Source organism: Meriones unguiculatus, chromosome 4 (genome assembly GCF_030254825.1).
Source record: "Meriones unguiculatus strain TT.TT164.6M chromosome 4, Bangor_MerUng_6.1, whole genome shotgun sequence".
NCBI lineage: Eukaryota > Metazoa > Chordata > Mammalia > Rodentia > Muridae > Meriones > Meriones unguiculatus.
Genome location: NC_083352.1, coordinates 77,505,969 through 77,576,396, shown reverse-complemented (window position 1 = coordinate 77,576,396; position 70,428 = coordinate 77,505,969). Strand labels below are relative to the sequence as shown.

Below are 70,428 nucleotides of genomic sequence, written 5' to 3'. Positions count from 1 at the left end.
GGGTGGCTGTGCCACAGCACATGTGGAGGTCAGACCTTGCCTCCCGTCTTACGTGGGTTCTAGGGACTGAACTCAGGTTGCCGACCTCACAAACACCTTTGTTCACTGAGCCCTCTCACCAGCCCTATTTGATTCTATTGAGATAGGACCTCATTTAGTCCAGGCTGGCCTCAAACTTGTTACATAACTGAGGATAATGTTGAACTTCTGGCTGGGCATAGTGGTGCACACCTGTGATCTCAGCACTCTGGGAGGCAAAGGCAGGTGGAGTTCTGTGAGTTTGAGGCCAGCCTGGTCTAGAGTGAGTCCAGGAGAGCCAAGGCTACACAGAAAAACCTTGTCTCAAAAAAACAAAAAGGAAAAAAAAAAGTCTTGAACTTCTGATCCTCCTTCCTCTATCTCCTGAGTGCCAGGATTATGGGTCCGGGTCACCTGTGTCCAGCCACTGTAAATCTTTGCTCGTGCCTTTGTCTGGTTTGTGTATTAGGGCAAAACCAGATTCTTCAAATGGCTTTGGAGATGTTCCATCTTCTTTAATATTTTTTTTTTTTGGAAGAGCCTCAGGAATATGGGTGTTAAGTCTTTAAATGTTTGGCAGAATTTGCCACTGAAGCCATCTGCTCCTGGTCTTTTCTTTGTTAGAATTGTCAAGCCTGATCCAAATCCTTACTCATCTTTGATGTGTTCAGATTGTCTATAGTTCTTAGTAGGTTGTGTATTTGTAGAAATGTACTTATTTTATCTTGTTTTTCCCATTTGTTGGCCTACAGTTTTTTTTTTTCCTTCTTTACAACAATGCTCTTCTTTTCTCTTTGCTTGACGTGTTAGAGATGAAGCAAGGGGCTTTGAGATGCTAGGTGTATTGGCTATTTTTTAATCGACGTGACAGAACGCCTGCCAGGAACAACATATGTAGGGAAGTACTCTTTTTGACTCAGAGTTTGTGGGGATATGGTTCATCGTGATGGGGAACGCATGGTGGCTGCAGTGGCTTAATTCATGGTGGCTGAATTATAAGGAGGCTGGCCACATGGTAGCAATGGACCAAGCACAAACATGAAACTGGAAGGAGGCCCAGGGTACAGCCCCCAGGCCATCCTGTAGTGGTTCATGCCTACCAGCTTGGCCCATGTTCTCAGAGGTTCCATAATCACCCAGAACAGTGCTACCAGCTGGGACCAGGTAGTCAAGGATGTGAGCCTGTGGATAACATTTCACACCCAAACCATGTCAATAAACAAGTGCTACCACTGACCTACATCTTTAGCTCCTCACAGGCAGAGTCTAGCCTGGTGGTCTACTTCTGAGACATACTTCTAACTCCTCACCAGGGATTCTAAGCAAGCACTCCATCATGGGTGATAGCCTTAGCTTTTTGTATCTTGAGATAGGACCTTACTCTGTAGCTCACATTAGCTAGCCTTGAAGTTGTGATACATACATGGATGTATATATGTATGTATATATATATATTTAATTTTATGTGCATTGGTGTTTTGCCTGCATGGAAATCTGTGCGAGGGTGTAGGAACTGGAGTTACAGACAGCTGGGAACTGCCATGTGCGTGCCGGAAATTGAACCTGGGGCCTCTGGAAGAGCAATCAGGGCTCTTAACCACTGAGCCATCTCCCCGGTTCCCATGATCCTCCTGTTTTATCCTTCTGAGTTCTGAGATCACAGACATGCACTACCACACCTGGCTTCTATTTTGAAAGGATTCTTTTGGGCTGTGGGTGGAATGAAGGTTGAAGAAGAGCCTGGACAGAAGCAATGAGTTATTTCAGCAACGTAGGCAGGATAATGCTGGTGGATCAGGGCATAGGTTCCATAATCACCCATCAACATCCTGCAGGTGTTGAAAACTGTGTGGACCCTGGATATAGTCTCAGTCGTGTGCTGCATAACTTGCTGGTGGCCTAGCCGTGGCGAATGAGAGGGCTAAGTCAGAGATGGCCTCAGGATATCGGGCCACAACTGCTGGAAGAGAGGAGCTGTCCTTACCCAAATTGGAAAAGGTGGGGGAGGGGAGCAAGCTTGGTGGTGGTGGGGGAAGCCATGCTAACACATTACCTAGGTTACATTTCCTATGGAGATGTGAACAACTGTCTTTTCACCCAAGATGGGTCATTGGTGACAAACCGAAAAATTGAACTCTCCGTAATCTAGTGAAGTAGATTACGTAGTTAGTGAAGCAGTGGGTGCTGGGAACTGAACTGAGGACCTCTGGAAGAGCAGACAGTGCTCTTAACCTCTGAGCCATCTCCCCAGCTTCTATCTCTAGCACCCATCTTTATGGAAAGTGTCACATGTACTTTACAGGGTTTTGATGCAGTCACCTCCCGTTTTTATTTAGTTTACTTTGTGCTTTATTGTGCACATGGGATTCAGTTAATTACAACCAGGAAAGTTTCCCACCAAATTGTGCCTAAAATAAACTACTCAGGTCAGACTCCCGAAATTTGAACCGCCACCAGTTACTTAGTTATGTTGACTCAAACTGCTTCTTGCCTTGGTTGCAGAGACCTCCCCAAAAGCTCACCCTGAGAAGGGTGCCGCTCTGGTATGTTGAAGCTGTGTTCCTAGGACTCCCTGTACAGCCTTCACAAAGCTCCACCAGAGAGTCTGTTCTCCCCTAGAAGCTGTTTCCAGCTTGTATAACCTTAAGCAGGGACCTCACGAGTCTTGTATGTCCATAAGCGTTCTAAGGCTCCTAAGTTTTGGAATATTTCAATTCAGAAGAAATAGCTACACAACATACCATCTTTTCTCCAGCTCTTATGTTCTTTTCCTCTTTTGTAGTGCTCTGTGAGGCTTAGAGGGAGTGAGAGATGTCTTATAATTTTCTTCCTTTTACGGATGAGCATTAGGCTAAAACCACAATATAGCTCTAGTCAGTTATTCTTAGCAGGTTTGATGTTCGAGTCTCCACAGTAACTACTACTCACTGTAAAAGTTCACCTCTACGCCCAAGGCTGACAGCAGCAGGAATCTATGGATATGCAAATGTCTAGGTGATTTGATAGGGGTATCATATATCTACTTAACAGTTTTTTTTTTTAAAAACTTGGCTTATAGACAGTATCAAACATAAATTCCTTCCTGTGGAGTGGGCACTGAATTAAAATTAAGCAGTTGGTTGCACCAGTAGCCATATTTTGCTTGGCCTATTCATGTGATGGTATATAGCATACAAGATCTGTCACCAAGGGGGACTGTCAACAGTGGTTCTCCCCAGGAGCCTGTGTAAAACCTCCAGTACTATGAAAACCAACAAGCAGGGAGATTCCAGCTCAGTTCCAGGCTGATTTCTCTATAACCTGCAGCTGAAGTATGCAGTGTCCCCAGCAATTGGTTCTTACAGATCAGTTTTGACATGCAACAACGGTAGTAGCAATCAACAGTCCTGATGACTGGTGAGGCCTCTAGGGTCCCACTGGTCAACAACTGGCAGGAAAGTAACTCGCTTCTAATACCAAGTATTAGCTACATTTCTGGTTGTAACAATAAAATACATGGCATGAAGCAACTCAAGGAAGCAGGATTTCCAGGAGGAGAGGACACGGTTTGAGAGGCAGGAAGGGGTGGCAGAGGAATGTGTGTCTGGAACTTCTCATGTTTCGGTGGACCAGCAACAGAAAGTGGCCAGGAAATGGGGCCCCGGTGACCTAGTTCCTCCTGCAATATGACCCCTTTAAAAAGCTCTACAACCCTCCAAACAGCACCACCTGCTGAAGAGCAAGTATTCAGACATATGCGCCTATGGGAGACATTTCCCATGGAAAGCACAGCACTTTGGGAGTACTCTCCCCCTTTATTTTAACATTTTATTACATTTATTTAGTTATTGACTGTGTGTGGGCACATGCCATGGCATAGCATGTCTGCGAAGGACAGCTCGTGGAAGTCAGTTCTCTCCCTCTACAGTATGGGTCTCAGGATTGAACTCAGGTCACCAGGCTTGGTGGCAAGTGCCTTTTAACCTTTGATCCATCATGCCAGAGCAAGTTGTCTAGTAAGACTGGCATGATTGGAAATCCCTGGGCTTGATTGGGAGACTCTGCTTCAGTGAGTAAGGTTGAAGAGTGATCAAGAATAATTAATTAACAAAATTAAGTTACTCTTTAAAAGCCTCTCCCAATTCAAGTAGCTCAGATGCAGGTCGTTCTAGTCTCATTTCTGTTGCTTAAAGTCCCCAAGAGATAGATTACACAGTGCTTATAAACTTTACATTTTTAAAATGCCGATGAAAAAGGAAAAACAGCTGTAGGTAATAGAAAAAAAAAAAAAAAAAAAACAAACAAAAAACAAAACCCTGCTGATTTAAATCAACCTGTACATTTTAAAGATGTGTTGACTTCAGAATGGAAGACAGGATAGGTGTTATGCTGGGAAAGAGGTTTTGCCTTTTTTTCCACAGGAGAAGAAAAACTGTAGATATCATCAAAATTGATAAGAAGTAAATTTGAACAGGAGAGATCTACTGAATAAAGAGAGGTGATCATTCATCAGATAGTTTTTCATTCAGTTCAAACTAACATATAAGACTAAAGTTTACTTTTCATATAAAAATGATATTTTTGTTGTTTGGAATTAAAAACAGTTAAGAGATTTAAAATGTTTTAAGTAACTTTAAAGGATTAGTGCAGATCAAACTTGCTTTCTAAATCTCTAAGAGTTGGAGTAATTTGGAGCCAAGATAAAAAAAAAAATCTGAGTGGGGTGGTGATAGCCCATGTCTTTAATCCCAGCAGAGACAGGTGATCTCTCTAAGTTAGCTGTTTTCTAAATTCTATAGCCACAGTGAACAGGGAGGTAACAATTCATACCTTTAATCCCAGCACTTGGAGCATATGTCTTTAATCCCCCCAAACACTCAGGAGTTAGAAGCATGCAGATCTCTGAGTTCAAGGCCAGCCTGATACAGATCAAGTCCCAAATAGAGAAAAACTTAGATGCAGATACGGTGGTTCACACAGGACTTAGTAAAGTTAACCCTAGGTCAAGAGGTGGAACAAGAAATCAGCTGACAGGGATTAAAGAATAGGAGGGACTTTGAGTTGAGGGGTATTTAAGACAGTGTGGAGAAGAGGAAAGATGTTTTTGGCTTTAGCTTTTTGGCTTTAGCTTAAGCTTTAGCTCTCTAGCACTCTGGCTTTTAGGGCCTTTTGGGCTTTGAGCTAGAAAGCCTTTGGCCTTGGGTTTTTTGGCCTTTTCTTCCTGGGCTGTCAACTGAGCTAATAAGCCTTTTGTTTTTTTTCCATCTGGACCTGAACTGAGAAGGAAGGTTAGGTTAGGTGCTTTCTCTGCCTCTCTGAGCTAGCAGGTTTTCACCGTAGCATCTGGATCCTCTTTATTGGTAAAAATAAAATGGTTAGGATTTTCATTTTTTAAGACAACAGTTGCTGTGGTTAATATATGTGACAAAAAACAGCAACTTAGGGGATAAAAGGTTTATTTTAACTCACAGGTCATATAGTCCCTTATGGAGGGGAGGCCAAGGCAGCAGGTCACACCACATCCACAGTTAAGGACAGAGAGAAACGGGTGGATATCTTCTTGTTAGTGCTCAGCAATCACTCTGGGTTTAGTCCAGAATCCCCTGCCTAGGGAATGGTGCTGCCCACAGTTGACTGGATCTTTCCTTATCAATTCAATCTAGACAGTCTCCCACAGACATGCCTATAGACCAACCTAATCTAGATTAATTCTTCATTAAGACTCCTTTTCCTGGTGATTCTACCCTGCGTCAAGATGATAATTAAAACTATCACATAGAGTAGTTATCATAGTTTTCTGTACTGGCCATCATCAACATCTCCATTTGTCTGCCAAATCAAGGATTTTATTTTATTTTATTTTATTTTATTTTATTTTATTTTGCCTTCTTGTGTGTTAAAGGTCAGGCTTGATGGATATCTTCTATTGCTTCTAACTTGCTCTCTCTTACTCCTCACTGATCCTTTCCATGGGTTCCAAGTTTTTAAATCCTGATAAGAGCTCCTCAGCACAGGCTGAATTGCTTCTCTTTCCTTTGAATCCTGTCAGCTGTAGGAAATGGCAAGACAACACCTCCGTCTCACTCTCCCCATTTCCTCACATTTCCTGCCAGATCTGAGGCTAATGGAGAGATAGACACCCACCTGCATACCTCCTGTTGTAATTCTTCCCTTATAAGGGTGAGTTCTCTCTGGGAACACAGCAGAGACCGAGGCTCGTGTCTTCTCTCCCACAGCAATGGCCACGCTGCAGAAGCCTCCCATCTCATCCCATATGTGCTACTGCTTGAAGCTGCAATGCATCCTCTAGCTCATCAGGTCTTCTGAGGGCATGCCTCCTATATTAATCTGCGTTACTGTCTGGAGAGTGACCTCAGAGAGCCATGTTTTCAGTTTTGAATTAATTTATTAAGTATATAGAAAGCCAAAGTAAAAACAAACAAACAAACAAACAAGTAGTGGATAGATAGCTTAAACAGACAGCAAAACAACTGAACTGGGTACTCAAAATATCCAGTGGGAATCAACTAGGAAAGCCATGTCAAGGCAGCCAGCTGGAGTTCCCAACAACGAGAGTCCTGGGCAGAGCAGAGGGACGAGTCCAAGGAAAAGAACAAATAGCAGCAAAAGATAAAAATCATCAAATCATTCAGGAACCTCCAGGAACCATTGGGTGAAGTTGAAGCAGCGAATGGGAGGGGATCCCTGCTGACCTTTCACCCCACGGCTGATCTCCCAGCCTTTCTCTCCCACTGCGGGCGCCACGGGGCGACCTCTGTTGGATATGGGTCACCTTCCAGCTGTCCTCAAGCATAGGATGTTTTTGTTCTTGGGCTGTTTTCCTGTTCCCTTCCCTTTCTGTCACAGAGTTGAGGGCGCTGGGGAGCAACCCCGCTTTCAGGACCACTTTATTGTTGAACTCCAACAACACACGGGCGGTTTACTGATAGAGCATCCATTACCGCATGGGAGACGAAGGAGGCATCTCACCCCGCATCATGGAGAGGAAGATGCCCTGCCCCAGCCCTTCTAAAGACAGTCCACTTTCAGACAGCTCAGCCTTGGTTGCAGTCTGGTCGCCTACTTGAAGGTGCAGGCCACAGCCGCTGGAACAAGGACTGCACCCCCTCACAGGGAAAGCTGGCGGTACCGTGCGTGCCCCACGGATGCTCTTCTCTGCCGGCTCTGCCGCAGCTGCCTGTCTTATCGCTTACAGCAGGGACCAGCTAGCCAGCGTGACTTTGATCCTGTGGGCCCGTCCCTATTGGGGTGATACTTGGGTTGTGCTCTTTCTTCCTTTTACTCCCGAGACTGGTGGCTGGGCACTGGTGACAGACCAAAGAAACGATACAACCCGAGTCTGGCTCGAACTAACGAAATTACATTGGTCACTTATGGGAGCACAGATGCCTCAGGTAGCTGCCCACTGACTACCCAACCCCAGCCTGCGTGACAATGCATGAAAGCTCCGTGACTGGAATTCCTAGATAACTTGTAGGTGACTCCGTCACGGACTCCTCTCTTCCTAGCAGAACAGCCACTACCTTCATTACGTCAGTTATTTCTGCTTGCGGGCTTCCATCGCTCTGAAGCCTATGGACCTCACCTGACATTCCAGCGGCTCCTTCCAGCCATTTGTATTTAGCTCTGCTCTAATTGCCCAAGGCTTTTTTTATTTTTTTTGGGGGGGGTGTCCAGCCAGGGGAAATTAAACAAGAGGGGGTCCATCTCTATGGTGAACTGGAAGCTATTATTAATTTTGGGGGACAGAGTACCCAGTATGGCTGCTTGGGCTAAGCCCTGCTCCTGTCATGCTTACGCATACATGCTCTGTGAGTAAAGCCCCGTGAACTCATTGGTTCCCCAGGGTTCACTGTGGTGAAATTGCTACTTTGGTTTGTCATTGGGATTTTTGTGAGGAGGCAGCTGATATTTAAGTCTCCTGGGGAGGGAAGGAATTCTCCCAACACTCTCTTCTCCTCTTAGGAGGGAATGTTTCAAATTAGAGGAAATAGCTACAGGCTAGGTCATGTCTACTAGACTTCAGACAGAGATGGTAGAGCTGGCCTTGAGACCAGGAGTGGTCACACGCGATTATAATCCCTGGAGTGAGACAAGAGGATTTCGAGCTGGAGGCCAGCCTGGGTTATGGAGGGAGACCTTGTCTCAAATAAACTGAGCTTGGATATGTGAGTTCTGGGCTCATGCTAAACACATCAACTTGTATCATTAAGATACATGATATTAAATTTCTTACCACACTTATTTAGTTTTGTAGCATATGTTTGGTAACTCACTTGTGTGGAGGTCAGAGAACTTGTGAGAGTCAGGCAGGTCTCTCCTTCCACCATGAGGGTGACAGCAAGTTCCTTAAACTGATGGGCCATCTTGCCAGCCCCTACGTGGTATTCAAAGTCATCAGCTGGGCTGGGGATGTGGCTAGCTCAGTGGTGGCGCATTCCCTAGCATATATGATGTCCAAGGTTCAATCCCCAGTACTGTGAAACAAACTTCCGAGCAAGCTATGAGAAATCACATCAGGGAATCCTAGGTCTGGAGGCTGGGGCTTGCCAACTTGTGGGCAAAGAATGTCAAATCAGCAAATGACTTTTCTTGTGATTGAAGAAATGGAAGCACTCATGGATGGATGGGTAGCCTTTGCCACTTTCTTCAAAAAGCTGGGTCACCTTCACTGTAGCCCCTATAGATCTCCATGAACCTCAGTAGCCTTCTGAGAATTCTTAAGTTAGCTATCCCTCCACTTCCCTCTCTTTCTTCCCCTCCCCCCAGCAATGTTGAGGATGAGTCTCCACCTTTGAGTCCCAGTGCCAGACCCTCAGTAGAGAACTGCAGGCAGACACTTTAACAACCAAACCAAGACCAGAGCCCCTCACTGGGGGATTCTAGGCAGGTGCTCTTCCACTGAGCCACACCCCCAGTCTCTTACTGGGGGAATCTAGGCAGGTGCTCTATTACTGAGCCACACCCCAGCCCCTCACTGGGGGATTCTAGGCAAGAGCTCAACTGCTTAGCTATATCTAAGGGTAACAACAGCTAAATTGGGTCAACAGCCTCCTCAATCTCTCCTGAGCAGTAGATGTTCTTCACATCAGAACCAATTTACCATTGGGCCAGGAAAAAACAAAAACAAAAACAAAAACAAACCTACAAAGGTGTCTGAGAAGATGGTTCAGTTTATAGAATGGTTGCTGTGTGTGCAAGTATGATTATTTGAGTTCAATCCCCAGAACCCATGTACAAAGCAAAAAAAGCAGGGCTTGGTGCTGAGTGCTTATAATTGCTACTCTTGGGGGGAGAGGCAGACATAGGCAGAACCGTGAGGTCCCTGTCAAACCAGGCCAGCCTGCCTGGTGAGCTCCAGGCTACGGAGAGACTATGTCTTAAAAGAAAGGTGGACAGCATCTGAGGGGTAATGCTCAAGGTTGTCCTCTGATTTCTACACACCCATGTGCATACTTGAACACGCACCGATAGACACAACCACAAAGAAACCCAAGACAATTTCCTTTAAAAGGTTTTCATTTATTAGTCTTTTCTAAAGCAGTTAATTCTCTTTTCTTATTTTGTTTTCATTGTTCTTTTTAATGTGTGTTTCATCCAGAGTTATATCAAAGTGATTAAAATGAATTTTCTCCTGTAGATACAGCTCCCCAGATTAGAAAAGGTTTTTTTCTTCCCCAATTAACCACAAAAAATAAAACCCAAAGAGGACACCAACAATCAAACATCATCCCCAAATATCCAGGACAAAAAATAAAATATTTATTGATCTATCACAGCGAAACACAAAGAGGTGGGGAGGCGGGGCATGCTCTCGGTAGAGTGGCTCCAGGAAGGGACAGGATACAGTACTGCATGTGGGGATGGTCCTGCCCGGCCCGCACGACCCCTGCCCCCAGGCCAGCGTTAGGAGTGTGTGGCAGGGGCAGAAACAGGGTACAGGCTGCCATGACAGGTGAACCGGGTTGATAGGTGTGCCCAGCCAGGTCGTGACACGAGGCAGTCAGGACGGATGGATGCATGGACTGATGAATGGATGGGTAGGTAGGCAGGTGACCTCCACAAGAACAAGGGGGCTATTCCCAGTGTGGTCAGCCATCTGACTCCACGGTGTCCCAGGTGTGGGAAATAGCTATTGGTAGAGGGGACAGGGCCAAGGGGACCAAAGACAGAGGGATCATGTCATCAAATCCAGCGTCAAGGCTTCCGGTACTTGGGTACCAATAGGATGCAGCCAGGATGGCTCCTGGTGGGCAGGGGGAGGTGGGACTGCCCGGCAAAGGTGTCCCCCTTAATAGAGGGGCTTCAGGTAAGGGGGGTATCCTGGGATTCCCTTCCCTCCTCCCTCCCCCACGAAGAAGAAGCACCAACGTGTAGCACCAATTTCCCTTGGAGATGGAGACTGTGTGGGAAGCTCCTGGGTGGGAAGAGATGGGACACCCGCCCTGGTCTCTGATGTAGGGGAGAAGTTTCTGGTTAGGGGTACGTGGCCGCTGCCGTCTGAGTTCCTTGTCCTGTGGGTTTCCAAGGCCACTGGCCTGTTGTCCCCTCCCAGGTGGGGGTCGGGGGATAGAGTGGGGGTGGTCATAGAAGGTTTACATTCTCCACCAAGCAGTAGCACCAACGTTGATGAGGTCGCTAGTCAGGGGTCCCCAGAAGATCACTTTCTCTTCCGGCCACAGGATTTCCCGAAGCAGCCCCCACCTGCATTGGAAGGGTTTATAAACAGCTGTGATCAGCTTGGTTCCTCTAGGCTGCTCTTCAAGTTTCTGTAAGCTCTGTTTGTTTCCATCCCAGGCTTGGAGGTTCTAAGAGAAGCTAGTCAGTCAGTCCTTCCTTCCTTCCTTCCATCCTTCCTTCACCCCTCCTTTTCTGAGACAATATCTCATGTAGCTCAAGTTGTTGATGAACTCAGTTCATAGCTGTGGGTGGTCTTGAACTCCTGGTCCTTATGTGGATCTAACCTCCCAAGACCTGAGATTTCAGCATGCACCACCTTGAGTGGTTTTATGCTGTGCTGGGGATGCAACCCAAGGCTTGGTGTATGCCGGGCAAGCGTTCTGTCAACAGAGCTATATCCTCAGCTCTCTCTCTGTGTCTCTCCCTCCCAACCCCTGGCATGGTGGTGGGGTTGTTGACATTGTCTCCTTATGGAGTCCAGGCTGGCCTCTAGCTTTCTGGAAAGACCCGTTTAGCAAACCTGGGGGTAGATAGCCTGGGACAGGAAGGTAGCACAAGCTGGTGTAGCCCTCATCCAATTTCTGCTAGATATGGCCTGTTAGCACCACCTGGTGGTCTGTCCTGGAAGACCTTCCCACTCATTCTTCGTCACTGTTCAAGTCCCAGGCTTCTCGCCCCTGCCCCCTCCCCCCCCCAGGCTTCTCTTGATGTGACGGTGGGCAACAGCCAAGGGACATGGGTAAGAATGTCCAGCCTCACTGAGGGTGAGCATAGAGGGTCCTATGCTTGCTCCCAGCTCTGAATGTCTGCATCGTAGGTGCGTTCCCGGCCTGGTACACCTACACCCTGACCAGTTTCTTCCTTCCCTAAGGAAGGAGTCTCTGCTTACCTTGGTATCCCAGGGCTCCCAGGGCTCCTCCATAGGGCTTTGGGGGTTTTCCTGTCGGGGGGGGGGTGGCGGCAGAGGATGAGACGAGGAGGATCCTGGGCTGCTCTACCTCCACCATCATCTTACCTTGTGCCAGCTCTGCCCTGTTTTAGTAGGCTCCCCAAACCTCCCTGCCAGTCAGCCCACCTACCTTTGGTCTAGCCACACCCTTCTCCCCAGAGCCAAACTCTGTTGTACTGGGGATGGAACCTAGTGTATTCTAGACAAGAATTCTACTACTGAGCCACACTCCCATCTTCTCACTGGGGATTCTAGGCAGGGGCTCTACCACTGAGCCACACCCCAGCCCCTCACTGGGGGATTCTAGGCAGGTGCTCTACCACTGAGCCACACCCCAGCCCCTCACTGGGGGGATTCTAGGCAGTTGCTTTACCACTGAGCCATGCCCTTAAACCTATCACTGGAGGAGTATAAGGAAGAGATTTACTGCTGAGCCATGAACGCCCCCAGCCACTGACTGGGGGATTCTAGACAGGTGACCTACCACTGACTCATGCTACTTACTGGGGAATTCTAAGTAATTGCCCTACTACTGAGTTATACCATCAGCCCTTTAAAAATGTTCATTAAAAAACCCTGAGACAGAGTTTTGCTAAGTCGACCAAGTTGTCTAGAGCTCTCTCGGTAGCTTAGGGTAGTCTTAAACTTTGATCCTCCTGTTTCAGCCCCCACCCCCATCCTACTCCACCAGTGCTAAGATTCCTTCTACCAACAACACTAGTTTATGGGATGTTTCTTTACTGCAGACTCACCACCAACTCCCAGGCCCCCAGCACCACCACCTATGAAGTAAGAAGAAGAGGTGTCAGGGTGCCAGTTCTGGGATCCCACCACGCCCTCCCTGATTGAAGGACATGTGATATAAGGGTTAAGTCCTGGGCTTGGGTAGCAGGAGTCCTTGACTGTCTCTGCTCACTGTGTGACCTTGGAACAGTGCATGTTGGTCTCTGAATCTCAGTTTACCTCAGGAGAAGTATGGCAGGGAAGCTATTTGACCCACAGGGACCCTGAGAAATTCGAAAGATGCTTTAGACACGCAGGTGTGGTGTCCTTTGTCCTTATAAAGGTGCTTATGTTACACCGGGGTCTGGATTCCCCTTGGGGTCTGCTGCAGCATCAGCTCAGCTCTTCTGAGCAAATGGAGTGGAGGAGAGGGAAGGGTCCGGCAGAGTCCAGAACAGGGCCCCAGGGCAGGATACTTGGGCATACCTGGGTAAATAGGAGAGAGTCCAAAGCCAGGTCTTGCTGCCACTCCTGCAGGAGAGATGTAGGGTTGGTGATGCATGGTGACAGGCCATGTTCTGCTCTTGTCACCTGGCCTTGACATCTGGAACCAGCTGCTTTCCACTGTCCCATTGCCTTAACTGACTGAAGGTGTGGTGTGTGTGTGTGTGTGTGTGTGTGTGTGCATATGTGTAAGCTCTACCTTTCATTTTGAGGTAGAGTCTCTCAATAAACTTTTTGTTCATCATTTTGGCAAAAAACTACCTGGGCCAGCAAGCCCCAGGGATTCCCTAGTCACCTTCTCTCCAGCCTGCAAGTCTTACATGCATGCCGGGGGATTGAACTCAGGTCTTCATGCTTGCATGCTTTACTAACTGAGCCATTTGCCCAGCCTTGAAGCCACTTTCTAAATTAATCTTGTCTCCATCTCATATGTAGTGCCTTGTGGCTTTTTCTCTGAGCTTTAGCACTATCCTCAACCCACAGGGAGGGCACTCCCTCTCCCATAGTTGTCTCCAGCCTTGAGCCCTCCTGTGAATATATGGTCCAGAACCCTGTTGCCTGTCCCCCAGAGCCAGGAAGATCTGAGAATACCACCAGGGGCGGCCATACCTCCACCTGGGAATGGCCTGGCTCCTAGGACACCTCCGAGGCCAGCAGCACCTGAGGAGAGGACACAGGGGTGTCAGGGGAGACACGAGTGTGGTGCTGCTGACATTTTGGACAAGATCTTCAGGGGTACCCCTTGCTGGGCAGGGTGCGTGATGATGATGTGGGTATGCGATGTGCTGGGGAGGGGGAGGCCATGGGGGAAACTCACCATATTTGGCTGCTTTAGCAGCCGCAGCTGGGGACACACCTAGAGGAAGCACAGGAGGGCTCAGGAAAGGCACCTCTTTCCCCCAGCTCTGGCTCTCTTAGCTGATCCATACATCAGCATCTGCCCCTGACTTGTCCTCCCATGTCCCACCATTTTATCATCCCTCCTTTCCACACATCCATCTTTTTAATAGCCTTTGTGTGTATGTGTGTGTGTGCATTGCTAGAGATGGAATCCAGGGTTTTATGCATGCTATGCAAGTGTTCTGCCATTTAGCAATGCTTACAGCCCCTCACTGGGGGATTCTAGGCAGATGCTCTACCACTGAGCCATCTTTCTACACCTCCATTACTTTATATTAAGGTGCTAGTATATGTCTAGTTTTGGGTAGCACAGCTTACAGGCTAGTTTAGGTAAGGAGACAACAATGGCAGAGAGAGGAGAGAGAGAAGCACGCATCCACCATGATGGTAGAGACTTTAGGGAAGTATTTCTTCTCCAGTCTTTGAGTTTTCTTGTCTGAGAAGTGGGTCTGACCATCATTATGCTAATGAGCCCTCACCTGTAGTAGTTGGTGGGTTGGAAGAGAGCGGGGGAGATAGGTCTTGGTACCCCTATGTCAATGGGCAGTCCCAGATCCTGTCTGCTTAAGCTTCTACCCTTTTGCTTTCAGACAGGGTCTAATATAGCCTAGGCTGACCTTGAACTCACTGTGTTATCTAGGTTAGCCTCCAACCCATGAACTTCATGCCTTAGCCTCCTGCATGCTGTGATGACAGGTGTTTGCCATCATACCTGGCTTCAGGATGTCTCTTTCTCCCTCTTACATACCTCACTCACTCACTCCTTACCTCCAAGGCCTGCAGCGCCAGGGATGGCCCCGCCGGCCCCCAGTCCACCGGCCCCCAGTCCGCCAGCCCCCAGTCCGCCGGCTCCCAGTCCGCCGGGTCCACCAAGGCCTGAGGGGAGACCCAGGCATTACACACACTGCTCAGGGGATTATAATTAGAGCCTGTTGGTGAGGGCTCCTGAACTCCCAGGTCACTCCTGAGGTACCCAATGGCTAGGAAATGGCTGGGCCCAGGGGCTCAGGAATCGGCCAGGGAGGTTGACTTGTAGCTTACCATACTGGGCAGCCTTGGCAGCAGCTTTGGCAGCGGCAGCAGCAGGTGCAGCTCCTGGGAACAGGAGGGACTCACAAAGGGACTGATTGGGGGCCCAGTCTCCACCCTCAGCCAGCTCATTGTTGGGACAGCAAAAACATACCTGCTACTCCTCCTGGAACACCAGCCCCACCCAGACCTCCAGGCCCTCCAAGGCCACCAAGGCCACCAGCTCCTGCTGCTCCTGGGGAGACAGGACCAAGGGACAGTGCTCATGTTTTTGTTTGTTGTTTTAAGACCAGATCACTTATAGCTCAGGTATGCTTTGGGCTTTCTGCGTAGCTGAGGATAACTTTGAACTCTTGATCCTCCTGCTTCCACCTCCCAAGTACTAAGGTTTATAGGTATCTGCTACGATGCCTCAAGCTTTTTTCTTTTGGCTTTTTAAAAATTTTGGTTTTCCAAGACAGGGTGTCTCTGTGTAGCCCTGGCTGTCCTGGAGCTTGCTCGGGAATTTATAGATCCGCCTGCCTCTGCACCCTGAACTCTGGGATTAAAGGCGTGTGCCACTACTGCCCGGCTACTTTATTCTTTTCTTTTTCTTTTTTTACCTAGTGAGACAGTCTCACTAAGTTGCTAAGACTGGCCTTGAACTCATGATCTTGTTAGTCCCATTTCAGCTTCCTGACTGCTGGATGACAGGCCTGTGCCAACATGCTTGCCTTCAGTTTCCTGTTTCTGAAAGATGTGCTCATGCCCTAGGGGCATAAGGCAGGAATGCAACCTAGGCCAGCGGGATTCTAGCAAGCCCTCTACCACTGAAGCACACCCCAGGCCCTCACGGGAGGAGTCTAGGTAAGCCCTCTCCCGCTGAGCCATGCTTGCAAGCCCTATGCTAGAGCATTCTAGGCAGGTGCTTATCTGTTTGTTGGTTTTTCTGAGACGGGCTCTCAGTTTTTAGGCCTTGCTGCCTTTGTACTTGAGATTCTCCTGCCTCAGCCTTCAAAATGCTGGCCTCACCAGGGTGATCCGCCATGGCCGGCAGTCACACCAGTTTTGCTGATGAGAAGTTTGAGGCAGAGGAGGGGTTAAACAGAGTGCTGTGTTCAGACAGGAAGTGACCCAGTGGCTGCTCTTCCAGGGAGTCCCTCTGTGTGCTTCCCTGGCAATGTCTGTCGAGCAGGGCCAAGAGCAGCCAGCAGGGAACCTGAGAGGACGCTGTGTGTGTGTGTGTGTGTGGAGCTGAGGAATGGGATTTTCCGAGGTGGAAACTGGCCTCAAGAAGACAAACTGTAGCCAGTTGGCGCATCCCTGGCAGAGGCCCCCCTCCCGCCTAGCTCTTCAGGAGGCCAGGAATGTGGGGGTCACAGACAGTGTAGGTCTGGCTGGAGTGCCAAGTGGCAAGGCAGGCAGCTCTGCCACGTCTTCCTCCAGGCTGGCAGGTGCTGGGCAAAGTCAGGCTGACAGGAAAGGAGGGAGGAGGGGATGCCTACACAAGGCATATCCCCAGCTCCCCAGCTCGTCAGCCAACGGGCAGAGCGAAGCTAAGGCTGCTCAGCCTCTCAGGACCAACACCGGGAACATTCCCTTGGCACCAAGGGAACTGCCAGGGTCAGAGTGGAGCTTGGCAGTACAGTTGTTGTGGGTGCCCCCGTGTATCCTACATCCCAGGCTGGCTTTGAACTCTCCATGCAGCCAGGGGTGACCTCCTGCCTGCACTTTCCAGGAACTGGAGTAATAGGTGTGCGCCACTGTGCCAGGCGCAGCAGGTGTTTTTGACTGGCACAGGGGCGAATAGGCAGGTGTGAGGTCTATCTACAGCTGTCATCCAGATGTCCCTCAGAACAAGGGCTCAGCCCTATACTGTCAAGGCTGGTGGGGTGACAGGGGGACCAGCCGGCGTGCCGCACTCACCATATTTAGCAGCTTTTGATGCAGCCAGGGCTCCAGGTACTGTGGAAAAAGGGAAAGACAGATCGGCTGCTGAGCTCTGTACCCATGATTCTGCTGCCTCCTTCAGGAAGCCCACCCTGGCTACCTCCACCTAGATCATTTTTTTTAAAAGCCCAGAAGCTTTAAAAAAAATGGCTGGTGGCAGACCAGTCAGGAGGTCCTCCTTGCAGATACAGGGTTCTAGTATTTAATCCTGACATTGCTTATCTAGAAATCCTTCAGGGCCAACCTGTGCTTCATTCCATCCGTCCCTACAACCTCGGGCCCAGTGTAGCCTGCCTGAGGCTGGGCACACACTAAGGCTCAGCAGCCACATGATGAAGAGCTGGGCTTCCTCGTGGCCTCCTTAAGGGTCATAGGACACTTTGGAATGGTAATGGACTGGCCTGGAGGGAGAGACTTCTGCCTTCCTTTCTGTGGGGTTGGGTGGGTTCTTTTGATCAGTCTGAGGCCTTGTTACATCTCCCTCTAAATTATCACATCCTGGAGTTATGTGTTTGGCCAGCCTCCCCCTCACCTATTAGCTGATTTGTTCCTGTTCTACTTGGTACTGGAAATGGAACCCAGTACTTCAGCCATGCTAGGCAGGTGCTCCATCACTGAGCTACACATCCAGCCCTCACAGGGGGATCTTGGCAGATGTTCTACCACTGAGCCACACCTCAGCCCCTCACTAGGGTATTCTAGGCAGGTGCTCTACCACTGAGCCACACCCCAGCCCCTCACTGGGGTATTCTAGGCAGGTGCTCTCTCACTGAGCCACACTCCAGCCCCTTACTGGGGAATTCTAGGCAGGTACTCTCTCACTGAGCCACACCCTCAGCTCCTTACAGGGGGATTGTAGGCAGGTACTCTCTCACTGAGCCACACCCTCAGCCCCTCACAGGGGGATTGAAGGTAGGCACTCTAACCATGGAGCTACAGAACTAGTTCCTGTTGTGTTTATCTATTTGTCTTTATCTATCTATCTATCTATCTATCTATCTATCTATCTATCTATCTATCTACCTACCTATAAGATAGCATTTCACAAAGTTATACAGGCCAGCCTTGAAGCCTCTCTACAGGGAAGGCTGGCCTTGAACTTGTGTCATTTCTCAGTGTCCTGAGTGCTGAGATGACAGGCCTGTACCATCCTACCTGGTGCCCATTTGCTTTTGCCTGCTTAGAGAAATCTAACGGATGCTAGATAGGGATCCTGGGAGGAGCTGGCTTCTCGCTTTCTGATCACGAGGACACTTTCTATCCAGTTTCTAGAATTCTCCTTACCTGCTCCAGCCCCAAATCCTGGGACACCAGCACCAGCCCCAAATCCGGGGACACCAGCACCAGCCCCAAATCCGGGGACACCGGCCCCAACTCCAAATCCGGGGACACCGGCCCCAAGCCCGGCAGCAGCCCCTGCAGAGAGGAAAGTAGTAAATACTTAGAACTAGAGGGCATGTTGTCCCTGTGGAGGTGCCCTACCTTAGGAGCTGAGCCAGGCCCCACAGAAAGGGGCTCCCAAGAGAGCAGCAAATACCCCCCCCCCCCCGCTTCATCCTCATCTGTTGACTCACCCCAGAGTCCTTGTTTTTGAGACAGGGTCTCATTATGTTGCCTTGGCTGGCCTGGAACTATATATAGACCAGGCTGGCATTGAACTTACAGAGATCTGCCTGCCTCTGCTTCCTGAGTGCTGGGGATTAGAGGCATGTACTACCACCCAGTTTTTGGAGGAATCTATTTAATTTCCTCTCATGTAGCCCAGGTTGGACTTGAACTAAAGGTGCTCTTGAATTTCTGGTCCTATTGCCTCTATCTCATAGGTGCTGGGAGGGGTTAACAGGCATGTGCCACCATGCCTGGTTTATGCAGTGCTAGGGATGGAAGCCAGGGCTTCGTCATGCTACGCAAGCGCTCTACCGCCAGAGCCACATCCTCACCCTCACCCTCTTAAATTCACACTTTCTGTGTGCAGTCTTGCCATGACTCCCACACTTGATGCAGAAGCTAAAGGAAGTCTGGAAGTCACTCAGCTATCTTGGGAATGTAGACTTGAAGCCAGGTCTCCCTCTTGCTGGATGTGTACTTCTGAGCCCTGTGCTAGGAGCCACGGGGACCTACAGATGGTAAGATCTGAGAGGCTGCTTCCTGTCGCTGGGCTGGGGCTGTGTGTCCTGGCCAGGTAGGTGGGGGAAGGAGAAGAAGGGTCACGGGGCACTCACTGTACTGGGCTTTGGCGGCTGCCTTAGCAGCAGATTTGGCCGCAGCTGGCGTCCCTGCTCCTGAAGAGAGAGGAAGGACCTTCAAGATGGCATCCATGGAGGCTCCAGGGAACCCCCAGACCCACTCATCCACAGTAACTCACCTCCAATACCACCAGGTACAATGCCAGTACCAGGACCAGCTCCAATACCAGTAACGCCACCAGGGCCAACTCCACCGGGAACCCCACCAACACCAGGGACCAAACCTATAAGAGAAGGAATAGCTTATCTATAATCAAGGCCCCAAAAGAGGGTAGGAGCTGATGAAAAGAGGCCCCAGCTACAAGTCAGGAGCTGTGGGTTCTCTTCTTAGCCCCGCAGATACTTGCTGTTTGATCTTGGGGCAGATATTGTCCCTTCCTGGGCATCTCTTTGTTACTATGTAATGAGTCAGATGTAAATTTATTAGTTGTAACCTTTTGAGGAACAGGGAGACATTGGAGGCTTACTTGAGGATGATGGAGTACAAGCAGTTTTGGTTTTTGTTGTCTTTTACTTTTTTCTTTTTCACTACTAGAGAATAAATGGGAGACCTTGAACAGGCTAGCCAAGTGTTCTAACACTGATCTACATTCCCAGCCCTTTACTGGGGGATTCTAGGCAGGAAGTTCCACTGCTGTTGGTGAATCAGTTCCAGATTTTTCATCATCATCATCATCATCATCATCATCATCATCATCATCATCATTTTCTTTGGTCTCACTAAATTTCCCAGGCTGACCTTGAACTTCCAATGCCCTTGCCTTAGCTCCTTGAGTAGCTGAGATCACAAGTCAGTACCATCAGCTTTCAAATCCGTTAAGGCCAAGTCTCACCAACCCCCCAGCCTATGACTGGACCCTAGCTGAGCTCCTATAAGTGGAGCGTCCACCATTAAGCATATTTGGGGTTAATCATATTTAGGAAATGTATACATTCCCGGGGCTACTGAGGGTGACCCTGACATCTACCAAGAGGAGGCAAGAGGAATGCAGCACCTCTCGGGGGATTAGGCTGGACTCTATCTTGAGATTCAGAAGAGGACCAGCCCTAGTTGGACTTGGGGAACCAGGAGCTTTCGGAAGCAGAATGGGGCAAGGACATGGAGGGGTTGTCAGACCCACACTGCTAAGGGGGAGCAAGCGAGCTAAAATCTATGAGAACATCCTATTCAGGGATGTGGCTTAGATGTAGAGCGCTCACCTAGCACACAGGAAGTCCTGGGTTCTATCCCCCCAGCCCTGCAGAACAAAGCATGGTGTTGCATGCCTGAAATCCCGGGAGGTGAGAAGTGGAGGCAGGAGGAACAGGAGTTCAAGGTCGCCCTTAGCTCCCCAGAAGCAGATGTGAGAAGGCTATGGTCTGGGGTCAACGGTCAGGTACAGATGGGGATAGCTTACCATACTGGGCTGCTTTGGCAGCTGCTTTGGCGGCGGCGGCGGCGGCAGGGGTACCTGCTCCTATTTAGATAAAGAGATCACAGGTGACCCTCAATACTCCTCCTTGTTCTTACTCACCACTTCCAGAGTCTGCCCAAGCATATCCCACCCTGGAGACAGGGAGGGGTGCTGAGGTGGGTGGCCTGGGCTCCAGGCATAGTGTTGCTGACGCCCCATGCAGGGCACCAGGACACGGACCTGCTTTCCTTGGACTCCAGCAAAGAGCTGAGAGGCAGCTCTGAATCCATGGGATTTCAGCATTTACTTAGAATGCTCTTAAGTTAAAAAAAAAAAAAAAAGAAAATTCTAGTAGCATCCGTATCCCAAGCTATCATAGAAAATGAGCCCTTCCTCATCTTTTTTTCTTCTTCATCAAAACAGGGTTTCTCTGTCCTAGAACTCTCTCTGTAGACCAGGTCGGCCTCAAACTCAGAGATCTGCCTACCTCTGCCTCCAGAGTGCTAGGATTAAAGGTACGCCCACCACTGCCTGGCTTTTTTTTTTTTTTTTCTTTAAACACATTTATATATAGTCACACATGTTTTGTTGAGGATTTAACTAAGTATTGAATATACATATCTGTTTTGGAAATTTGATTTCTGAGAGGTTTTTTATTTTTATTTTTTCTTTTCTATACATGAGTACAGGAATTACACATCCTTATCTTCTTTCTGGTTCCACATTGTATTTTGAAGCAGGGTCTCTCCTTGAACCCAGACCTTGCTGTTTTAGCTTTTCTAGATAGTTAGCTTATTCTGGGTATTTCCTGGATGTACCTCTTGTATCCCAAGAGAACAGGCTGGCTGCCATGTTCACTAGCTTTATGTGGGTTCTGGGGGTTCAGCCTCGGCTCCTTAAACTTGTTGCAATGCAGATGCTCATCTCTCTGCACCATCTCCCAAGCACCTCTCTCTTTCTCTCTTTTTTTAAAATTTTTTATTTACTTATTTTGCATATAAGTGTGCTCTATCTGTAGATCATTTGCATGACAGAAGAGGGCATCAGATTCCAGTATAGATGGTTGTGAACCACCATGTGGATGCTGGGAATCGAACTCAGGACCTCTGGAAGAACAGACAGTGCTCTTAACCTCTGAGCCATCTCTCCAGCTCCTCTCTTTCTCTTTTTAAAACTCACATTTATTTGTTTTTCTGTGTGCATGCATGCATGCTCGCATGTCCCCCAGCACACATACAGGTGCCAGAAGATAACTTGTGGGAGTTATCTCTGTCATTCCAACATGTGGGGTTTCAGGATTCAAACTCAGGTTGTGGGCTTGGCTGCAAGTGCCTTTCCCCACTGAGAGCCCCCTTCTTTCTTTGCAATACCAGGAATGAATCCAGACTCTTTTGTATGTCCAGCGAGCACTCTACCACTCAGCCACACTTCCAGCCCTAGCTCCTTTCTGAAAAGCATACAGGAGGGCAGTTTTATCCTGGGGGGTGGGGGATTATGCAGAAGAGAAATTGGAAAAGCAACAACTAAGAAGGCTGTCTTTGAATGCCATGGTCTTTTAATCATCTCCCTTTGATCTCTGCTTGGTGGATGAGAAAGGCCGTGACACCTGAGTCTTCTGTTGGTAAGGAGCTAGAAATGTCCCAGAGTAAAAGGCAGATCATGGCTGTCTCCCACACACACAGATCATGGCTGTGGTGTCTCCCTTGCCAGGGAGAGGCTTTCCAGGGTCAGCAACCAGGTTCCTACAGAGGCTCCTCCCCACTTTCTACCTTAGGGAAAACTGTCCCGACTTCCCCCACTCGGCTCTGGGGTCAGTTTTCCTCTCTGTGAAATGCCAAGCCCCGAGCCTCTTGTATGAGACAATGCAAACCCATCTCAGCATGGGAACACAGCTCACCTGGCACTCCACCTGTGCCTGGCACACCTGGTATTGCTCCTGGCACTGCACCTGGCACTGCACCTGGCACAAGGCCTCCCAGGGCCCCAGCTCCTCCAGCACCTGGAAGAGAGAATGAACCGAAGTGCTCACCTCATCCATCCATCCGTTTCTCTTCCACCACTCACTCACCTACATGTATATATGTATGTGTGTATGGATAAGAGGAGGGGGAGGCGGGACACAGGATTGTCAAGCATCTTCAGCTCACTCTTTTGGAGTGAGCTGGTAAAGAGGTACCAATAATCTTAACAGCAAGTGGAAATGGTGGAAGAGTTGAGGAGGCTTAGAAGACGGATGGGGACTGTGGATTTGCATCTTTCCCCTGGAAGCCCAGTGTGAGGCTGCTCTGCCCTTGCTCAGAGTATAGGCTCCACAGAGAGACGGACATTAGACAGGGCAAAGTCACTCACCATATTTGGCAGCTTTGGCAGCGGCAGCCGCCGCCGCTTGGCTTGCACCTGCAAGAAGAAGAGAAGCACAGGTGGGTACAGGGATAGAAGAGTCAATAGAATGGAAGGTGGAGACGGGGGTCAGGCAGACAGAGGGGTAGGTAAGTGGTTAGAAAGATGGGTGAAGGAGTGGGAAAGTTGGGTGATGGACAGATAGGTAAATGGATGGATATACAGATGGATAGATAAACAGATGGATACACAGATGGCTAGATAGATGTATGCATCTATTTATCTATCTATCTATCTATCTATCTATCTATCTATCTATCTATGGGTAGATATGTAGATGGATAGGAGATGGATGATACATGGATGTCTGGATAAATGAGGTGTCGAGGTGAATGGATAAATGGATAATTAGGCAATAGATTAATGGGTAGTTGGGTGGATAAATAAAAGAATGGATGGATAATAGATTGATAGATGGTTGGATAGATGTATGGACAGTATATTAATGGATGGATCAATAGATAGATGGAGAAATGGATGGATGGGTGGTCTTTTGCTGGATTGCTGCTGAGCAAGGATCACAGCTTTCCCTGCTCCTAAATGCTACAAAGATTGCTTCTCTCTTCCCTGCTGCACTAAAGCCCACATCCACTCTCCAACTCCCTTCATGACTTGAAACCCCCACTTCTTCATCCCCAGCTTCCCAGAAATGGAACCAAAGCTCCCAGGGAAGGATACCTCCGAGTCCAGCTCCAAGTCCGGCTCCAAGTCCAGCTCCAGCCCCAACTCCATAGCCAGGAAAGCCCCCAGCACCAACGCCATATGTTGGAATGCCAACTCCACCTCTGGCTCCTGTGGAGGAGAGAGAATCCAGTGAAGAGAGACTCCGGTGAGCTGAGCAAACTCATTGGCTAGGAGAAGGATGTTGGTCCTTGAGGATGGGAAACTGGGATTCCTAGGGTCCTTGACTAGTCTCCTCTATGAAACTTGAGTCTTCCCTGGTTTTCTTTCCGGGTATTTGGGGGGAGCATCCTCTTGTTATAGAGAAGTGAGTGTGCTTACTCTAACCGGATTTCTGTCCTTCGAGTAGGGATACTCTCTAGACTGGGCTGCCATCCTTGGATGGTCCCACCACTCAGCAACATGGCTTCATGGCGGGACACACTTGGAGAGACACTATCCGGGGATCCGGTGGTCCAAGAAGCTCTGCCTGGGCTCTCCCTGGGCGAGTCACTCTCCCTTGAGCATTAGGGTGAAGGGCTTTCCATGCTGGCAAGTGGAAGCCAGAAGAGGGTGGTCAGGGCACTCACCGTATTTGGCAGCTTTGGCCGCTGCTTTAGCAGCTGCAGCTGGTGACACAGCCCCTGGAGAAATCAAGGGTACAAAATGCTCAGGAGAGAACGGAGGAAAGATGGCCAGTGTACACCCCTCTGTCTCCCTGTCTGTTCCTTTTTTTAAAAATTACCCATAGAGCTGTGATATTTGTTCATCCATCCATTCATCCTCCATCCTGTCTCTCTCGCCATCCATTTGCTGTCTGGCATTAGAGCTCAGTCTACCCACCCACTCATTAGCTCTCTGTCCATTTGTAGATTGGTGGACAGATAGGTAAGTGGATGAATGAATGTATGCATGGGTGTATGGAGAGGTGGAGGAGTGGAGGAATGAATGGATAGAAACCCATCTGTCAATCATTTAGTCATCCACCCACCGGTCATCAGCTTACCCACTCACCTGCCCATCTGTTCACCAGCTCACCCACCCCATGACCGTCTAGCAAAAGCTTACCCACCCACCTGCCCATCTATCCATCAGCTTGTCTCTCAGCCTGCTTATCTGTCTATCCATCACTTTCGCTACCCACTTGTTCATGTATCCATGAACCCATGCATGCATGCATGCATCCTTCTCACCACTGATGCACTTCCTACCTGCATGTCCATCTGTTTTTTTCATTCACTGATTCATCTTCCCAACTACTCTTAGCCCCTCCCACCATCTATCTGCCTGTGGATGCACCCGTTCTTCCATCTATTCAGCTCTGTTTACCCTTCATTTATCAGCTTAACTGCTTATCCTACCTCTGTGTCTTGACATTTACTAGTCTACACACCTACCCATCCATCTACCATTTACTGAGTGCCCGCTGGGCTAAGGGGTGGATGGAGTGTGGTTTCTCTGTGTGCCTGGCCCTTTCAAGGATCTGCGGTTGCTGATCAACTGGCCCTTCGAGAATTCTTAGCCAAGCCTTCTCGGTGGCACATGCCTGTAATCCCAGCACTCAAGGAGGCAGATGCAGGCGATCTCTGTGAGTTCGAGGCCAGCCTGGTCTACAAAGTGAGTCCAGGACAGCCAAGGCTACACAGAGAAACCCTGTCTCAAAAAGATGAAAAAATAATTCTTAGTCATTAGAACTGCTTGACCCTATGACCTTCAGTGTTGATTGCTTCTTGGATTTCTGGGAACAAGGAGAGGCTGTAAGAAAAGCCTGAAGAGGCTAAGAAAGGGAGATAGAGTAGAGAAGGGAAGGCAGCTGGGGCAGAAGAGACGGTTAGGAGCCAGCTGAGCCAGCAGAAGCTCAGCTGAGCAGACTGCTAAAACAGTCGCTGTAGTTCGGAGCTGCTAGAATCGGGAAGAATGGGGAAGGAACTGCTGGGGAACTGAGGGAGAAGCTTTCGAGAGAAATGTTTGAAGGCTGGTCTGAGGACTGGGAGGGATGGCTGGGAAGAAAATTAGATTCAGGGATCTCTCTCCTCTCTCCTTCTTTCTCTCTTATCTAGTGTTAGGGGTGAAACCCGGGATAAAGGGTGGAAAAAAGGGAGGGCATTAGGTTTGGCCAAGAGCATATACACATGAATGAGGTTTTAGGGAGCACCCAAAGTCTTGGCAATAGTCTCTATTGCTTACACATACACACACACACACACACACACACACACGCACGCAAAGCCCAACTCACCTGGTCCACCCGCAATGCCTGGAACTCCGATACCAGGGCCTCCAACACCTGGGATGCCCCCAACACCTGGGATGCCCCCAACACCTGGAATACCACCAACACCTGGGACCCCAACACCTGGGATTCCAGCACCTGGGACCCTAACTCCGGGCCCACCAGGCACAGCTCCTGCAGATGGAAAGAGGATCTGAACTCAGCCTTGTGGGGCTTCTGCAGGCCTCCCAGCGCAGATGTACAGGTCAGCTTTGGGGACCACAATCTGCCTTAAGTGCAGGATCACATTCGGATGTGCTGGTGATTTCTCTGCAAGCATCCAACTCACCAGGGAACAGGGGATGAACTAAGACAGAGCCCAAAGAGACCTCTAGTTTGGATGTATGTAGCTGAGAAGAGCATGATCAGTTCTAAAGCAAAATCAAAATGTCTGCTGTGGGCCCCTAGGCTATGGATTTTCTTTTGTTTATTCGTTTGTATGGTTTTATAAAATCATGTTTTAATTTGCAGTACTGGGAATTGAAACCAAGATTTTGCACATGCTACCACTCTGCCACTGAGCCACACCCCAGCCCCCACTGGCGGATTCTAGGCAGGTGCTCTTCCACTGAGCCACACCCCAGCCCCTCACTGGGGGATTCTAGGCAGGTGCTCTTCCACTGAGCCACACCCCAACCCCTCACTGGGGGATTCTAGGCAGGTGCTAGATGGCAGCATCCCTTCCCCTGCAAAGTCTGTACAGAATAGGAGCTACCTTCCAGATAGAGTGACCAGGATGGGGGGAAGGTCAGAGGGGTCCCTAGATCAGTGGTTCTCAACCTTCCTAATGCTGGGACTCTTTAAAGCTGTTCCTCATGTTGTGATGATTCCCAACCACTAAATTATTTTCAATGCTACTTCATAACTGTGATTTTGCTACTGTTATGATTTATAAGCTCTAAACTGTAAATCTCTGTGTTTTCTGATGGTCTTAGGTGACCCCTGTGAAAAGTGGTTTGGCCCCACAGGGGTTGCAACACACAGGTTGAGAACCACTGTGCTAGGTGAACAGAGGTAAAGTCTGTCCCTCCTCGTGGATCTCCAGCATTCAGGCAGAGGCCCAGGCCTTCTGCTTCTGGGGGACACTCACCATACTTAGCAGCCTTGGCGGCAGCCTTGGCAGCAGCAGCTGCTGCAGGAGTCCCAGCACCTGGAGAGACAGGCACGGAGGGTGAGGTGCTGCCCTTGGGCCCCACCAGGACACCTCCACCCTCCAGCTCAGGGAAGCAGTACCTGCAATGCCTCCAATCCCAGGAATTGCACCAGCACCACCAGGAATGCCAGCCCCTCCAACACCAGGGAGGACTCCAGCTCCTCCAGCACCTGCTGGGACAGGGGTGGCACCACGTGACTCCCTAGCACTTCTTCTGAAGAAAAGCTCCAGGGGTGCTAGCATAAGTGTGTGTGTGCGTGTGTGTGTGAGTATACTTGCATATGTACATGTGTGTCAAGGCCAGAGGTTAACCTTTGTCCAGAACTTTGTTTCCCCCTTTCTTACATGTATGTACATGTGTGTATATGTGCATGGTTTTCCATGCACATGAGAGCACATGCATATGGGTGCTCACACATGTGGAGGCCCAGGGTTGATGTCACAAGATGTTCTTTCACCTTATTCATCGAGGCCAGCCTTACTAACCTCCCTGACCCTAAGGAATTCCCCATCTGTGCCACCCAAGGCTGGAATTACATGTGGACCCTTACATCTGGTATTTATGTGGGTTTCCGAGCCCTGAACTCCAGTCCTCATGCATGCAAAGCGAGCCATCTTGAATCCCTATCTTGAATCTCTGAGGCTGCCTCTCTCGCTCTTACCTGGACTGTGTGCCTAGGTAGTCTGGCTGGCCAGTGAGTCCCAGTACCCCCGTCTCCACCACTCCAGCACTGTGATTACACACCACACATGTCTGTTTTTATGTGGACACATAGGACTCATGTCCTCATGCTGTAGCTAGCTAGCACTGTACCAACGGAGCTATATCCCTAGGCCCCTTCCCGCCTGCTGCTTTGTGAGATAGAGGCTCAGCTAGTTATCTCAGGCTGGGCCTTGAATTCCCAGTCCTGTTGCCTCACCTCCTGGTGGGATGCTGGCTTTTTACCCACTCTCGTCTTACCTAGGAATAAACCTCAGCATCTCAGTGGGGCTTGTCTTGGAAGGTTCCTCCCCCAGTTCCTGGGTTTGCCCCCAAAGTGTGCATTCCGACACTCTCATTAAGGGAGTCCGGTGTTCACAGACAAATCCCTTTCTAATCACTGCTGCATACTGAGAAACCACAAGCTCCGTGCCCTGGGCCAGAGGCCCCCGAAGGAATGCTGAAGGCTTCCTTTCCCTGTGTTCCGAAGACTCAGCCAAGTTCACAGTCCAAGCGTCTGGCTGCCCAGCTCTGGCAGCCCCTCTTTCCAGGCTCTCCAGTTCCCATATTGCAGCTACTCCCATCAATATCAGTCTGCCAAAGGGGCCTCTGCCTGGAGAAAAGCCTGGGGCCTCCACAGGGCAGGACCAGCTCCTAGAACGTCTGCCCTCTGAGCTGGCAGGGGCTTCTGCGCTTCCTGACCTGGAAGTAAGAAGGCCTCCTGGGTTGGGGGCAGAAGAGAGAACTTTGGCCCTAGCGAGCTGACTTCCATGCGAGTGGGGAGAAGATGCCCGCTCTGTCCACTGTAAGGACATGGAAGTACCACAGCACACCCTCAGCACGCCCTGTCCATGGCTAGGGACTGCAGGCTTGAGGAGGGGTTACTTTTTTTCTTTTTTGTAGTACATGTGAAGTGGATGCCTAACATTAAAAAAGGCTTATATAGATACTGTCTATATTTCTTTCTCCAATCACCATGGCACGCATCCTTTATGATTGGGTGCCTCCTTCCTCTTTTGTTTTTGTTTTGAGACAGGGTCTCATGTAGCCCAGGCTAGCCTCAAACTTGTAACAAAAGATGGCCGCCAACTTCCAATCTTCCTGTCACCACCTCCCACTCACTGTTCTTTCTGTCTGACCCACAGGGCAACCACCACCTGTATGCTGAGGTCACTTTCTCCAAGAAGCTTCTCTCATTTTCCCCATGGAGAAATAATGGCTCTCAGGGCTGTTCTCATATTCCCTGGGATAGGTGGGTGGAGAAAGGGGTGATACAGAAAGGGAAGGAAAGGTGTAGGGATGGAGGAAGAATGGGAAGGGATAGAAGGAGGCAGAGATAGAGAAGTGGGTGGAGGAGGGCGGTGAATGGCTAAGATGGCTGGCTGGAGGGATGCATGTGGGTAAGTGTAGTTAGGAAAGGGATAGTGTGAGGGGAAGATAGGGAGGGTAGATGGATGGATAGGAGATGGATGGAGGCAAGAAGGAAGAGAAGAAAGGCTGAATGGATGGACTGAAGGAGGGATGATGATGGCACAGTGAGGGGAGAATAGGGAAGGGAGGCATGAAGGGATGGATGGAGAGACGGTGTGATAGAGGGGTGAATGAAGGATGGATGCTGAAAGGGAGAGGTGGAGGAATGGATGGATGAATGGATCAGTGGAGGGCAGAATAGGGAAAGAGGGAAGTGTGGAGGGATGGACAGAGAGAAGGAGGGATAAAGCAGGGTGGAGAGAGTTGAGGAATAGAGGGGATGATGGGTGGGTAGGGTATGACAGAAGGAGGGAGGGAGGGAGGTGGGGAGGGATAGGTGACAGGTAGATGGAGGGGTAAAGGGAAGGGGAGGGAGAGCTACATCTATGGGTCTATTGAAAAGGGGAATAAGGAGCAGACACAGAAATCGCCGGCTTGTTCTTCCAACCATCACAGGATGCAGGAGGGGGGCCTGGAGGCTGGTGAGGGGCCCAGAGTGCTCACCGTACTTTGCTGCTTTAGCTGCTGCTGCCGCTGCCTGGGATCCAACTCCTGGAAGAGGAGGGTGAGGGGACACTGAACATGGAGCTGGTGTCCTGCTATATCCAGAGTCCCTCGCTCCCAGCCCCACAGACACTCAAATACAGCTGGAGGCTTCGTAGCCAGGAGAGGCCAGAGCCCCAGACAAGAATCCATGTGGCCCAAAGCCTTCACGCAAGGTGGCTTTGTGTTTTGGATAGTCCCTTTGGCTGGAAACAGGTGTTTTCCCCGCTCTTACCTGTCCCCGTAGGGTAGCCGGCCTTGCCGCCTGCACCAGCCACACCTGTAACAAAGGTGCTTGGTCACTCACATAGACCTTGCCACTCTGCCCTCCCTTGTCCTACTCGTCCTGAGTCTCCCCTGTCACCTCCAACAAAAGTGAATGCAGATACAAGCATGCAGAAGGGATGACATCCCATTTTACAGACAAACACTGAGGCTTAGAAAAGAAAAAAAAATGGCTTGCTTAAAGTGCTGTGATGAGCAAGAGGGACACTACTAGATGCTAGCCACGCCCCCAGTGTCAGTCTTCGTCCTTCAAGAATTCTTCTTCTGGTGCCTCGCCCCCATCCCAGTCTATCTGGTAGGGCTATGATAGAGGCCCGTAGATCTGGAGAGGGTTAGAGCCCCACAAATCTGTGAGGGCGTTACTTACCGTAGGGCAGCTTCCCGTTGGTATACGGTAGTCCGTAGCCACCTATGGACAGGGGGAGGGATGGATGGAGTGAAGGACTGGTGCGTGGATGGACGGGGTGGGAGGGAGGGGTAGCAGGGGATACGGGGAGATGGAGGGATGAATCTATGATGCAGGAGGAGAGGGGTGGATGGAGAGGTAAGTGGGTGGAAGGAAGAAGTGGTGAGTAGATGCATGAAGGCGGGAAAGATGGTGAGGAATGGGTGGAGGAAGGAGTAATGGCTGGGTGGAGAGAGGTGGGGCTATAGGCCCCCCTCACAGGTGCTGCAGCACCCTCCTGAGGCTCACTAGTGATTAATTAAAGTCTCTCAGGTAGGGCAGGGAGAGGACATCCATTCCTCTCCAAACTGAGGTCCCAACAGGGCCCCTAGGGTCTAAGTGCTTTGATTGTGCCCCACGGAGGGTATGGCATTGTCTAGACTGGAGGCTGTGGTAGAGGTGACAGGGTGGCAACCGAGTGGCTAGCTAGAGACAACAGGAGTCTTTCCAGTGCCTGGTGGGTTTTCCTTTCCCTTTTCTAGTCATTTTCTCTTGGTTTTGTTCTTGTTTTGTGGTAGGGTCCCATTCTGTAGCCCCGGCTGACCTCCAAATCACTGCATGCCCCACCAGCGGCCTAGGCTGACCTTGAAATTACACAGTCCTCCTGCTTCCAGCCTCTAGAGTGCTGGGATTACACGCCTGGCTATAGTGGTAATTCTTTTATATGTGCGTGTGCATATGCCTGCAGGTGTAGGTGTGTGTGTGTACATGTACATGCAAAGGCTAGAAGACAACTTTGGGTGTCATTTCTCAGGAGCTGCCCATCTTGTCTCCCACTAGGACATGGGACTGGCTAGAATGGTTGCCCACAAGCCTGAAGGATTCTCCTTTTCAGCATTGGGATGATGAGTGTACCCTATGATGCCTGGCTCTTTTCCTGGCTCTGGGGATTGAACCCAGGTCCTTATACTTGTGCAGCACACAGCTTCCTAAGTAAACCATCTCCTAGTCCTGTAAGTAGTCATGCTTCCCCCTGTGTGAAGTCCCCTTGAGGCTGATTTCCCAGCAGGAGGCTCAGCAAACCATGCCTATTACTATAATTATTACTAATTAGTGTTTGCATATGTATATACATGTGTATGTGTTTGTGTGTGTGTGTGTACATATATGTGTGCCTGAATGGATACCATTGTGTCTGTGTATGTGTGTGTGTGTATGCATAGATACAACTGTGTGTGTGTACCTGTCTATGTGTTTGTGTGTGTGTGTGTATGCATGGATACCATTGTGTGCAAGAAGAGTTCAGAAGATAATGGCGGGTGTTGGTCTTCACTTTCCACTCATCTGAGGAAGGCTTTCCTTGCTGTTTGCTGCTGTGTACACCAGGCTAGCCAGCCCGAGGGTGCTTAGAGGGTCTCCCGTCTGCGCTTCGCCCTGTCTTATCATTGGAGTACTGGGTTACTCCCACACTCAGCTTCCAGAGGGCTCCGGGGACCTGAACTCGGGCAGCAGGTACTTCACCCCTGAGCCATCTCCCTCAGCCCAGTCAAGCATCTTCAGCCTGACTCCGGCTTACCTGGCAGCTTCGGTGCTTTGATGGGGTAGCCCAGCGGGACACCAGGCTGCTGGCCCCCAAAGGGCCCGACCCCTGCAACAACAAAGACAGTAAACCAAAGTCCCAGGCCTCTTGGCTCCCTGCCGGCAAGTCTACTCTCTGTTTGGATGGATGAATTCATTTTCCATGGCCCTCCAGAATTGTTCTGCCTTTGGGAGCCTCCCTCTCTCTCTGTTGTGGGTCAGCGAGGCACTCCCAGTGATAAGCCACTGACTCTAGGAGCTAAGGGACACACTCATATATTTTTGTGTGCAGACATCAGTGCACTCCTGGGTATCTGGGTTCATTGTGGATCCACATTGATGGAGTTTGGGTTAGGACAGTGGCTCTCAACCTTCCTAACGCTGTGACCCTTTAGTACAGTTCCTCATGTTGTGGTGACCCCCAACCATAACATGTCATTGCAACTTTATAACTGCAGTTTTGCCAGTGTTATTAATTGTAATGTAAATATCTGATATACAGGATATCTGATACATGACCCCTGTGAAAGAGTCATTTTTGACCCCAAAGGGTTGCAGCTCACAGGTTGAGAATGTCTGGGTTAGGAGATCATGGCTGGGACTGATGAAACTCTGGGTAGAAGCCTGGCTTTTTCTTTCCTTTCTTTTCTTTTCCTTTCCTTTCCCTTCCCTTTCCTTCCTTCCTTCCTTCCCTCCCTCCCTCCCTCCCTCCCTCCCTCCCTCCTTCCTTCCTTCCTTCCTTCCTTCCTTCCTTCCTTCCTTCCTTCCTTCTTTCCTTTTATTTTTTGAATGTGGGTGTGGGGATTGAGCTTAGGTCCTCATAGTTGTATGGTAAATGCTTCACCAAGCCTTGCGGCGAGAGACGTGAGGGAGATGGGGCAGTTACAGATAGGTTTTCTGGTGTCTAGCCCCTGAGTGTTCTTCCATCTGCTCACCGTGGGAGGGGAGTTTCAACTCACCTGGGATTCCACCAAAAGCACCACCTCCACCTGCAATGACAAAGAGCTGCCATGAGGCCCAGCCCTAAGTGTGTAGGGCAGTGAGCACTGGCTCTGCCTTCCTTTGTTTATGCTGGACAAGATAGCTACCATTGAGCCACGCCCCTCACCCCTCACTGGGGGATTCTAGTCAGGTGCTCTACCACTGAGCCACACCCCAGGCCCTCACTGGGGGATTCTAGACAAGTGCTTTACTATTAAGCCATACCCATTAACCTTCTTCTTACTTTTAATTGGCAACAGTGGCCCACTAAGCTACCGAGGTTGGCCTCGAACTTTCAAACTTTCTGCCTTAGCCTCCTGAGTAGCTTCAGATTATAGGCCCATGCCACTAGGCCAGGCTTACTCTATCAGCTTTCTGAAAAGCATGCTGCCCTTCCTAGCCCGCAGAAGCAGGGCTGGGGCATTAAAAAGTACCTCCTTATCCCGACAGAGGTTCCCAAATAAGCTTAGAATCCTACCTCCTAAACCCCAGGCCTGAGGGGCATGCAGACAGGCAGAGTGTTCCACCCTAGTCCCCAGCACAGCTGGCCCTACATACCTGCAATCTTGGCCTTAACTCCTGTGCCAGTGGGAACTCCAGGGAGCACACCCACACCAGGGAACCGAGCTCCTGAGTGGCAAAGACATGGGTAACAGTGAGGGGAGAGAAACTCTGCTTGTCACCCTCTTGACAACCTTAGGTTCATTGACCCAATCTATTTCAGTACTGATGGCCAATCACAGGCATGGCTCACAGGGCAAGGAAAGGAGAGACCAGTTTGTGGGGACTTTCTTCTCCTGTGTGGCTCAAGCTCAGACGATTTGATTTATATAAGTATGTATGTATATGTGTGTGTGTGTGTGTGTATTATTTTTGGTAGTGCTGTGAATTCAATCCAGGTCCCAAATATGCTGGGGGATGCTAGGCAGGTGCTCTACCACTGAGCCACACTCCCAGCCCCTGGGAGATTCTAGGCAGGTGTTCTTACTGTTTGAGACAGTGTCTTGCTAAGTTACCCTGGATAGACTTGAACTTTTGATTCATCTATCTCAGCTTCCAAATGGCTGGAGTAACATGCTCATTCCACTAGGCTCGGCTGGAAGATCTGAGTTTTAATCCTAACTCAACTGAGCCCTATCTCAGCCTTGGTGGACCTCAATTGTAAGTTATAGATCCATCATGGCCAAGCTTAGGAAAAAAGGAACAGAGAAATCTATAGCCATACCACCCTGCAGGGTCTGATTGCAGAAGGTAACGAAGCAGGGCCAGGTCCAGTTAAGACTTGGATGGGAGAAAGCATAGAGAGACACAGACACTGTGACATGCTTTGTAGTGGCTACCTCTCAATGGGTTGGAAACTGCCAGACTTTCCCTTCCCTCTTGCCTCCCCTGGGGCTTGGCTGCCTCAGCCAGGAAGGAAGGGGTGCTCTGTCAGCAAATCCCTGAATACGGGCTTTTGGGGGATTTCAGGAGGCCCTGCTGGGTGGGGAGGTAGGTCCTGGCAGGGAAAGAAATGAGGGGAAGTTCTTAGGGGGGTCTCCTGTAGGGCAGACTTCCTGGGCGTGCCTACCCCTGGTGACTCAGGGCTTTTGGGAAAAAGCTGGCTACACTAGGGACTCCATCTGTCCTCTGAGGATTGGCTTTAGGCTTAGATGAGGGTGTTGGCCTGGGGTGAGGGATTGGGCGGGGATGGGGAAAGTGACCTTTGTTGCCAAGGACCTAATGTCCGTTAAGTTGAACTTGGACACTTAGGGAAAAAAGCCACTGGCCTCAGCTGGCCTCAGCTTTAGGAGAAGGGAGAAGAGGTGGTACTAGTGAGAGGATACATCCACAACTTCTTTCTTGCTTCCTTTTTCTTTCTTTCTTTCTTTTCTTTTCTCTTTCTTTCTTTCTTTCTTTCTTTCTTTCTTTCTTTCTTTCTTTCTTTCTTTCTTTCTTTCCCTTCCTTCCTTCCTTTCTTTATATCTCTTTTTCTCTCTCTCTCTTTCTCTCTCCCTCTCTTTCTCTCTTCCTCCCTCCCTTCTTCCCTTTCTCTCTTCCTCCTTCCCTCCCTTCCTTCCTTCCCGCCTTCCTTCCTTCCTTTATTCCTCTTTTTCTCTCTCTCTTTCTCTCTTCCTCTTTCTCTCTTCCTCCCTCCCTTCTTCCCTTTCTCTCTTCCTCCCTCCCTCCCTTCCTTCCTGCCTTCCTTCAACCTTTCTTTATTTCTCTTTTTCTCTCTCTCTTTCTCTCTTCCTCTCTTTCTCTCTTCCTCCCTCCCTTTCTCTCTTCCTCCCTCCCTCCCTCCCTTCCTTCCTGCCTTCCTGCCTTCCTACCTCTCTTTTTTAAAGACAGAGTCTTGTGTAGGTCAGGCTGGCCTAAAACTTGTTATGTGGTCAAGGATGACCTTGAACTCTGGATCCTTCTGTTTCTACCCCTCAAGTGCTGGCATTACAAGAGTACACTAGCATGCCTGCTTTATGAGATGCTGGGGATGAAGCCCAGGGCTTCATGCATGCTAGGCAAGTGTCCTACTAACTGAAGTACATCCCCAACCTACTCTTTTAAAAAATATTTTAATTTTATGTGTATGGGTGTTTTGCCTGCAGACCACATGCATGCCTAGTGCCCTTAGAGGACAGAAGAGTTGCAGATGGTTGTGAGCCACCATGTGGTTGCTGGAAATTGAACCCAGGTCCTCTGGAAGAGCAGCCAGTGCTCTTAAGCACTGGGCCATCTCCTTAGCCACCATTCTTTGTTTTTTTTTAAAATAAGGTCTCATTATATAGCCTAGGCTGACCTCAAGTTTAAGATCCTTATGCCTCAGCCTTCAAAGTGCTGGGATGAAAGGCCGGTACCACCCCACCTGGTTCATGTGATCCCAGCCTTCTCATTCTCACCTGTGCCGGGGAGTACTCCGCCAGGGTACACACCTGGAAGGCCAACCCCTGGAGGCAGAAGGAGAAGCACTGAGCAGAGGTTCCGGTGCCACATCAAGATAGCCCGCCAGCTCTCCCCCCCCCCCCCCCCCCCGCGAGCCAGCGCGCCCACTGGGGTAGCTGGGGCCAGACACAGCATGGCTGCAGCCCTCCTTGCTCTGGGTTAGACCTCGGGGCACTGATTTAGCTGTCTTCTGGAGCCCACGCCTGTTTACGCAGCCCAGTCAGCCCACCTCAAGTCCTTCCAGATGCTTGCCTTTGATTCAACCTGAAGTCACTTCCTAAAGAGCACGGGCCAAATGAGCACCAGATGGGCTGCCGAGGGGTGTCGGCTGGCCTCCAGCTCTACCAGGAACAGCTGTGGGCCCTTCTGTCCTGACTCAATGGTTAAAGCCTCAGTTTCCCCATCTGTGATCCAGAGCCTGTCTGTGGGGGTCTTTCTTTCTTTTTTTTTTTTTTTCTTTTTTCCTCCAAGAGCATAGAAATTTCTAGAACTCATGTCGAGTCACTCAGCCCCATTGCCCAAACACAGGCCTGATGCTTTGGATTGTTTACAGAGACTTCCCTTCATCCTCCAGTGTGTTGGAGTAGGAGAGGGCTCTGACCTCTGCAGACTCCTAGACTTCTGACCTCTCCCTGACCTCTAACCTCTATCCCCCACAGTGTCTGTACTGACCAGGAACTTTTCCAGGCTTTGCTCCGGCTCCGACTCCAGCTCCAACCTGAGGGACCACAGCACCTGAACAGAACGGATGACAGAGCTGACTTGGCCCAGGCCTGCTGGCACCACTTTCATTCACTCAGGTCTGGCCACCATACCTGTTGATACTCCTAGGCCACCAATGCCACCAATACCACCAACACCACCAGGGACTCCACCAACTCCGACACCACCAGGAACTCCGCCAACTCCGACACCACCAGGAACTCCCCCAACTCCGACACCACCAGGAACTCCCCCAACTCCACCAAGCCCGGCTCCTACAGAGCAAGAAGCAGGAAAGTTCAGGGGTCAGAAAAGGACTGTGTCTTGGGGGCCAGGTGTTAAGGTTTGGTTCTTTCCCCAAGCCACTCAGGACTGTGTAGAGTTGGCTGCCCTCATCATCTTCCTACCTCCCACTTCCCCTAAAGGTGCCACTCACCAGCTTTGGCAGCAGCTTTATAAGCGGCAGCAGCCCCTGCTGCTCCTCCGGGCACCAGAGCACCTGCCCCTGGGTAGGTGCCTCCAGGAAAGGCTCCGAGACCTGTGGAGGAGAGTAAATGTGAGGCCCCGAAATGCCATGCTGACCTTAGGCCAGTCAGAACCTCTTCCCTCAGGAAGGGGATTCACAATTCTGTGTCCTCTGAAGGTCAGTGTCCCATGGTGGCCCCTGCTCACAGGACAGGAAGCATGTGTTAGAACAGCGGTTCTCAACCTGTGGGCCATGACCCCTTGGGGGGTTGAACAACCCTTTCACAGGGGTTGCCTAAGACCATCAGAAAACAGATAGTCACATTACTATTCATAACAGTAGCAAAGTTATAGTTCTGAAGTGGCAACGAGAAAATAACGTTATGGTTGGGGGTCACCACAACATGAGGAACTGTACTAAAGGGTCTCAGCTCTGGGGAGGTTGAGAACTGCCGTGTTAGGGGAGATATATATATAGCCTTGAACCTCATACTCCAAATACTGGTATTCCAGGCATGTATCACCACCATTCATGGTTTCCAGATGGCCCATATGCCTTTTTGTGGTAGAGAGATCAACCCAGAGCCCCTGGAGATGCCTCTATTTTACAGCTGTCCCCAGGTAGCTTCTTAGGAGAGGTGACATTGGCGTCATTCTTCATCCATGTCCTCGCCAAAGCTCGGCTCAGACTCTGTGGCCTGGCTGCCGTTTATCCCGGGCAGATGCTCTAGGGTGGGGTGGGGAGCTGGCATCTCGCTCATGTGTCACACTAACCTGCCCCAGGGCCAGCACCTGCAAGTCCTCCAGGGCCTGTGAAGAAGAGAGACAGAGAGAATTAGGCATGTGGGTTTCATGCCTGGGCTCCCTGTGGGAAGGGTGCCATCCTGAAGTGGGTGTCTAGGCTGGTCCCTAGACCTCGGGTACTGTGGGCCTGTGATCCTGATAAATCTGCAGCCGTCAGTGATACAGAGCTGACATGATTGTCTCTAACAAGTGTGATTAGCTGTGTGGCTCCCCCAGCAGGCTGTCTATAATGGCAGACTGGGGCTGGAAGTAAACCCTCGTCCCTCCAGGCCAGCCTTGCTCCCATTGGTAGCTGCCACCCCAGGCATCTTCTCTGCTTCCTTGATGGTACATCCTGATGCAGACCCCGCCCCTCCACCTGGATGTGAGTGTGCCCCTCCCATCCCCACTCCCTCCCATCTTTTTGTTTTTTTGAGACAGGTCTCATGTAGTCAGGCTTGCTATGTATCAGAGGGTGACCTTGAACTTCTGATCCTCTTGCCTCTACCCCCTAAATGCTGGGATTTGTGGCAGTTACCAGAAAGTCCAGTTTACATGGTACCGGGGTGGGATGGGGGACTAAGAGCTGCATGCATACTTGGTAAGTGCTCTATGAACTGCCTTCCCGCCCTGGGAGTCCTTCCCGTACAACATCTAGTCATGCTTCTGTCCAGAATCCTCCCAAGAGGAGCCAAATGGGTCCCTCTGGCTCTCTCCTTTCCACATCTGGGCCCCATCATTTCTTCTTCCCCTCCAGGAGACATTCCATGGCCTTAGCCTTGACCGATGGGCCTAGTTAGGTTGGAGTTTTGGAGGTTTGCCCCGGCAGGTTTGTTTCCAATTATGGGAAAAAAAAAATCTCTCTTGCCAGTGCCAGCTCTGGCTGTGGGGTCTAGAGTTGTAGGGCAAAGTCCTCTCAGGGATTCCCCCAGGCATAGGGTCTGCGGAATCCTGGGGAGGGGTCTTCCTGGCTCTCACTGGATGTCATATTTCCTCTGACCAGCCTTTCCCACTCATCCTCTGGGTGAGGGCTGGGCTTGTAGCTCAGGAGATACAGTGATTGCCAGGCGCGTGTGGAAGCCCCGGGTTCCATCTCCAGCACCGTAATACATCCATATACATACATGTATGTATGTCTATACTGCAGACATCTGTCTGATGGCTCTGTAATGAGCCATGTAGTACGGTATGGTGGTGGGCAGGAGGCAGAGGCAGCCTGGGTTAATCATTTCCTGGTCTCACCTCCCTGACCCTCCCCAGATCTGTCAACAGCTTCTTTCAAGCTAGTTCTGTTTCCTGTGCTTATAGAGGACAGGGGACATGCTCAGACCTTTTCTATCTAATAGAGGGACTGAGAGGACAAGACTTGGCAGGAAGAAAAACAAAACAAAACAAAACAAAAAACGGAGTGGAGTTTGGGGCCGGCCTGGTCTCTGCTGCCGCCTGTTCTTTATCAACAGTCTTACCTAGTTTATTCTCATCACTGCCAGCCCCCTCCCCCCATCACCTGTCCTTTGGACTTACCTGCTCCGAACGCCCCCAGAAGCCCAGCACCTGGAGAGGGAGCGAAAGGGTTAGAGTGGTGCCACAGCTGGGGGGTCCAGGCCCTTTCAGCCTACCTGCTTCTTTTTGTAGTCAGAAAGTTCTAGTCAGGTTCTGTAGCCCCTTTCCATGGTCTGTGTAGATGAGGGAGTCACCTTCCTTTCTTTGAGCCTCAGTTTCCCCATCTTTGTTATTCTTTTTTAAAATGATAACTCTTAGATTTTTTTTATCTATATCTGTCTGTGTATCTATCTCTCTATTTATCTACCTGTCTATCTAGTTTTCAAGAAAGGGTTTCTCTGTTCAGCCCTAGCTGTCCTGGAACTCACACTGTAAACCAGCTTGGCCTTGAACTCAGATCTGCCTGCCTCTGCCTCCCGAGCGCTGGGATCAAAGGTGTGCGCTACCACTGCCTGGCTATTTTTACTTTTAAAAATTATGTGTATTTGGATGTGTCTGTGTGTGGGTACATGCACATGAGCGTAGGTGCCCTTGGGTGCCAGAGGTGTCAGAGCCCCTGAGGCTGAGTTCCTGGCCAGTGTGAGCTGCCTGACGTGGGTGCTGGAAACTGAACTTGGTTCTCTGTAAGAGCATCTGTACTCTTAATCACTGGCCTATTTCTCTAGTCCCTTAAATGAAAGATTGTAAAAGATTTATTTATTTATATTTTATATGTATGAGTGCTTTGCCTGTATGGATGTATGTGTGGCATGTGTGTGTGTCGGGCTGGTGGGGCCCAGTAAGGGGAGTCTAACCCCTGGAGCTGGAGTTCCCTGTGAACCATTCTGTGATCGCTGGGAACTGAACCCTGGTCCTGTGCGAGATCATCAAGCACTCTTAACTGCTGAGCAATCTCTCTGCCACCTATGCTTCTTCTTGAGACAGGGGTCCATGGAGCTCCGGCTGGCTTTAAATTCAGCATGCAGCCAGGGCTGACCTTGAACTCCTGATCCTCTGGTCTCTACCTCCTGAGGTTACAGGCACATGCACCTGTGCTTTGTTATATGGTGCTGGGGTTGGAAGCCAGGGTGGATTTTGGACATGCTGGGCAAACATTCTACCAACTGAGCCAAAACCCCAACCTTATTATTATTATTATTATTTATTTATTCTGAAAAAGGGTCTCACTGTGTAGCCCTGGCTGGCCTGAAACCTGCTATGTAGACCAGGTTGGCCTTAAAGTCTTGAATTTATTGACATCTTCCTGTCTCTGCCTTCCAAGTGTTACTGTTAAAGCATGTGCTACCATGTCTGGCTCTTTTCTTTCCTCTTTTCTTTTCTTTTCTTTTCTTTTCTTTTCTTTTCTTTTCTTTTCTTTTCTTTTCTTTTCTTTTCTTTTCTTTTCTTTTCTTTTCTTTTCTTTCTCCCTCCCTCCCTCCCTCCCTCCCTTCCTTCTCTTTCTTTCCTTGAACTTAGGATCTTTAGGCTGGCCTTGAACATACATGTAGCCCAGACTGGCCTTGAACTGGTGATTTTCATGCCTCATTTTCCACACTACTTAACTTACTCTGTAGCTCAGGTTGAGCTTGAACGTATCTTCTGGCTTCAGACTCTCGAATGCTGGGGTGACGGCCTTGTGCCTCTGTGCTTGGCTAATATGCCCATTTAGCTGTAGCTTCCATGATCCCTGCCTTCCTGGGACCACTGAGCAGGAAGCACCTACTGAGTGCAACCTGCCAGGGTGTCCCATGGGTACTCATCCTGGCTTCTTCCTGTCCTTGCCCGTACCCCTTCTTTGTAGTGGCTGGCCAGCCGGCTGGCCTCCAGCTGGTGCTCTGGGTGTGGGCAGTGCTGGCTCCCAGATGCCTGGTCCCCCACTGAGAGCTCAGGCAGGGAGGGGCTGGCCTACAGCACCCACATGGAGGAACAGCCGCCAAGCCACCTACCCCCTCTCCCAGGGGATTAGCTGTTCCCAAACATGATCTGTATAATGCCTGCACCCCATCCCATCCTGCCTGGGCAGCCCCGGACATCCCTCTGGCCAGGATGTGGGGACCTTCACTGGGTTGTTCAAGGTGGCCTAGCCAAGCCTGTTACAGGCTTCAGTCTATCCTGAGGCTAAGAGATGACCTTAGGAACTGTGCCATTAGCACATACCTATCAGTTCAGCTACTCAGAAAGCTGAGGCAGGAGGATCTAAATTTCAAGGCCTGTCTGGGCTATCTAGTTCCAAGGTCAACTTGGACAACTTACTGAGACCCTATATCAAAATTAAAAAAGAAAAAAAAAAGGAATTAAGAAGGCTCAGTGGGCAGAGGCACTTGCTAATAAGCCTGGCGACATGAGTTTGGTGGAAGGAGAGAATCAACACTCAAAGTTTGTTCTCTGACGTTGACAGGTACACTATGGTACATGCATTCTATATACCACAATAGTATGATGCATGCATACTATTATACCATAGTAAACAAACAAACAAACCAATCAATAAATGTAATTTTTGAAAAAAAATGTAAAAAGGGGTCTGGGGATGTAGTTCAGAGGTAGCGTGCTTGCCTAGACACTTGTCCATCCTTGGTGCCACAAGGAGAATTAACCAGCCATGGCGTCCCCTGGCTTTACAAAGCTTCCAACCCGAGGCCCTCGCTTGCCCAGATGCCCTGTCTTCTTCCTGCCTTGCTGGCCCTGGTCCTGAGGTTTCACAACTCCCATAGGCTTCAGTGAAGGGGAATCTGCCTTTCACACATTCATTAGTGGTTGGATCATCTGTCATCAGGATTTTGTAAGAGCACTTGGACATCCAATCTGTCCAGGAGCATGTGACTTTGGAGCCAGGATGGCAGGAACTGGGTGGGGATACATATGCCACATAGAGAGGATCACACATTGGGGAGGGGCATCAATAGGACTGTAAGGAAGTTTGTGTGTGTGTGTGTGTGTGTGTGTGTGTGTGTGTGTGTGTGTTAGGGAGGATGGAACACAGGTGTCCAATATGCTATGCAAATACTCTACTACTGAGCCATGCTCCTGGACATTCACAAAGGGATTGGAGGTACATGCTCTACCACTGAACTATGATACCCCAAACCTCTCACTGGGGAACTCTAGGCAGGTGCTCTACCACTGAGCCACACCCCAGCCCCTCACTGGGGGATTCTAGGCAGGTGCTCTATCACTGAGCCACAGCACAGCCCCTCACTGGGGGATTCTAGGCAGGTGATCTACCACTGAGCCACACTCATAACCCATTACTGGGGAATTCTATGCAAGAGCTCTACTATTGAACTGCATCCTTAGTATTTCTTCTACTTTTTATACAGAGACAGGGTCTTGTTATCTATCTGAGGCTGACCTCTCTAGTTCGGAATGCTCCTGTCTCAGCCTTTTCAGTAGCTAAGATTACAGGTGTGCAATGCCAGACCATGGCCTCCACCTGCTTCTTATCCAGCCACTGCTGGTGAATCCCAACACTGTTGGTAAGACAGGGCTATGCTCTTTCTCTCTCTCTTTATTTTTTACTAGAAACCTCCATGGTCTAGGTCTATACAGCTGAAGGAGGCTAGGAACAGCCTGGGAAATCATCTGGGCCAGAGCCAGGGTCAGGTTTGGCTTACATCTGGGTCAGAAGTCAATGTTTAGATAGGTTTAGGGGAGTCCAGGGCTTCCATTCTAAGTGATACTTTATAGGGGACCATGAGGTCCTCAGATTCTGCCCTGCCTGAGCATCAGGATTTTCCTGGGGCTAGGAGCAAGAGGGCAATCTCCAGGAAGCTGGCACAGTGGGCCCATGCAGGACACAGGCCATTGAACTGCCTTCAATCTCCTGTCCCTGGACAACTTGGGGCCCGGCTCTAGCCTGTTGATATCTAGGGGCTTTTGCTGCCTGTCGCTCCTTTTGGCTCCGTGGCCAGGCATGGCTCTACCTTCCCCATCTCAGGGGACTTACCTACATGGAGCTTACCTGGCTTAGGTGGTTTTCCTCCAGGTCCCAGAGCTGCAGAGGGAAGGAATGATGATGAATGGCAGGAGGAGGTGACTCAATTTTCCTCTCTCACTCTCTTTCTCTCTCTGGTCTGGGACAGGGTCTCATCATAGCCCAGGCTGGCCTCAAATTCACAATATAGCCAAGGATAACTTCAAACTCCTAAACGTCTTCACCTCACAAGTTCTGGTATTACAGGCACATCCCCCATTCCATCTTTTAACCCCACCCCAGAGATGTCCAGAGAGGCCTCTTGCTTAGACATGGGGCCCCGAAGCCCAGCTCTCCCTCTGGAGTTTTGGTTGAGTGACAGCTTCTTCATTTGCTTTGTAATGTGGCTATGTCTCATATAGCCCAGGCTGTGTAGTCAAGGATGACTTTGAACTCTTGAGCCCCAGCTTCTACCTTCTAAGGGCTGGGTTTAATAGGCATGCACCAACATCCCTAGCAATTTCTCTCTCTCTCTCTCTCTCTCTCTTTTTTTTTCTTTTTCCCCCAAAAGGAGTTAATCTCTACCTGGAAGGAATGTTGGGGAGAAAGATCAAAGAAATATAAAGGAAGGTAGGAGCCATGAGGGAAAACCAACAAGGATAGAGGGTCCTTAAAAGGGCCACCAGGGTCTTGTTTTCAAGTAGGTTTCTTTCCCAGGGGCTGTTCAATCTGTATAGCAAGAGCCCATAGTCGCTGAGATCTCTTGAAGCCCTCATGGCTGATGATGGGGGGTCACGATGGTACCCAGATCATTTCACTGAGGAATTTAAGTTTACTTCCTGTGCTTACCTCCTCCTCCTCCCAGGCCTCCGATACCTGTTGTATGTGTTGAGACAGACAGACAGAGAGACAGACCATAGATCAGTATCCTTTCTAGACAAGCCATATCCCTCTCCCTCCTGGCAAATTCAAGCTGCAGACCTTGGCCGAGTCAGCCACTATGATCCAGTCCCCTTTTCTGTCCATTGGCTCAATAACCTCTTCTTAGTTTGTCCTAGAATGGTGCTCCAGAGATTTCGGAGGTCCTGTTAGTTCCTTTCTCTTCTCATGTCTGTGTCTGGTATGCACATGTGTGTGTGTGCACTTGTGTGCACGTGCACACACTATGTATTCATGTGAAAGCCCAAAGCTGGTGTCTAGAATCACCCTCCATTCCTCTCCCACCTTATTCTTTGAGGCAGGGTGTCTCAATCAAACCCAGAGCTCACTGATAGGGCTAGTCTTGCTAGCTTAGCTCACTCAACGGTTACAGGCATTCATCATAACGCCTGGTTTATGTGATGCTGGGTTGGAGCTCAGGCTTCATGCATGCTAGGCAAGCGCTCCGCCGTTCCAGCCCCATCTCCAGCTTAGAGGCTCTATCTCTCACTTCTCAGTTATTTGCCTCCAGTGGGTTGCCAGGAGTGGGATTAATGCTTAGAGGACTGTGAGCCTTCCAGTGACCGGAATGTGTGAGGGTGCCGGCTCCTGACAGCAGGGATTAGGCTCTGTCTTACACAATATTTATGCTCTCACTAGCTGTTCCATTAGCAGCTTTTTTTTTTTTTTTTTTTTTTTTTCCAGACGGCACTGGATCTTGCTATGCAGTTTAAGCTGGCTTTGAACTCTTGACTTTCTGTGTTTGCTTATGGAATGCTACTGCTACAGATGCTGTCTTCACATCTAGCTCCATTAATTACATCATTTTTTATTTTATTTTATTTTTTTTGAGGCCAGGTCTCACACAGCCCAGGCTGGCCTAAGCTCTTTCTATAGCCAAGGGTGGCCTTGCATATCTGTCCTCTTTGCCTGTACCTCCTGAGTGCTGCGATTACAGGCATGCACCACCATACCTAGTTTGTGCAGCACTGAGGATGAAATCTGGGATCCCACACATGCTAGGTGAACACTCTACTAACTGAAGCCACATTCCCAGCCTGGTTAACTGCTTCAGAAAGTGGCCTGATTCGCAGGTTCTCAGTGGCAGGAACTTAAATGTCCTAACATCTCTGGCTCATGAAATAGCTCAGTGGGTAAAGGAACTTGCTGCCAAACATAACAGCTTGAGTTCTATTCCTGGGACCAACACGGTGGTAGAAAAGATCTTATACCCAAATGTTGTCCTCTGGATCTGGTCATGGCAGTGCATGCTTTCAATTCCATTGCTCTGGAGGCAGAGGCAGGCAGCTTTCTGTGATTTCCAGGTCAGCCAGGGACAGATAACATAGCGAGACTCAGTCTCAAAAAACAAAACCAAGGGGGGGGGGTGCAAATGAACAAAGAAAGCAAGGAACAACCAAACAAAAAAGTTGTTCCCTGACCTCTACAAGCAAGCCATGAAAATAAATGTAATAAAAATGCTTAAACTCTTCTGTCTCTCACGAACAATCTATCCCCACCCGTCAAACATAGCTGTGTGGAAACTTGAGGCAATTACCTGGATAATAGACCCCACCGGGAACTCCACCGGGAACTCCGCCGGGCACGGCTCCCGGAACCCCTAGAAAGAAGGAGACTCTTCATTGGTTGGGCTTATCAAATATGTTTTAATGAAGGTATAGATAACAATCATGGTATTGTTTGTCTGCAGATCAATGTCTGAGGCCAGACATCTTCCATTTACTTTTTGTTTGTTTGTTTGTTTCTTTTGTGGCTCTACTACTGAGCCACACCCCCAGCCCCTCACTGGGGAAGTCTGGAAAGACAATCTACCACTGAATCATGTCCCAGTTCTAGGTTTATTAAGACAAGTTCTCACTATGTAGTTCTGACTGGTCTTGACCTTGCAAGCTCCCCACTCCACTTGCCTCCTGAGCAGCTGGGACCCTGGGCATGAACCACCACACCTGGCTTTGTATTTTCTCATTCTTCTCAGAGTGTCTCAGTGAAGCTGAAGGGGCAAACAATTCTGAAAATGTAGCTTCAGCAACTTGAAATCAGGCCCAGAGAGGTTAAGGAAATGGCGAAGGCCACACAGCTGGATAAACAGCAAGCCTGGAATGAACCCCGGGGCCACTTCTCGAGTAGAAGGCTTAACACTGTTGGGAGGAGGTACCGGGCAAGGGACTCTGCCTACGGGCTCTGCCCACTGACTTCACTCAGAGCTGGGCAGCACGGCTGGAGCGGGTTCTAAGAGGCCAGGCTGAGTGGTGACACCAGTTAGGAGATGCAGCTGCTGCTTTCACATCAGCCATTTTCACTCTGATAGGATAGTGTGAGGCCAGTGTTCTCCAGCCCCTGCTCAGCTCTCTTTGGGTGGGGTTCTGGTCATCTGACCCAGGGCTGTTTTGGGAGGAGGTGCCAGGGACTGAAGGGGGTGGGAACCTCATGAATGAGCAAATCAAATAGTTTCCTAAGGAACAGTTAATTCTAAGCCAAGGTCATGAGTTCAGTCCCCAGGGACCAGCCAAAGCTCTCATTGGAGAATAGTAGAGATGCTGGTCCTGGAGCTGTTGTCATGGCAACAAATAGAGACTCCTGTACCGTCATAACCTGTAACCTTGACTAGACACCAAGTCATCTTGTTACTATGGCCCAGCTCTGCCTTGCTGAAGGAAGCCTGAGAGTCACATGTTAGGGAGACACAAGGTGGGTGCCAGGCAGTCATGCAGCTTTGCAGTGGGTCCAGGGAGACCTCTCAGCCAGATGTCTGTGTGTCTGGCCTTGGTGACAGTACACAGCTGGGCCTGCCCGGTTGCTGAGCCTTGTCAGCCCAGAAGGGTTGGGAATGTCTGGCTGCCATGGGCAGATTGTGTTGGAGCCCTGGCGCCACCGCCCCCCCTGGGGTCTGTGGCCCTCCTCTCCCAACCCTCTAGAGACTGCAAGTGGGCCTTGCAGATTGGTCTGAGCAGTCTGTTTAGAGCTTGGGGGCTGGGGAGGGGTGAGCCTGCAGGAAGTAAGCCTTCTGGCATTATCCTAAGCTGCCAAACACTCATGGCTCCCCCAAGCTTTGATGGGGGGCTGGGGAGGGGTAAGCCTGCAGGAAGGAAGCCTTCTAGCGTTATCCGAAGCTGCCAAACACACATGGCTCCTCCAAGCTTTGATGCCCTTCTTGGCTCTGGAGAGAATCTCTGCCTTCTCCATTCTGCACTTTCTCCACAGCCTTCCCACTCTCTGTTCTCCAGCCCAAGAGCTGCTTGTGCGAACATGGTGGGCGGGAGTGGCAAGGGGACTCAGGACAGCCGTCTGGCTTCTCTCCCTGCCCCCTCACCACCTGTGTGAGCCCAGGCAAGTAACTCAATCTCCCCTGCGCTGCCATCACAGGCCTGTGCCACCAGGTTTGTTCTAGTGCTGGGAACAAAACCCAGGGCTCCATGCAGGTTAGGTGATGCATTCTGCCAACCACATCCCCAGCCAACTCTTGCTCCCCCTCCCCTCCCCCTTCCTGCAATATAGGTATGATGTCTGCTGCCTCCTCCGGTTCCAAGCATTCAAAACAAAGAGGACAGATCCTAGTCATACCCAGTAGAGAGTAATTATTAAAATGATGGTGATCTCTGGTCCCTTGTTTTCCCTTAGTAAATGGCTAGGGCCATGTACACAGTAGGTATTCAATAAATGATGAGGGAGGCAGACAGAGGGATTGTGTCTGACCTCTGGGGGTGGGCTTGCTGAGCCCTGGGCTGACAGAACCCCACTTCCTCTCTCTTGGAGTCCTGTTCTCTGGCGCCCCACCTCTGACTAGGCTCTTTCCTCAAGAAGCTGTTTCTTCCCAACTCTCCTCTCTGCTTTACTTGACCATGCTTCAAAGCCCAATAACACTGAGCTACCTCCACACCCAACCCAGGACACACCGGATAGCTGGAATGCTGTTTGTTTAGAGACAGGATCTCACTGTGTAGCCCGAGCTGGTTTTGAACATGAGAGTATCCAGGCTCAGCTGCTAGAGTGTGCGCCATGCCTGACTTGAGCTTTTGATTCACGGGGGAAAATGGAGAAGGCTGAGTAGCTGCCATTATCTTGGCTGCCAAGCCTGAGACTGGAGTTCAGTCCCCAGAACCTACAAGGCCGAGGGGAAGAGCTGACTCCCCTCATTGTCCTCTGACCCCCGACCATGGTCTGTGAACAATAAATATAATAAGAGACTCTGTGGACGGGACATGTTGACACACACCTGTAATCCCTGTTCTCAGAGGTGGAGACAGGGGGATTTGAGTTTGAGGCCATGCTGCACTTCACAGGGAGTTCAAGGCCAGGCTGGGCTACATGTAGGGATTTCAAGGCTTTCCTGGACTACACAGGGAGCTTCAGGCTAGCCTGTGCAACATAGCAAGCCTCTTGTCTCAAAACCATACAGTGCTCATGGAGGCCTTTCCCCAGAGGCCTTCCTTCCCACCCTTTCTCCTAGGTACCAGCAGGTCTCCTACCAAGAACACCCTCACCTCCCCCAAGCCCTCCCCTGCTCCAAGGCGGGGCTGGAAGCTTCCGCCCCGCCTTCTCTGAGGCTGCCTGCTCAGCCGGCCGCAGGCAGCTGGCTTGGAGCACACTTGTGTCTTGTTTTATGTGGGTCTGGCTTGTTCCTCCTGCTAGCCTGGGGCGAATCTCGTCTCTCACATATGAGAATCATGACCTCAGACTCCCAGGGATCAGAACAGTCCTCCGGCCTGGGCTAGCACCCCTGAAAACACCCCTAGTTCTCCGCTTGTAAACTCTCTGGAATGGAAGCCGCATCAGCCCTCATTTCGTCTGTGTGGTCTCCACAGGGCTTCCTTCTGGGCGGCAGCCTGCTTCTCAGTCTCTCAGATTGTTTTTTCTGTTTTGTCTTTCTCTCTTTCCCCCCTCCCCTCCCCTCTCCTAACTCTCCTCCTTTCCCCTCCTCTTCTCTTCCTTTCCAAAACAGGCATCTTTCTTTGTAGCCCAGGCTAGCCTTGACTCTTCTATGTAGCTCAAGTTGCATTTGGGCTTACATCCCTGTCTCAGCATCTCAAGTCCTTGGAATTACAGCCCTGTATCCCCGTGTCCAATTGAACTTAACTTTTCTCTCAAGAGGCCCCTCAGATATACTCAAACCCTCTGGAGTACCCTCCCTGAGTCCTCTCCACATCTGTCACCCGTTTATACAGAAACCACCTCTGACAGGGAGAATCAAACCTTAGAGGTTGGGCTAGGGAGGTCAGGAGTAGTGATGCGCACTGATAATCCCAGTGCTTGGGAGGCAGAGGCAGGAGGATTGCTGCAAGTTGACTCAGCGGCCAATGTGTCCTACATACCAAGTTTCAGGCCAGCCAGAGCTATATTTTTGAGACCCTGAAATAAAAGTGTGTTTTAACCTTAGAAAACCAGAGCCAGGTTCAGTGGCTCACAGCTGCCATCCCAGCACTCAGGAAGTAGAAGCAGGAGGATCAGGAGTTCAAGGTCAGCCTCATCCACCTAGTGAGTTCAAGACCAGCTTGGGCCATATGAGACCCTGTCTCAAACAAAACAGAACAAACACACAAACAAACAAACAAGAAAAGAAAAAGAAAAACCCACCTCAGGGTTGGGCATATAGCTCAGAAGTAGCATGCTTGCCTAGCGTAGACATGGTTCAATGGAAAAAAAAAAAACCTTAGAAAACTAAAGGTAGAACTAATTACAAGGGCTATCAGCCCCTCGGCAAACATCAAGAGACCATGCCACCGTACAACTTGCTGTCCCACGACCATCTCAGTGGACATATTTTAAATATTATATTATCATTCCAGTGTTAGCTATCAGGTGGCTACTGCTCCCCAAGTCCCACTGATTCTCAGGGTCTGGGCACTGAAAACAGGGCTGTTCCTCCCATTCTGCAGCCAGGGAAACCTAGAGTCAGCCAGATGACACAGCTTGGCCTGGTATCTACATTTGACCTTGGGTTTGCTGCCAGGAGGTTCAAAGACCATGGGGAGCAGGGCCAACGGGCCCTGGCATGGGGCTCTGCCAAGCCCAAGTCCAGTGGGGCAGCCTGAGTTGAGCAGATAAAACCTCACCGAGCTGTTTGTTGTGTGTGCGGAGCAGACTGCCAAGCGCTTTTCAAAAGCTGTCCGTGCTCCTGTGGCTCGGGTGAACTGTCCCTTGCTCCAGCAAGACACACAGAGCTGGATCAAGGGACTAATCCTTGGCTGTTCATCAGAGGCCCCTGAGGAGCTGTTAAAACCCAGCTCCCTCCAGTGAGATCCTCCACAGATCAAATAGAGGAAGAATTCTTGGGCTACAGCATAGAGCCATGTCAGCCCCTCAGGGCTGAGGTCTCCTGAGATTCAGTGTGAATGAGGGGAGGGTACTGATACCATTTCTGGGGTCAGGGAGAGCACTGAACTTAGTCTCATGTCTAATGTACCTCTCAACACGTACTTCATGTAGCCCAGCTTAGCCCAGAGTTCACTATATAGATGATGACCTTGAACTCCTGACCCCCCTGTTTCCACCTCTCCAAAACGATAAGACAGACAAAAGACAGGCACGCCCCCATGCCAGGTTTACTTTTCTTTTTGTGACCTTTTAGTTTAATTTGGCTTTGGGGACGTAGTCTCACTATGCAGCACAGAATGCCTTGGACCTCACTCTGCAGCCCAGGATTCAAACTCACAGCAATCCTCCTGTCCTAGCTCATACACCCCCTTCAACACAGGGGCTGAGCGAGTTAGTACCCAAAGGAACCGCTATTACTACCTCTATCTGTGACAGGAACTGGTACTAGGATGTCTTCCTCTTGGGGAGAGTAGGCTCCAACAGGACCAGGCAGGTGGGGGGCTGGGAGGTCTAACCAGCAGCCAGCCCCGCCCAGATCTCTCTGACCTCCTCGGACTTGAGTGGATTCTGAGCAGAACTTGAAAGACATCAGTTCATGTGCCTTTACCTGAACCCAGTACCTTCAGCCACCTGGGCCTGGGTACTGGATGGCATCACCTAGGTTGCTGTCACTCCCCTCTACTTCCTGGTAGTCCCCCTCACCCCCTCCTTCTTTTTTTTTTTTTTTTTTTTTTGACCCAGGGCAGAAAACTGGCTGATAATAACTTCCGGGGGTGGCCTTAGCCTATCTCAGACTCTCCACCCCTACCTCAGACAAGGTTTACTCTGTGTAGTCCTGGCTGTCTTAGACTTGCTTTGTAGACCAGGCTGGCCTCAAACTCACAGAGATCTGCTTGTCTCTGCCTCCCTGAGTGCTGGGATTAAAGACATGTGCCAGCTCTCAGGGTCTATTTCAGTACCTTTGAAGAAAGGGTCTCATGTAGCCCAGGCTAGCCTTGAACTCCCTATATAGCTAAGTGTGACCTTAAACTCCTGGTCCCTCGACCTCCAGCTCCTGAGAACTGGGACTGTAAGCATGAGCCGCCATGCCTGGTTTATGTGGTGCTGGGGACGGGACCCAGGACTCCCAGGAGAAGGAGGGTGGACAGGATTAGGGACTGAATCTGGGGCAGGAGGGTCACTGCTCCTCACTGCTGGCTTGCCGCTTGCCGAGGGCTCGGGGTCCTCTCATGGGTGCCTGCAACCCTGGGTCCTGCCCCAGCCCGGGAACTCTTGTTCCTATATCCAGCAGGTCAGTTTCATGGAGGAGCTGGCCGCTGTTCCCATGAAGCCTCTGACCATGGCCTGGCCCCACCCCGCCCCGCCCTGCGGCCCCCTGTCCTCAGTTCAAGTTCAGGTTCTGACGACAAGAAGGTCTCTTATGGAAACCAGACTCCAGCAGATGGTTCATACACCTCCCCGAGCCCCCCTGTCCCCCCGTAGCCAGATGTACCTTCCATCTGGGGTCAGTTCCCTTCCTCCCCCCCAGACACAGGTGACCAAAATGATAACTTCAGGCTCGATGTAGCCTCTGATACCAACCATGCCAGGGGCCAGGCACTTTCCCCAGCTCACCCCTGGCCTGTACTCCACCCCAGCAAACCCTCAAACAGGCACAGGCTTGTACACACTCACACACACAGTGACAACCTATACCTGGGCACCAGGCTTCCTTAGGTTTTCCTTTTCTGGGGGGGGGGAGCTCCAATGGCCTTGCCCTCGCTATTAGTCAATGATGCGCTGGACTCCCGATCTTCCCGCTTCGGGGAAGGTGTACCCCACCACGCCCACCTAGTTTCCTCAGCTGGTGTCACTCTACCAACCCAGACATCCTCAACCCTCTTTCAGTTTTTCTTGAGATGGGGTCCGGTCGGCTTTGAACTTACGCGTTGGGATCACAGGTGTGGCTCACCGCAGCCAGCTGGCGTTGGACTTGGGCCAACCCCAGGAGACAGCTTCCCCGCGGCCTCCCCCCACCTCCACCTGTCTAAAGGAGCGAACTTGTGAACAGACCTTCATACCTTCCCAAACACTCTTTCAGGGGCGTGTTCGGCCAGAACCTCAGATTGACACCTGTGCAACACGAAACACACACACACACACACACACACACACACACACACACACACACGCACACGGAACCCAGCAGCCCTAAGCAAAGGCAAACCAGGATCCTCTCTCCCCAGCCTGCTATGCGCACAGGTGTGCAAACCGCTGCCACCGCTGGGAAGACACCTGGGTAGCTCAGAGAACCCCTTCGAGCGAGCGCGGACAGCGGGTAGGGAGCGGTCTGCCGTGTGGTGGGTCTGACAGGACCCCCTGCGGGGCGCGGCTCCCGGGAAGAGGCAGTCCCCGGACCTGAGGACGCGGGCTCGGAGGTGGAAGGCTGTCCGGGTTCCCCGCAGTCTCGCCGCCTGGCCGGCGGGCCGCAAACTGTGGGCAGCGCGGGCCGGCGGGGACCCCTTACCTCCAGGATGCGCGGGGTGGAGGAGGTTGAGCAAGAAGATGAGCAAGACGCCAGGCTGCGGGACGGCCGCTGTCAGACCCGCCATCTCGGGGAGGACTGCCCCAGCCTGCTCTCTGCGCCTCGTTTTATCCCCAAAGCGTAATTGCTGCCTGCTAGGCTGCTGTGAAGGAGGGAGGGAGGGAAGGAGGGAGGGAGGGAGGGAGAGGGGGCGGGTGGGAGGACGGCGGCAGGAGGGGCAGCTGGAGGAGGGGGCCTCGGGGGAGGGGGCAATTACGAAAGGCCTCTTAGGCTGAATCTGCCTGGACCATGGGTCTATTTTCCTGCAGACACACACACACACACACACACACACACACACACACTCACACACACACTCACGAGCGCGTGCGCTGCTTTCCCCCCATCGTTTTCCCGCTTTCCCTCTGTAGCTGTTTGCTTGCTCCTGGCCCTGTTCCCGCCAGAAAGTGCGAGGGGGCCTTTGCCAGGACAGCCCTCTGGAGAGGAAGCAGGAGGGAGGGCCCAGGCAGCCGGGCCAAAAAATCCCAGCCCTAGCCAAAGCTGAGTAGCCAGGCCCCCGCCCCTTTGCCTGGGCCCCAGGCCCAGTGTGGGGACACAGGCCAGCTGTCCCGCGCCTCGGCTCCCACCCTGGCCCTGCAGACACCCCGACACCCCCAAGCCTGACTAGAGACAGACTTTACCCAAAACTGGCTTGAGAAGGTTGATGGGGCCAAGGGTGTCTGCCTTTAGAGTTCAAGGTCTGCAGGGGGAATTGCCTGGGAGAGAAAATCGGAGTATAGCGCTGAGGGACATTCTAGGGACAGAAGAGGGACCCCACGCACCATCCAGTTCGTCATGTTGAGACAAGATCTTAGCCATGTGTTTGAAGCCAGGAAAGGGTGTTGACTAAGTCTGGGCTCTCTCACTGCAGAGCCCAGGGGGCTGAGGTCAGGTGAATGCGCTGGGAGTGAAAGCCACACATTTAGTGACTCCGCAGGGCTCAGAGATGATCCTTGCACAAGTTGTTGGTCGTTGGCGTCCAGACCACGGCACAGCTTTGCACCATCCCTCAGAGAACCAAAGTGTCCGACAGAGGTCAGCCTGGATCCTAGGTGCCGGGGGTGGGGTGGGGTGGGGCACGCAGTGGGAGCCCTGCGCGGATGACTCTTAACTCAGTCTCCTCGTTATTGTTCGTTCACCACCTGCCCGGGGCCCAGCCTCGCTAGCTCTAGCTTGCGTCTGGAAATCCCACTCTCTTGGCGTCTCTGGGAAAGGCTTGAGGATGCTGTTCCTCTGATCACCAGAAGGGGGCAGCCTTTGCCGAGCCAGCAGAGAGAGCCCTCCAGGAAAGCTTGGACACCCTGTCCCTGAGCATATGGGGACCCTGGGCGCCTTTAGAGAATGTAAAGGGGTGGGTCAGGGAAAGGTTATGTCGTTCTCAGACTCCTCATGTATGAGAGAAATGTGGGCGCTAGAGGACAGGAGAGGACGATGGTTGCTTGCTATAGATCGTAGTTGGTCAGAGGAAAAAGTCGAGGCCATTGTTCTGGGGTCTTTTTCCTGCAGGAGGAGGTTCAGAGGGGTTAGTTAAAGATTTCTTGTCTAGTACAGGGCTTAGAGGAGTCTGCAGAGCCGACAGCGGTGGCCAGGATGAAAGAGATCAAAAGCAGGCAGGAGGCTTAGGTGGACCTGGGCTAATTTTGGGATCTCTGTTTTTCTTACCTTTTTCCGTTTTGTTCTCTCTCTCTTCTTCCAGCTTTCTCTTCTTCATTCCCTCTATTTCTTCCCCGTAATCCCTTCTACTCTTTTCCTTTCTCTCTCCCTTCCTAGGTGTTTCTCTTCCTCTTCCCTCCTTTCTTTCCTTCTTCCTTCCTTCCTTCCTTCTTTTCTTTTTCTGGTTCCCTTTCCCTTTCTTCCCTTCTTTTCTTCTCTCCCCTGCTCCCTCCCTTTCCTCTCTTTCTCCCAACATGGTCATAGTCTTACTATATAACCCAGGCTGGCCTTGAACTCCAGATCCTTCTGACTCAGCCTCTTGAGCATTGGGATGACAGGTGTGTTTCTCTGCACCAAGCTAGTTCTCCACAGACCCTCGTTGTTAGCCGATGTCAGCTATCCTTAACCAGGAAGATGAGTGCAAAGATAAAGAGAGTGTGGGTACATGTTTCTGGCCTGTGCCTAGAGGTGTTCTGTACTCTTGGTAGGAAGAGTGCCATGGCTGAAACTAGTTCAAGTTCTGCCCAGTTTGTGCTGCAGCTGTCTGGTTCCACTGAGTCTCTGCTGTTCAGTCGGAGACCTTGGGCAACCTCTCCTTTTCCCATGGTCTACCCGCCATGACATCACCAGAATTTTGGAAATGGGGGACATGATAGGAGAAGCGTCTCAAAGCTTGGCATGGCACTTAGGAGGCCCAAGCAGGAGAACAGTGTTTAGTTGTCATGTGTTGCACATGCCATGACACACATGTGAAGACCAGAGGACAACATGCAGGAGCTGATTCATTGCTTCTAGCAAGTGGGTCCTGGAATTGAACTCAGGTCATCAGGCTTGGCAGCAAGCTGCCTTTACCCCAATGGCCTGGAGGGTTTAATACCTACCTGAGCTAAACAACAAGCTCCAAGTTAGCCTGGGATACATAGCAATACCTGATCTTACAAAGCGAAACAGTGGGTCTGGGATCTCAGCACTTGGGTGGCAGGGGCAGGAGGGTCAGAAGTCCAAAGTCACCCTTGTTATGTGGTGAATTTGAGGCCAGCCTAGGCTACATGAGACCCTTAAAAAAACACAAGCAATAAACTAAACTATGAGAGGGAGTTGGTGAGAGAGAGAGAAATACAAGTAAGAGAAAACCGAACAGCATGTGTAGTTCTCATGTAGTGCATTTATTTGGGGTACCCTGGGGGGTACAGAAGATTACCCAAAAGTTCCCCAGCGCAGCTCTTGATGGGGATGGGGACTCAAGCACGAGGCTCTAAGTCATGGCTGGAGGAGAGCAGGGGTGCTCTGGGGAGCTGGGCCCCACTCCTCTCAGAGTAGTGACGCGGCAGGAACTGGCTCGCAGACTTGCAAACCACAGTCTGCTTGGAGTTTTATTAATTCCAGGACTGGGAGAGAGGCTGGAGCCAGCAGGAGAGGTTTATTGTGGGGAGCCAGGAGAGGTAAAGGGAGAGGACTTGCTATGACAGGCTTCACGATGCTGGGCCAGGGCCTGCCTCGTGCCCCAGCTTTTGATCTCTTGAACTCAGGGCAGTAGCTTGTCCCGTATGTACTGCAAAGGCTCCACGGACCCCAGATCCTCTGCACTGTCATCCATGCAGGTTAACCCAGCACCGATAAAGCAGAGGCTGGGGATGCCGGTCACGGGCTGACTTCCATTCATTAGCCAGTTGCTGGAACATTCCGGAAATCCAGCAGTCCTCAACTGCTCGGTGCCACCTTCCTGGATAGCAGACAGATTAAATGAGCTCATTTGCAAAACTACTCTCCGAGTATGGCTGGATGCCCTTGACCAAGATCATTGACAAACCCTGATGCCTGCTGGATGCATGGCTCGCTGTAGGCTGAGGAATACCTAGGAATTTGGGTAAAGTCTATGATGAGCTCCTGCTCCTCTAGTACTCTGTTTTGGAGGCACAGAGCATACAGCTTCTGTGCGGTTCTAAGAACATCAGCGATTTGTGCAGACACCCTCAGTAGTCATTTAGATAACATTCAGAGGTTTCAGTGTTTTGTTTGTTTCTTTCTTCTGAAATACTGGGGATAACATCTGGGGCTTTGAATTGGTTAGGCAGACACTTTATCACTGAGCCACACCCCCAGCCCCTCACTGGGGGATTCCAGGCAGGTGCTCTACCACTGAGCCACACCCCAGCCCCTCACTGGGGGATTCCAGGCAAGTGCTCTACCACTGAGCCACACCCCAGCCACTGAATTACTGGCAGATTCCAGGCTGACCCTTCTCTCCTGACCCCCATCCTTCTTTACCTTTTATTTCAAGGCAGGGTTTTGCTAAGTGGCACAGGATAGCTCTGAACGCGCTTACACTGTAGTACAGGCTGGCCTTGAATCCCGTGGTTCTCCCACCTCCATATCCCGAGTGGCTGGGATGACAGGCAGGGACCACCATAGCCAGTTCAGTACTCCAGCCTCCCAAGCCCTGTATGGCACTCCACCCACTGCCTAGCCTTCCTTTTCGGACTGGCCTGAGCTCCCAGCTCCCAGGTGGCTACTGAGGTTGGGGTACTGGGCATTTGTTGGTGAGAACCCAGATCCTGGCGTTTCCTCTTTTCCATGTTCCTTTTTGAAGATCCACAGAACAGCTTCCTTTGGGCTCAATTTGGATATTTCCTTTTCATCCCCTCAGCAGTGAATTGCCGTCATGGACCCACCAGCTTCAGAGTGAGGAACAAAGAGCACCAGTGAGACTTGCAGGAAATGCAGGTAGAGACTGCAGGTGCAGACAGACCTCCTGAATCCAGGGGGACGCCTTTGGTTTTCTTTCTTGTCCATAGAGTGCATTGTCAAGATTTTGTCTGTGGGACCTTGATTTGGTGAAAGGGACAGACATTCTTTTGGGACTAGCCTGGGCAGAACTGAATTCAGGAAGCACCCTCGTTGTGCTTTGTCTTTGGGACACTGAAGACCTGCTGGCAGCCATTCATGCTTGGATATGAGCGAGAGCCCCCCTCCAGCCAACCCCGGAGGAAACAGAGCTAGCAGGCTACATTAGTGAGAGAACATAGATTTTCAACACGTATGGAACAGAGGTTTGGAAAGGAAATAAATAGTAGCTGGGACAGAGATCCAAAAGCAGAACATACTTCTCCCCCAGCTTCCTGCCTCACACAGACCCTTTATTTTCCTTTGATTTTATTTTAATTGCTAGTAAATATTCATTTTTATTTATTTATTTTTTGTGGTGCTAGAGATGGGATCCAGAGCTTCATGAAAATACTACCAACTGAGCTATACTTCTAACTCCCTGACACTCATGTAAACTACAGAGCCTGGGCTGGCCTTGAATCTGAGGCTCTCCTTTCTTAGCCTCTTGAGTACAGGGATTACAGGTGTGTACCACTAAGCCCAACTCTTCCCTCTGATTTTAAATTTCCTAGTAGCTCAGTAAGATAAAAGGAATCCAGAGCCTGTAATATGGCTCAGTGGGTAAAGGGGCTTGTAGTTAAGCCTAAGGATCTGAGTTCGATCCCTGGAACCCACAGGGATAAGGTGAGATTCACTCACAGACATTGTTCTCTGACTTTCACATGCACACGTGTGTGCACACAAATACACACATATGCACACACAATAAATTTAACAAAAGAAACATAAAGAAAACTTAATTTTAATAATGTACTATATTAAACCAACATACTTGAAATATCATTTTGCAGGTAATTCATATGAAATTGTAAGATATTTTGCCTTCTATTTTTTTTTGTGTGTTAAGTCTTGAAGATGCTGTGTTTTCACATTTAAAGTTTATCTTCTTTTGGACTAGCTACTTTTAATGGCTCAATAACCCCAGGTAGCCAGTGGCCATTAAAAATAGCTAGAAGAAAGTTTAAACTAAGATTGAATGAGTGATGATGGGGGCAACCTAACCATGATGGATGAAGGAGTAACATGAAAAGATATGAGTGCAGATCCTGCTGTGTGAGGATTCAAGGCAGGATGGGCCTTGGGAGCCAGCTGAGGTGGCTATACCCCAGCATGGAGGACTGTGAGCTCTAGGTCAGCCTTAGCTACACAGTGAGACCTGACTTAAAATAAAATTGTAATAATAGAAGCCTGAGAGTAGTAGAGCCCCTGCCTAGAATCCCCCAGTGAGGGGCTGGGGTGTGGCTCAGTGGTAGAGCACCTGCCTAGAATCCCCCAGTGGGGGGCTGGGGTGTGGCTCAGTGGTAGAACAACTGCCTAGATCCTCCACTGAGGTGCTAAGGGCTCAGCGACAGAATACTTTATGACTCCTTCACTGAGGAGTTGGGTCTATAGGTCTTAGTGGTAGAGCACTTGCTTACTATATGTCAGGCCCTGGGGTCCCATCCCTGGTGTCACAGAAAACAAAGGAAAAGCACCAACAATCAAATACCCATATCTGTGGGTACTGTCTATGACACTGTTTGGCAAACAGAAGTTGACGATGGCCGCCTGCTGAAGGGCAGGACAGGTATGGAAAGAAGCCTCTTCCCACAAGCACTTGTGTCTTCCCTCCTCTGCTGGCCTGGGACGCCCTGGCTCCTGCACAGCCTGTTTCTAACCCAGCAGCCCGGCACTTTCTCACAGACCCGGCTGTTTGTGTGTCTGAATCATTTGTCAGTCTGGGTCGTTGGCCGGTGTGAGCCGTGAGCCCAGGGGGGTGGGTGTCCCGGACTGGCTGTTTTCCTCACGAGCTGTCTGCTGCTGTCTGGGGGAGCAGAACATAACAATCTGGGGCCCTATGCACCCCCGTTCCCTGGGGGCCCAGGATGGAGGAGTCCAGGACACGTCTCTCATGTGTTTGACACTCAACAGTTTACATAGAACACATCTCTAGTTTTGATCGGGGATATTATTAACCCAGTGTATAAACAGAGGGGTTAGGAGGCCTGTCTATTCACCCGCAGACAAAGCTCAGTTGCCGTCTCCTCAGATCTATTTAACTTTGACTCTAAGCCCTGTCATGTGGATGACAACAAATTCCACTGTACTGAGTCCTTGTACCCTGAGAACCGCAGTCAGTTCCCTCTACCTCACACGTATTTGCAGCAGGGTCTCAGGTAGCCCAGGATGACATCGAACTCGTGACGAAGTGGCTGGTGACCTTAAACACCAGCTTCTCCCGAGGCCACCTCCTGAGTGTTTGGCCTGCAGGTGTGCACCACCACACCTCATTCCGGGGTGGGACCCAGGGGGCTGTGTGCGGCCAGCAAGCCTGTCGGCTGAGCCACGCCCAGCCTTCCCAGCTCCCCCTCGCCTCTGGAGCCTGCTTCTGTGTAGACTAAGACTGTCTTGCTGAAGTTGGGCAGCTCAAGTGTGAACCACCTCTGGGGGCACTTCTAAGAGAAGGGGTGCTTTCAGTCCCAGGACATGTGCTGTTGGGTTTGATGTGTGTGTGTGTGTGTGTGTGTGTGTTGTGTTTGTATGAGCGCATACATACCAGCAAGTGTGAGTATGGGTGTGCACATGGAGGCCAGACATCAGCAGCAAGTCTTTTTGAGGCCAGCAAGACCTGGGGATGCTCTTGTGCCTCCCTCCCCCAGCGCTGAGAGGAGGAGCACACGCCTCCTTGCCCGGCTTTTTTCTTTTTTTTAATGTGGGTGCTTGTGTTCTGAACTCAGGTCCTCATGCTTGTGTGGCAAGCACTTTACACACTGACCCCCGCCCCGCAACACTGGCTTTCTTTTGAGACAAAGTCTCACAGCGTAGCTCAGGCTGGCCTCCAAACGGAGATCCCCCTGCCTCGCCCCTGATGTGCTGGAATCCCAGCTGCGTACCACGGTGCCCAGCTCCACGTCGTTTTGTTTATTCTGAAAAGGAGTCTTGCTGTGCAGCTCAGGCTAGCCCCGGATTCCTGATCCCTCTGCCTTAGGCTGTGAGTGCTGGGTGCTGAGACCTGAGCCCGGGTCCCCTGTAAGCGGAACAAGAGCCCTTGGCCAAGTGACTCGCCTCTCAGGTGAGGCTTGTTCTTAATTCCTAAGAAAGACATGGACGCAGGCTTTCGGCTTCCCACCTAGGACGCTGCTTGAGAATGAGTGAGGAGGGTGCGGAGGGATTCAGGGTCACACACTCACGCGGGTATAACGGGCAGTTATCCTGCCCTGCAAGCAAGGAAACGGAGACTCAGGCAGCTCCAGGTCAGCCAAAGGCCCTGTGGCAGCAGGAGCGAAGCCTCCTTGCCGGCCCCTCCCCTCCCCACCCCACCCCCGCTCTTGGGAGATGGAAGCCGAGGGGTCAGGAGTTCCTCTCTGAGCTATAGAGCGAGGTCCCGCTTCAGTGTCCCGCCCTTTCCAATGACTCTAAAGCCGCTGCGCAAAGTCTTGGGGGTGGGGTCCGCGTTTTCTCTGCGCAGGACCCGGACACCGTAAACCTAGCTTCCCTAGGGTTGGAGAGGACCGGAGGCTGAGCTGTGTATCCCCTGGGGTACCAGGAGCCAGCAGGGTTGAAGTTCACGTGCACGCAGCCACCTGCCAAGCCGTGCCCTCTCCTTCGCCCAGGGGCTTATCTCTTGACGTCTCCCCAGCCCGCTGCGTGCCCAGGAGCCTTTCCAAGAGCCTGGGATGGAAACCCCGCCGCCGGGCAGGGTGTGGGGATCACTTCCTCCCGCGTTTTACTGGTCTCCATCCCCACCTCACGCTTAGCTGCTCCCCTCCCAGGGTCGCGCCCTCCACCCATGCCCGGAACCCTCAGCTGGTCTGATCCCCGTGGCGCCAGGCGGGTCCCAGGGGTAGTTACAGGCAGCTGCCAGGATGCAGGGTTGGAGGCCAGGGAGGCTGTCCAGGGGCTCCCATAAGCTCTGGGTTAGCCGAGCAGTGCGGTTCTGGTTCCGCATTCCCGGGCAGCTTCTCTGGTCAGGATCTTTCCTCGAAGAGGGGGCAGGCAGAGAGGATCCCGAGAACCCCTGAGTACTGGGAACCAAGAGTTAGAATCCGTTCAGGTAGAGACGCAATCACGGAACTCCCTGGAGGAGAGGCCCGCAGAGCGCAACCTCGCCGTTCCTAGCTCCTGACGGGATGGAATTTGCTCTATTCGAAAGCAGGCTGAAGGCGTAGCAGGGGTCTTTGCGCTGCAGTAGCAGATCCCGACTGAGCAAATCCTCACTCCCACTTCTCTGCTTCAAGCTGGGAGAACTGTAGGACAGGATCCTTCCTGTTCTGCGCGGATTGTGCCCATGGAGTGAAGGAAGGGCCATCAGTGCTCTGGTCTCTCTTTTTTCCAAGTTTCTCCTGTGCGTGTGTGGAGGGAACCCAGCGATTCGTGCATACCAGGCCAGTGCTCTGGGTGCTGAGCTCGGCCTCCGAGCCGTGCCCCAGCCCCCACTGGAGGATTCTAGGCATGTGAACCACGGCTAGGCCATGCCCCAGCGCCACACCCACAAGCAGAACCCCCAAACACAGGAGCACCCAACACTTGCACATAGGCACACACAAAGAGAAAAGAGCTCATTTCAGTGTAGCGGACACAAGTGAGCAGGTGACCTCACGCACCAGGGCCAAGGCTCAGCCTTGACTAGAACCTCCCACTGTACTACCGTATGCGGGTTACGAAACGGCGTGCACCGCACTACCTGTGCAGATCCTCCTGGATTTCTTGGAATTGCACACTGATGTCCCCATTATAGACAGAAAACACCATGTGGAAAACGCATCTGTTCCCTGTCATGATGGAGATGGCTGCCACCACCTTCAGAGTGAGAAGTTTTGTATCCAGCACAACTGGCCTGGAAAAGGTCAAAATTCAAAGTAGAGTTTCCACCGAAGACGTATAGCTGTCACACCATTGTCAAGGAAAAAGAAATCGTCATAATGTGTTGCTGCGGTGGCTGTAAGGGACCTGGAACGCTTTCAAAATTACTATTATCCATTTGCATTTTTCTCCATGTAGACATCCAGTTGGACCAGCACCATTTGTTGAAGATGCTATCTTTTTTCCATTGTATGGTTTTGGCATCTTTGTCAAAAAATCAGGTGTCCGTAAGTGTTTGGGTTTATTTTTGGGTCTTCTGTTCGGTTCCATTGACCCACCAGCCTGTTTCTATGCCAGTACCATGCAGTTTTTAAAACTGTTGCTCTATAGTACAACTTAAAATCAGGGATGGAGATACCTCCAGAAGATCTTTTATTGTAGAGGATTGTTTTAGCAATTCTGGTTTTCTTGTTATCCCATATGATGTTGAGAAATTTTCTTTCAAGGTCTGTAAAGAATTGTGTTGAAAATTTGATGGGAATTGCATTGAATCTGTAGATTGCTTTTGGTAAGATGGCCATTTTTACTATGTTAATCCTGCCGAGCCATGAGCATGAGAAATCTTGCCACCTTCTGATATCTTCAATTTCTTTCTTCAGAGACTTGAAGCTTTTTTTTTTTTTTTTTTTCATACAAGTCTTTGACTTGCTTGGTTAGAATTACACCAAGGTACTTTATCTCCTTTGTGGCTATTGTGAAGGGTGCTGTTTCCCTAATTTCTTTCTCAGCCCATTTGTCTATTGTATACAGGAAGGATACCAGTTTTTTTGAGTTAATTTTGTATCCAGCCACTTTGCTGAAGGTGTTTATCAGCTGTAGGATTTCCCAGGTAGAATTATTGGGATCACTCATATATACTATAATATCATCTGCAAGTAGTGATACTTTGACTTCTTCCTTTCCAAACTGAAAATAGATCCATACTTATCACCCTGCACAAAACTAAAGTCCAAGTGGATCAAAGACCACAACATAAAACCAGACATACTAAACCTGTTAGAAGAAAAAGTGGGGAAGAGCCTGGAATTCATTGGCACAGGAGACAACTTCTTGAACAGAACACCAACAGCACAGGCTCTAAGAGCAACAATCAATAAATGGGACCTCATGAAACTGAAAATCTTCTGTAAAGCAAAGGATACTGTCATCAGAACAAAACAACAGGATACAGACTGGGAAAAGATCTTCACCAACCCTATATTTGACAGAGGGCTGATATCCAGAATAACTCAAGAAGTTAAACAGAAAAAAAATATCAAGTAATCCAATTAAAAAATGGGGTACAGAGCTAAATAGAGAATTCTCTACAGAGGAATATTGAATGGCAGAGAAACACTTAAAGAAATGCTCAATGTCCTTAGTCATAGGGGCTGGGGTGTGCCTCAGCAGTAGAGCCCTGCCTAGAATCCCCCAGTGAGGGGCTGGAGTGCGGTTCAGTGGTAGAGCACCTGTCTAGAATTCCCCAGTGAGGGGCTGGGGTGTGGCTCAGTTGGCAGAGTGTTAGCCTAGGATCTACAAGGCCCTGGGTTATATCCCCAGCACTACCAAAACCAAACACGAAGAATTATCAATAACCCGTTGGATGTGGTGCTGCAGGTCTTTAATCCTAGCAGAGGCAGACAGGTCTCTGTGCTGGTTTGAGCCCAGCCTGGTTTACATAGTGAGTTCTAGGACAACTAGGGCTACATAGACCCTATCTCAAAACAAACAAACAACACACACACACACACACACACACACACCCAAAACCCCGTTACAGGAGATTTTCACCCACACTCCAATCTCATTCAACCTCATTACCTGTTTAGAGCTCTTCAGATAACAGTCATGTCCTAATACCTCAGGATGGGGAGATGAACAAATCAATTTTAGGGGGACATAATTTAACACATAGCCCAGAGGCTGAGAGCTTTTAGGGACTTTAGAAGGGGTCTCCGCCTCAGACCCAGGTACACTGAGAGAGCATTCCAGATCAAGACTGTGAGGCTCTGATCGTCTCCTGACCATGACAACCTCTTCTGCTATGTTCTGGGAACCGAACATCTATGCATTCCCGAGCAGCTCTGGGTGTGGTTCTTATGAGATGCACAACTTGAGAAATATTCAAAATGTCTGTATTACAAAAAAAAGACATCTGTCACCTGCATAACCTGTTGGTAATGTGGTATTTATTTCTCTGTGTAGCCTTGGCTGACATGGAACTCACTTTGTAGACCAGGCTGGCCTCGAACTCAGAGATCAGCCTGCTTCTGCCACCTGAGTGCCGGATTAAAGGTGTGCACCACCACTGTCTGGCCAACGTCTTATTATTGGATGTATTAGTAGTATTAGATGCTATACTTTCTGGGGATGCAGGCCGTCATACCACTGTCCTATCCATGGTCCCTGGAAACCACGTATATTGAGGTTCCTGATATAGAAAGTAGCTATTGTGTTGGGTGTAGTGGCAAATGCCTTTTATTCCAGCACTTGGGAAGCAGATACAGGTCTTGAATCTATGTGAGTTCAAGACCAGCCTGGTCCACAGAGTAAGTTCCGGGACAGCTAGGTCTACATAATAGAGAGATGGTGTCTATACATAAACAAACAAAAAATGAAAAGAAAACCGTATAGTGCCTGTCTTTCTGTTTTCCTCAGGGAGGTGTTGGCACTATGGCTCTGGTCCCGGGCTCTGCTGTATCCCTGCTACCTGTCAGTCACCATGGTAACTGGTTTAATCTCCAAATAGATGATGGAGGTGTTGTCATGCCTTTCTATCAGTCACATGCGATTATTCTTATTTGTATTTTCATCTTTTACATAAGGGTCTCTTATGTAGACCAGGCTGGCCTCACACCCACAGTCCTTTAGAATCAGCCTAGAGTGTGTTTAATTACAGAGATGGGCTATTGCATTTGGTGACAAAGTGATTTTTTAAGAGTTAAATTTGTCCTTATTATTACTACCTGGATGTGTGTGCTCACACACACACAGGGCATGCTTGTCATAGTGTGCATATAGAGGCCAGAGGACAACTTTCAGAGTTGGTTTTCTTCTTCTACCATTATGTGGGGTCAAACTCAAGATTTCTGGGCTTGCAGATCAAGTACCTTCCTCTGCAAAGCCATCTCACCAGCCTGTTTTTTTCTTTTCATTAAAATACATTTATTTTATGTGTATGAATGTTTGCTTGCATGTGTATATGTGTGTCATATGTGTGCTTGGTACCCACGAGGGCCAGAAGAGAGCATTGGATCCTCTAGAGCTAGAATTAAGATTGTCCTCTGAAAGAGCAGCAAGTGCTTTTAGCTGCTTAGCCATCCCCCTAGTCCCCAGCATGCCCTCTTGTGATATAAGACCGTCTATAGCTCAGAATGGTTTTAATTTGTTATGTAGCTGAGGATGACCTTGAACTCCTGATTCTCCAGACTCCACATCTCAGCTGCTGGAATCACAGGCGTGCACCAGCATGCCTGGTTTGCGTGGGGCTGGAGATGGAACCCACTCCACTCACCACGCACTCTACTCACCAGTCAAATCCCCAGACATTTAATGTGCACATGTGTGTATAAAAGGGGTATCACATAGCCCAAGATCGCCTTGAATTGTCTGGTTAGCCAAAGATGACCCTGAAGTGCTGATCTTCCTGCCACACAGCTCCCGAAAATTGGGGTTACATACGTGTGCCATCAAGCTCTGCCCAAAGTAGCACAATGAAAATGTCCTTTTCAATGTCCCCTCTCTGTTTACCTTGGTCTACCCAAACAAAAAGAAAATCTATATTTCAAAGCACCCTCTGCCATTTTTCGAATGAACACACTGAGGCTTGAAGAGGTTAAGTGATTTGCCTCAAACCTCACAGCCAGGAACTAGCAAAGTAGGGGGACAGGAAGCTGAACCTAGGGTCAGGTGTGACATCTTCTCCTTAGTTAGGGTTTGATGATAGAACAGGGCTGGGAAGGAGGAGGAGGGGGAAATGAAAGGAGGAATGAGGAGGAGGGGGAGGGAAGTGGAGGAAAAGAGCAGGCACATACACAAGGAGGCTACAGCACATGTGTCCTGCCAGCCTCTGCAGCAGGTAGCCCTGTCCAGGCCACTGCTCCACCACTTCCTTCTGCTATTCGAACTCCACTGTTCTCTGGAGTCTTAGGAGGTCTAGGGAAAGTGGGTGATACGCAAACTCCCCCAGAGAAAAAAGAAGATTGAACTACCTAAGCTCTGTTTTGCCTTCCTCTGGTCACGTGAAGTTTGGGTTCCCTGGACTGGTGCTCTCTTGGTCCTTCTGTGTCTCTGTACTCACTGCACAGCCCATGGCCAGAACACACACCCGGAGGGAAGGGGTGGGGAAGGGAATAAAGCAATAGATGAGTAGATGGTGTATGAGTGCTTTTATGTCTGGGTGCATGTGTGCAAGAGTGCATAGATGTGAATGTAGGGGTGAGTAGACGGATGAATGAGTGGATGGACAGATGGATCTGTCTGTCTGTCTGTCTGTCTGTCTATCTGTCTGTCTGTCTATCTATCTGTCTGTCTGTCTATCTATCTATCTATCTATCTATCTCCTTGTGTGTGTGTGTGTGTGTGTGTGTCTATGAGGGGTGTAAGGGTGGGTTTGTGAGAAGATGGATCAGTAGATAGATGGATGGATGGATAAATGGATGAAGGGATAAATGGATGAACGAGAAGTGGATGGGTAGAAAGATAAGGGCACAGATAGCTAAGTGGTGGGTGGGTGAAGGGATGGATAGATGGATGCATGGATGAACAGGTAAATGATACATAGGTATTTGGGTTGGCACTCCACTCTCCATCACTTTCTTCCTGCATCCCAGTCTATCTCCTGGTGCTTCTTTTTGTCTCTCCCTGCCCCCACCTCATGTCTATCTCCCCATTGCTTCCTGTCTACATCTCTTCCTCTCTCTATTGAACAGTGTTTGCTGTTTTTTTGAAGATGGAGTTGCACTATAGTTTAGGAAGGCCTACATTTCACTAAATGAACCTTGAACATTCAGTAATTTTGCCTCATCCTGAGTGCTTGGATTACAGATGTGATCTATTATACTTGGCTTGAAAGTTTCTTGTTTGTTTGTTTGTTTGTTTGTTTTGAGACAGCGTTTCTCTGTGTAGCCTTGGTTGTCCTGGAACTCGCTTTGTAGACCAGGCTGGCTTCGAACTCACAGAGATCCACCTACTTCTGCCTTCCTGGAGTGCTGAGACTAAAGGTGTGAACCACCACCACCCAGAAAAGTTTGCTTTTTGAGACATGACCTTGCTATGTAGCCCAGGATGGCCTTGAAGTCATGATCCACTGCCTTAACTTCCAAAGCATAGGGATTATAGACACAGGCTACCATGCTCAGCACATATTTTTGATTTGTGCACGTGTGTGAGTGCGTGTGTGTACAGGGTTTGTGTGCATGTGTGTGCAGGTGCATATGGGGGCCATGGACAACCTGGCTGTCACTCCTCAGGTGTTCACCTTGTATTTAGAGTCAGGGTCTCTTATTGTCTTGAAACTTGACAAATAGGCTAGGCTGGCCAGCTAGTGAGTCAGTTTGTTTTCACATCCCCAGTGCTAGCAAGCTCTGCTACCGTGTCCAGCTTAAAAAACAATTTCTTTTTTTTCTTTTAAAAACAAGCGTTCTGGGAGGACAGAACTCAGACCCTCGTGTTGAGTATTTTATGGACTGAGACATTGCCCCGACCCCGTATCTTTAGTGTTTAAAGATGTTTTTGTCCTGTTTTAAAAAGCTCTGGGTAAGGCCTGGCAGGACACACCTGCAATTCCCAGTTGCAGCTAGAAGCAGGAGGGTCTCAGCTTGAGCTATATGGAGAGGGGAGAAAGGCTGAAGATGTAGCCCCTGAGGTAGTGTGCTTGCCTGACATGTACAAAGCCTTGGGTTCCAGCCCTACCACCACATAAACTGTAGCTGAGTATACCAATACCGCCAGTACTTGGAGGTGGAGGCAGGAGGATTAATTCAAAGTCCTTGGCTACATAGCGAGTTTAAGGCCAGCCTGGGTTCTATGAGACCCTGTCACAAAACAAAACAAAACAAACCAACCCTTGCCTACCCAGAGATTACGTTGACATTCTCTGTTTTATTCCAGGAGCCAGCTAGCTTAACCTTTCACATTTCGGACAACGGTGTGTGCCAACAGAACGTTAAAAATGTCATCGCACTCAGGCCTTAGGATGCCTGCCTGAGCCTCCCTGAGCTTGGTCGCCTAATGTTTGGAAAGTCCTCTTCCCTCCTGGGTCACTAGCTGCAAAGCCTGTCTCCACAGGCACAGCCCTTCCTCCAGGCCCTGGGATTAACAAAGCCTGTGGTTTGCAGCCTGAGAGTCAGTCCTAATGTCTGCCAGGATTCACGAAGCAAGGTGAGGTATGCGACTCTTTCTCCGTGCTGGCTTCTTTACCCACAGGGTGCTGGACAGATAGATCCCCCTGCTCATGCTACTCTGAAAGTCCCCAGACCGTAACTGGGAATGTCCCAGGAGCCTCCCTACCCAATCCTTCCAAACCACCCTAAACCATGACAAAGTTATTGCTTCTCTCCAGCCATTAGACAAAACTTCTTCCCCATTCTACCCCACTTTTTTTTCAGTATCGGGGATTGAATCTAGAGCTTCATGAATGCTAGGCAAATGGGTGGCCTCCAAGCCTTATCTACCCTCAGGCCCTCACTAGGAAGTTCCAAGCAAGGGCTATCTCTACCACGGAGCTAGATCTCTGGCTCTCTCTTTAAATAGTTATTTATTTATTTATTATTCTTGTGTATGTGTGAGAAAGGAGAGAGGAAGGGAGAGAGAGAGAAATTAAGGAAGCAAGGCCTCTTTTATTCCCATTTTGAGACAGGGCCTTGATAAATTGCCAGGGGTTTCTCTGTGTAGCCTTGGCTGTCCTGGAGCTCACTTTGTAGACCAGGCTGGCCTCGAACTCACAGATCCACCTGCCTCTGCTTTCTTAGTGCTGGGATTAAAGGCGTGTGCCACCACTGCCCTGCCAGAATTTAAACTCTTGATGTTCCTGCCTTAGCTCCTGAGGAGTTGGAATTACAAGTGCATATTCCCAAGCTGAACTTGTGTAATGGTCAAAGGATGAAGAGCTCTCATTGCCTGCCTTGCCCAGCAGGCAGTAGCATTTTAGGTAGTGTTTGTATTCTGAGGTGGTCCAGCTCTGCGGTGACAGTCAGACACTGTGGGGGAAGAGGTGGGGGCTGCATCTTAAATGACCGTATCTTGCCCAAGTCCTTCACAAGGATTTACCCTTAACTGAGTGGAAATGGCTTACTAATATTCAGGAATGAAACTTGTTCCATGTGTTTAGGAACAAAGAGACACACAACTAGGCTGCAATTTTTGTGTGTGTGCAGTATGTGTATGTGTGTTTGAGAGAATGTGTGTGTATGTATGGGTGTGGTATACAGGCATATTCAAACATGTACATGTGTGGTGTGGTATACAGGCATATTCAAACATGTACATGTGTGCATGTGTGTCTTTGTGAGTGTGTGTGTGTGTGCTCTCATGCATGCAGAAACCAAAAAAAGGTAATCAAGCACTCTCTCCCATTACTCTCTGCCTTATCTCAGAGAGAGGAAGGGACTCTCTGAACCTAGAGTTTGTTCTCTGTCTCTGTCTCTCTGTGTGTGTGTGTGTGTGTGTGTCTGTGTCTCTCCATCTCTCTCTCTCCTGCAAGACAGCATCTTGTTATACAGCCTGGGATGACCTGGTCCTCACTACATAGCCAACATTGGCCTGGAATTCATTACCCTCCTGCTTTGGCCTCTGGAATGCTGGGTCCCAGATGTGCACCATCACACCTGGCTACTCTTCAGACATTAATTGCGTATCTACTCGTATTTCTGGCCCTGCACTGGACACTGAGAATATGGTGATTAAGGCTTCATTTGATATCCTGAGTTCTGGGTTATTTGGCTGGACAGGATGGCACATGCCTGTATGCTGAGGCAGGAGGCTTGCAGGTTTGAGACCATCCTGTGAAAAGTCTTCAGGGTTCATTTGGGTAAAGTGCTTTCTTGCTTCTTCTACGATGACCAGTGTCACTCACTTTTCCTGGACTCCATCTTCATGTCTTCCTGTGGGTGTCTTGGCCTTTCTTCCACCTCTCCCCATTTTTGGGGGTGGAGGGAGAAAAGGTTTCACAGAGCCAAGCAACCTTGAACTC

At 50.1% G+C, this 70,428-nt stretch overlaps 1 protein-coding gene across 2 annotated transcripts; it reads right to left on the bottom strand.

Annotated features, from left to right (window-relative positions):
- Positions 1–9,758: 9,758 nt before the first annotated feature.
- Positions 9,759–53,000, bottom strand: Eln (elastin). 2 transcript variants are annotated; one of them, XM_021646676.2, is made up of 37 exons: positions 52,821–53,000; positions 45,540–45,602; positions 43,913–43,939; positions 43,112–43,144; positions 39,193–39,222; positions 37,660–37,695; positions 36,857–36,958; positions 36,534–36,695; positions 36,391–36,453; positions 35,676–35,723; positions 33,358–33,429; positions 32,778–32,807; positions 31,817–31,888; positions 30,223–30,264; positions 29,806–29,850; positions 29,532–29,579; positions 26,938–27,030; positions 26,795–26,854; positions 25,672–25,839; positions 24,023–24,076; positions 23,451–23,564; positions 22,722–22,769; positions 22,270–22,371; positions 20,376–20,435; positions 19,098–19,202; positions 18,955–19,014; positions 18,017–18,148; positions 16,709–16,747; positions 14,958–15,038; positions 14,816–14,869; positions 14,543–14,650; positions 13,692–13,730; positions 13,484–13,534; positions 12,857–12,901; positions 12,400–12,429; positions 11,588–11,638; positions 9,759–10,722 (listed from the first exon to the last, which is right to left on the bottom strand). In XM_021646676.2, the coding sequence occupies exons 1-37, from the start codon at positions 52,903–52,905 to the stop codon at positions 10,679–10,681; spliced, it is 2,496 nt and encodes an 831-aa protein (XP_021502351.2). In that variant the 5' UTR covers positions 52,906–53,000; the 3' UTR covers positions 9,759–10,678. The 2 variants fall into 2 exon arrangements, with proteins under 2 accessions (XP_021502351.2, XP_021502352.2); XM_021646677.2 differs by having other exon boundaries at positions 26,938–27,027; positions 52,821–52,999.
- Between the last annotated feature and the right edge of the window lie 17,428 nt (positions 53,001–70,428).

Bases quoted from the DNA above. Each gene is read 5' to 3' on its own strand.
- Eln (XM_021646676.2), bottom strand. From the start codon at position 52,905: ATGGCGGGTCTGACAGCGGCCGTCCCGCAGCCTGGCGTCTTGCTCATC. The intron at 39,223-43,111 runs GTAAGCTCCATG...CTCCCTCTCCAG, and splicing joins AGGAAAACCACCTAAGCCAG to GTGCTGGGCTTCTGGGGGCG. The intron at 23,565-24,022 runs GTGAGTGCCCTG...TCTCCTCCACAG, and splicing joins GGCCAAAGCTGCCAAATACG to GAGCCAGAGGTGGAGTTGGC.